This window comes from Lactuca sativa, chromosome 7, assembly GCF_002870075.4.
Source record: "Lactuca sativa cultivar Salinas chromosome 7, Lsat_Salinas_v11, whole genome shotgun sequence".
NCBI classification, from domain to species: domain Eukaryota; kingdom Viridiplantae; phylum Streptophyta; class Magnoliopsida; order Asterales; family Asteraceae; genus Lactuca; species Lactuca sativa.
Genome location: NC_056629.2, coordinates 55,790,012 through 55,862,100, shown reverse-complemented (window position 1 = coordinate 55,862,100; position 72,089 = coordinate 55,790,012). Strand labels below are relative to the sequence as shown.

At 37.7% G+C, this 72,089-nt stretch overlaps 4 protein-coding genes, 5 long non-coding RNA genes and 1 other non-coding gene across 10 annotated transcripts; 4 read left to right on the top strand and 6 right to left on the bottom strand.

The window, feature by feature from the left end:
- The first annotated feature begins 14,066 nt into the window (after positions 1–14,066).
- LOC128127254 (dolichyl-diphosphooligosaccharide--protein glycosyltransferase subunit STT3A-like) lies at positions 14,067–15,195 on the top strand. Its single transcript, XM_052765697.1, has 4 exons — positions 14,067–14,157; positions 14,243–14,651; positions 14,730–14,924; positions 15,025–15,195. The coding sequence occupies exons 2-4, from the start codon at positions 14,610–14,612 to the stop codon at positions 15,193–15,195; spliced, it is 408 nt and encodes a 135-aa protein (XP_052621657.1). The 5' UTR covers positions 14,067–14,157; positions 14,243–14,609.
- A 33-nt stretch (positions 15,196–15,228) lies between these two features.
- LOC128127101 (uncharacterized) lies at positions 15,229–16,046 on the top strand. The gene is made up of 3 exons (XR_008225152.1): positions 15,229–15,441; positions 15,556–15,607; positions 15,678–16,046. It is a non-coding gene; the product is annotated as an uncharacterized LOC128127101 (long non-coding RNA).
- Positions 16,047–35,288: 19,242 nt separating this feature from the next.
- On the bottom strand, positions 35,289–36,739 carry LOC111883875 (uncharacterized). Its single transcript, XR_008225165.1, has 3 exons — positions 36,592–36,739; positions 36,387–36,509; positions 35,289–36,167 (listed from the first exon to the last, which is right to left on the bottom strand). It is a non-coding gene; the product is annotated as an uncharacterized LOC111883875 (long non-coding RNA).
- A 12-nt stretch (positions 36,740–36,751) lies between these two features.
- Positions 36,752–39,519, bottom strand: LOC128127253 (uncharacterized). The gene is made up of 2 exons (XM_052765696.1): positions 36,797–39,519; positions 36,752–36,755 (listed from the first exon to the last, which is right to left on the bottom strand). Exons 1-2 carry the CDS (start codon positions 39,517–39,519, stop codon positions 36,752–36,754), a joined length of 2,727 nt encoding a protein of 908 aa, XP_052621656.1.
- Positions 39,520–40,545: 1,026 nt separating this feature from the next.
- LOC122195955 (uncharacterized) lies at positions 40,546–42,559 on the top strand. The gene is made up of 3 exons (XR_008225161.1): positions 40,546–40,690; positions 40,894–41,044; positions 42,026–42,559. It is a non-coding gene; the product is annotated as an uncharacterized LOC122195955 (long non-coding RNA).
- A 1,873-nt stretch (positions 42,560–44,432) lies between these two features.
- On the bottom strand, positions 44,433–51,661 carry LOC111883921 (probable LRR receptor-like serine/threonine-protein kinase At4g29180). The gene is made up of 12 exons (XM_023880251.3): positions 51,276–51,661; positions 50,061–51,131; positions 49,813–49,951; positions 49,644–49,715; positions 49,482–49,553; positions 49,303–49,383; positions 49,014–49,156; positions 48,169–48,395; positions 47,402–47,528; positions 46,512–46,574; positions 46,143–46,332; positions 44,433–45,116 (listed from the first exon to the last, which is right to left on the bottom strand). Exons 1-12 carry the CDS (start codon positions 51,349–51,351, stop codon positions 44,678–44,680), a joined length of 2,700 nt encoding a protein of 899 aa, XP_023736019.1. The 5' UTR covers positions 51,352–51,661; the 3' UTR covers positions 44,433–44,677.
- A 489-nt stretch (positions 51,662–52,150) lies between these two features.
- On the bottom strand, positions 52,151–52,222 carry TRNAE-UUC (transfer RNA glutamic acid (anticodon UUC)). Its single transcript has one exon. It is a non-coding gene; the product is annotated as a tRNA-Glu (tRNA).
- A 3,480-nt stretch (positions 52,223–55,702) lies between these two features.
- Positions 55,703–56,793, top strand: LOC122195042 (uncharacterized). The gene is made up of 2 exons (XR_006184971.1): positions 55,703–56,344; positions 56,511–56,793. It is a non-coding gene; the product is annotated as an uncharacterized LOC122195042 (long non-coding RNA).
- A 670-nt stretch (positions 56,794–57,463) lies between these two features.
- LOC111883894 (40S ribosomal protein S30) lies at positions 57,464–58,656 on the bottom strand. The gene is made up of 3 exons (XM_023880226.3): positions 58,500–58,656; positions 58,240–58,377; positions 57,464–57,736 (listed from the first exon to the last, which is right to left on the bottom strand). The coding sequence occupies exons 1-3, from the start codon at positions 58,501–58,503 to the stop codon at positions 57,690–57,692; spliced, it is 189 nt and encodes a 62-aa protein (XP_023735994.1). The 5' UTR covers positions 58,504–58,656; the 3' UTR covers positions 57,464–57,689.
- A 3,911-nt stretch (positions 58,657–62,567) lies between these two features.
- Positions 62,568–65,670, bottom strand: LOC111883907 (uncharacterized). Its single transcript, XR_002847535.3, has 3 exons — positions 65,218–65,670; positions 63,242–63,302; positions 62,568–63,161 (listed from the first exon to the last, which is right to left on the bottom strand). It is a non-coding gene; the product is annotated as an uncharacterized LOC111883907 (long non-coding RNA).
- Between the last annotated feature and the right edge of the window lie 6,419 nt (positions 65,671–72,089).

Here is a 72,089-nt window from a genome sequence, read left to right as displayed (position 1 = left end):
TAATATCCCTGAAATCCGGATGTTATAATTCTCCCCCAATTGAATTTGATTTCGCCCTCGAAATCACTCCTTAACCACATATAAATTACATCCAACCACCCGAAGGCACCGCTGAAAGGATCTCATGCCAAACCAAAATCTTCTTCCATGGACAACTGAAATCACACACAGAACTCCCAAATCCATAACTAATCCAATTCTTCGGCCGCAAAATGCTCTTTCCCAATATCTAGAAACTCTAGTGGCCTAACTCGCCGCCAGACCACCTACTCAAGCGATCACCATGATATTCGTTCCTCGAATGTCAACCCTGATAACCTACTGATCCTCTGATTCTCACAAGACCGAATCCAACAATCGGATACCGCTCACTCATACCAACATGCTAAAAGATCTGAATCACGCCCTAAGAAACGGAAGGGTCCACACCTCACTAAGGCTCATCTACTAAACCGCTATCAGAACCCATCCAATATAGAATCCTTAACACTCTGCCCTCGGACACAAGGGTAAAACCATACTCGTTCAGAAGTGTCCTCATACATCACATTCGAAAGCCCAAACTTTGTTTCTCGTATCCCTTTTCAATACTGGGCACTAAGTCAACTCCTGACTCCACAGTTGCACCTCCAAAGATCACCCATAACAGGCCCCGAAATGTCTCACCGACTTCCTTCTCACATAACAATCTCGGCCCGGTGACACACAAGTCACGAAGCTCTCTTTACCCCCAACGAATAACATAAACCCATTAAATCATTTCACCCTCGATCTCTATCGAACACCACTCCCTAGATACATGCGCCTCGCGCTACATCCCGTACCCGAGTGTTGACCTACATAGGTCTAAGGCATCAGTTGGATAACAATACCTCTCAACTTGGGACCCATCTCAGAATCTAGAATCTCATCTCGCCTACTCAAGGCACCACTAGAGCCAAACTCAAAATCGAGAGTCTGGTCTGACCCAGAATTGGAACCACCCGTCCTTATGAACCACTCAACCCATGACTCATGACTTGCAACCCATGCGTACATCACTTCCCCAATTCCTTCTGATTTTGATAACCACACCTTAACTCCGTATATATCGATCCCTGATCATTAAGGAGACCACAGTCTCGCTCCTGATCCGAACACCAGGTCCCCAAAAACTCAATGATAAGGCTACCCAAGCCTAACACTCCTTTGTGTCATGCTCTGACTTGCGAATAATACGGCTTCCTGCAGTACGACGATACCCTCTTACTGACTAGTGAATACTACGGCTCCCCGCAGTCTCACAACACCCTCTCACTGACTAGTGAGTACTATGGCTCCCCGCAGTATCACAACACCCTCTCGCTGACTAGTGAATACTACGGCTCCCCGCAGTATCACAACACCCTCTCACTGACTAGTGAGTACTACGGCTCCCCTCAGTATCATAGCACCCTCTCGCTGACTAGTGAATACTACGGCTCCCCGTAGTATCACAACACCCTCTCATTGACTAGTGAGTACTACTGCTCTCTGCAATATCACAACACTCTCTCACTGACTAGTGAATACTACGGCTCCCCGCAGTATCACAACACCCTCTCGCTGACTAGTGAGTACTACGGCTCCCCGCAGTATCACAACACCCTCTCACTGATTAGTGAATATTATGGCTCCCCACAGTATCACAACACCCTCTCACTGACTAGTGAGTACTACGGCTCTCTGCAGTATCAAACACCCTCTCGCTGACTAGCAGCGCTCCCTCTTATCATCCCACAGACTCATACTCACGTTAACACCACACTGCGTCCTCTAACTCATGCTCCGTGGACTATCATAGATAGGTACCCACACTCATCTAATTTACGCATCATAATATCTGACGACAATCGCCATAACAAAACACCTTTCCTTGATGCAATCCACATTCTTAAATGATCCCTCTTGATGTCAATACCCGAAGGGCTCCCACTGGAACCGTAGATACTTAATTCAGCACTTGCCGCATCAAACTCACGACTCTAAAATAATTCAGAATTCAGGGCATCACACTCGGATACCCCGGAAACAACATCGCAGAACATCACGATGTCTTGCCTCAATCACCGGTCCCATACTTACGACACCATACACGGATACCTCAAAGCATTCCCTCAGAATATCATAACTATCCTTCATTCACACAATGCGCAACTTCAGAGTATCCCAACTCTCAAACGAAACACTGACGAATCGATAATGACTCGGAACATGATGATAACCATCCGAAACTCCCTCCTCTATTGCTCAAAGCTCATGCAAGAACACACTGACCGACCCTGGGGTTGGTCGTCTTATTTCACATCTGCTCTTCCCAAATTACATATAACAGCCCATACATCGGACTGGAATATCCCAACCGCCGAACTAACCTTACTAGCCAAACCACGTCGAAGAATTTCCAACCACCACAAGTTCCCTGACCAACGGCCATCGGTCGTGGTGACACTCATCCCTTCATGAGCACGGGCCTCATGCATAAACTTTTAACCCCAATAATGCTGGTATTCTGAATCTGTACCACAGGTCTCTATATCCAGTTCTCTAACCGCTCTTGAACGAACCTCTGATTCTCTCATTAGAATGTCCGGTTATCCCCCACTCAGGGTTTGAACCATCATCATTTGACGCATCAACAATCTATCCCACAGACTGCTCCCACCAGAAACATCGCACGTACTCCTGGAAGGTGCTATGCATGCTCGATGATCTCCCGACAGAGATGAAATCCTCAGAACTTCCCATCATGACCGTCTCTAGTCATTCAGAAACTCACACCCTCCCATCACCGAACCTCCCTAACTGTCCAGTATTAACTCTGACTCTTAGTCTGGAAATAATGAACTATCATTCTCTTCATCCTCGACTCCTCACCCACGCTCTAACACATCACTCATCATAAGAGCAGAGACTCCACTTCCACTCTCGATACCCATCATAGACAAAAAGAGTCACTTCCCTGATATACTCCTCTTGATCGTTCCATGTTGCAGCTAACACATTCCCTACCATGCTCAAATAGGTTGTATCCTGGTCCTTGACCATCTCAGTCCCGACTAACAACCTGCTCAGGCTATATCATTCCCTAACGACAGACCTACTGTCAGCTACTCTGATTGAAGATCATCATCAATGCGATCCCACAGGGCTCACCCCCAACTCAGAAACTGAAAATCTCAACACCTCTTACATCTCTCTCAGGAAACGAAAATAACACTACTCGGGTCACAAGGTGACATCTCTACTATTGGCCGACTGCCCAGCTCAGACCGTATTCTTCCATAACGCACCGTCCCTTCTCAACTCTGAGTCTTGTGACTCTACTGGCATATCACCAACAATCCCTCGGAGCTAACCCAAATCTCTTCTCAAGGTATGCTCCATTGAAACTCGTTCAACATGGCCTTCTGGCCTCATATTCTATCGCATACGATCATAGAATAACCCAAACATGACAGGATAACTAGAAAAAGCACAAACACTTTCCGCTACGAAGCATGGTAATCGAACTATGACATCACCTCTCGCTCTGCTACCGATCAGGGTGCCCAAACGATGACATCACCTCTTGATTTGCTACTGATCATGGTACCCGAAGCATGACATCACCTCTCAATCTGCTACTGATCATGGTACTCGAACCATGACATCACCTCTCGATCTGCTACTGATCATGGTACCCGAACCATGACATCACCTCTCGATCTGCTACTGACCATGGTACTCGAACCATGACATCACCTCTCGATCTGCTACTGACCATGGTACTCGAACCATGACATCACCTCTCGATTTGCTACTGACCATGGTACTCGAACCATGACATCACCTCTCGATCTGCTACTCAGAATGTCTGGAATACTCCCTGCATTGAGTATGGGTCCTCTGCTTTCAGTAGTACGGGCCCATACTACCTGCCACATCTACCCATACTCTCTGCACAGACCATCCCAGATTCCCTGAGTAGCTGCTCAACCTTCTCAATCACCAATCCCCATACGCGTACTCGCTTCCCAGCGAAATGCTCTACTCTGCCAGCGTACTCTTCTGACTAAGGTCACTTCCTAGGCTCTTCCTAGGTTCTCACACTTCTCCGCCATCAGCTGCTGAGAAACTGTAACATCCCGAAATATCAAGAGTAGAGTTGAAGGGCTAAAAGAGTAAATTGAAAAGGGAACTCGGCGAGTCCATGTGTGGACTCGGCGAGTAGGGTCGCGTGTTAAGTGGCCGACTCGGCGAGTCAGAGGCTGGACTCGGCGAGTAGGTGCTGAGTGGAGAAAACCTTAATTCTCGGGGTTAAGCCGTATATAAAGAACATAACATCCATTCCTCCAGTCTCCTTACTCATCCTCAAGTCCAGAAACCCTAACCTTCGTGTGTGAGTGGATCAAGTTGCATTTGGAAGCTTGGAGAAGCAATTGTTGAGGAAATCTTGAAGGGTAGGAGGCTTGGAGCAAGGGGCTTTGGTTGGATTCGAGTTTCATTGCTGTTGGGGCGTTCTTTTGAGGTATTATCTCGTTCTTGGGCTGTCACTTATACAGATTCTTCATTTTGGGGTTTATGGGGAGCTTATCTTGGGATGTTTTGGAGTTTGGAGGTTAGATCTGAGGTTGCTACCTCAGATCTGGATTGGGGAAGGTCTAGAGTGCATTAAAGTCCCTGTGGTTGAGTGCTTAGTGAAGCCATCATGTCCCAAACCCTAGCCCTAGAGTGTAAAAGGCCTAGATCTCTTTGGATTCATGTAAAGTTTGCCACTTTACGTGATGGATGGGTTGTAGGAGGCTAGATCTATGTTTTGGATCAATTGCATGGCCTGGAATGCTTCTGTATGGATTCAGACCGGTGGTACTCAGCGAGTCACATGGGTAGACTCGACGAGTTGCTTGAAGATGAGCTGGAACTCGACGAGTTGGAAGAACAACTCGGCAAGTTGGATGAAGATGGCCTGGAACTCGGCGAGTCTGTTCCTGGACTCGGCGAGTCTTCTCGAAGAGTCCCAATATTTTCTGGTTGAGTAGAGAATCGGTGAGTCAAGGGATGACTCGGTGAGTTGTGTGCGAGTGGACTCAGAGTTGTTGGACTCGGCGAGTCTCGGGGTGACTCGGCGAGTTAGGTCGCGGATTGAGGGAAGTTCTGAGCTTGGGGACTCAGTGAGTCATCGGGTTGACTCGGCGAGTAGAATCAGTCAGGGTTTGGCTTTGACCTTGTCCAAGGGTTGACCAGTTGTCTTCCAGGGGTATTTTGATAATTAAGGGTATTTATTGAGTTGAGTGTTTTGGTGTTCAGTGGAGGAGTTTGTGTCAGAGTTTGGAGCAGCGGGATCTTATCCTTTCAGCCGGTAGTTTCGAGGTGAGTTATCCTCACTATATCAACAGGGTCTACGGCACCAAGGTCGACCCTTATCGGATTGAGATCCGGGTAGTTGTTGTTATGTTGTTGCTTTGATATGTTTGCATCTTGGTAGCTAGGATGATATATGTTAGAGACCTGATTAAGATCAGTATCCTGAGAGATAGGGTGATGATATGCTAGTGACCGGTTAGGTCGGTATCCTGGTTAGGATGATGATATGTTATGTGATCTGTTTGATCTGTTTGTTGACTGTGAATTTCTATATGATTGTATGTATATGTGCACATGGTTGTTTGGAGTGGAGTTGGGTTGAGGCGGGTCCTGCTTTGTGCTGTAGGCCAAGATACCCAGGGCGGACCGATTGTCCCGTAGGCCCAGCGAGCGGTCCGGATAGGCTGTAGGCCCCAAGAGGGCGGACCAGACGTGCCGAGGCTCGGAGAGTGGACCAGGCCGACTGAAGGCCCAGTGCGGGCGGACCAGTCATACTGTAGACTCAGAGAGTGGACCAGGTGGATTGAAGGCCCGTTGCGGGCAGACCAATCACACTATAGACTCGAGGTATATGGCTAGACTCGGAGGGTGGACCAGGTGGACAGTTGGCCGGTGCGGCGGACCAGTCCCACAGTAGACCCGAGATGCATGGCTGTTCGGTGATCGGATATGTATGGCATGTTATGCGTGTATGGTATATGTGGTTGGTATTTTGGGGGTATCTCACTAAGCTTTCGGGCTTACAGTTGTGGTTTAATGTTTTTCAGGTTCTTCAGGAGACCGTGGCAAGGCGAAGGCGTGATCGTACCGCTCCTCGTGTTTATATTGTGATGAGATTTTGGGAATACTTAAATAAAATTGTATTGAAAACCTTTTTGTAATAACTTTAATGGAATCGGGTTGTTTTCGAAAATTTTAAATTGGTTGAAATTTTTGGTCGTTACAAGTTGGTATCAGAGCCTGGGTTTGAGTGAATTGGAGGAACACTCGTGTGACTCCAGTCTCAAATCGAGGAGAGTTTTCAAAAGAGTATTTAAAATGGTTTTCAAAATGAGTAAAGGAGGACGCGGAGGTATGATCAGCCTGAGCCAGTAAGTAACCCCAAAATACCATACATGATATTTGTTTTTGAGCCTTGTTAGAACAGCATGCTAGTGCTAGGCTAGGGATCTTCAGGATTTCATGATAATGTTGCCTGATTTGTGATGCCTGTAGCCTAGGGTTTCCTTGTGAGAGATTTCCAGTGTTCCTCTAGTTGTGAGGGTTGAGCGTTGTTATGCATGTTCTCACTAGGGTGTTGTGGTAGTACTTCATACAAATATGGGTAGGTGTGGAAGGTAGTATGGGCCCGTACTACTGACAGCACAAGACCCATACGCGTATCAGGGAAACCATGACCTCTAGGGTTGGGTTGAGAGAGTTGATTCCCGGGATAGTGGGAAGTGTCTGAGATTTGTGTGGTGTTTTTCAGTATGGAGATTCCGAGGCATGCTGGGAGTGGATCCGGATCAAGATTGGGAGCAGGAGAGGAAGTTCCGGGCGGGTCAGTACCGCCCGAGGTTATTGGTCAGATGAGCACGTGCGAGTTGGATGCGAGGATTCGTGAGATCCTGCATGATGAGATTGCTGAGTTGTTCCGGGCTGAGTTGTCGGAGCTGTTTGGGTCGATCAAGACCGCCATGGTTGAGTATTTTGATGAGCGCTATGCAGCCCTCACAGAGATGGCTACCACGGCGGCTACAGCAGCTGTAGCAGCGGCAGGGAGAGGAGCTGGTCGGGGCTTTCAGTATCGGGACTTCGATAATACGAAGTCTCCCACCTTCGATGGATTTCAGGACCCGATTGTTGCTATGAGGTGGTTATCGGACGTGGAGGGGTGTTTCTTCACGTGTTCATGCCCTGCTGAGCAGAGGGTGAGGTGTGCTCTAAACCTGTTGAGGCTCGTGGCGAAGGATTGGTGGAGATTGACCACGGGGTCATATTCGGATGCGCAGAGGGCTGCGATTTCATGGGATCAGTTCAGGGAGATGTTCAGCACTCGCTATGTTCCGCAAGTTGAGAGGGAGAGATTGGCTCAGGAGTTCCTTGAGCTGAAGCAGGATTCGGAGTCGGTGACTGAGATCACCAGGATGTTCACTGAAAGGGCGATGTTCTGTCCTGAGTTCGCTTCGGAGCAGGCTCAGATGTCTCGATATCTGAGCATGCTCAAGAGGGACATCAGACAGTTTGTGTCTACGCAGAGGTGCGAGACCTTGTTGGAGTTGCAGGAGGCCGCCAGGCGGCGTGAGTTAGAGATTGAGTTGCAGTTGCGTGAGTTGAGGCAGGCTCCGGTGCAGTTGCAGCCGGTGCTAAAACGGTCCAAGCCCGTTGATTCTAGAGTGGGAGATCTGAGTAGCCACACTTGTGGGAAGTGTGGAAGGAGTCACACCAGAGTTTGTAGGTCCGGTGGTGCATGCCGCAAGTGCGGAAAGGAAGGGCACTATGCGAGGGATTGTCGGCAGTCAGCGCCGATTCGGGATTTGAGGAATTGTTACCATTGTCATCAGGTTGGACATGTGAGGGTCAACTGTCCACAGCTCGCTGCAGGACCGGTGCAGGCTCCAACACCAGCCACTTTGAGGATCACGGGTGGAGGTCAGGGTGGAGCGGAGCCCCCAAGGGCTCAGGGTCGTGCTTTTCAGCTTGCAGCAGAGGAGGTCGAAGCAGTGCCGGATGCGGCTGCGGGTATGTTTCTTCCTTGATGTCTTGTTATCTTATGATTATTGTGGAGTATTGTTTATGTTCTAGTATCATTGTGTGATTCTTGGTGTGGTATTTGTTGTTTTTGAGAGTTATGGTATGGTTATGGGTTAGTGTGGGAATTCCGTGGTTATCATTTATGAGGGGTTGTTAGTGGAAACCTGGCATTGGTCTGAAGGCCAGGTAGCATCTGTTTTCTGAGGAGTGGTTAGTTGCAGATTGAGTTTCTTTCGAGCAGGTTGATCAGTGAGGAAATGTGATTTTTGTGAATGTTGTTAGTGCTAGTGGGAAATCAGTCCGCGTGTAAGAGTGGTGTTGTGTAGGGTTGTGTTGGGTGGTCGGTAATGGCGACCGGTGTTTGATAGTCAGTGCTATAAGTGGGGGAGAATTGGAAAATTCTCCGGAAGATCGATGAGCATATGAGGGTGCTTAGCTATTTGGGATTCAGCTGTGTTCTGTCAGCCCAGAGTGTAGGCTGGTAGGAGCAAGCGTCGGGCATGCGGGGCGGGATACAGACCTAGGGCATTTGACTGTGGAGGGCCTGGGATCAGCCCGGGATCGATTATGTGTGACGGAGATAGAGTTCGGAACCCTTAAAGGGCTAGAACAGTATGCATGGGAGGATTTCCCGAGTGAAATATCTCGGAATGATGGATGTTACTTGAGCGGTCCAGATAGACTGAAGGCCGATGGGCGTACCAGTCAAGCCGAAGGCTCGAGGGGGGGAAAACGGTCCAGCCAGGCTGAAGGCCCGGGAGGGCGGTCCAGATTGGCTGAAGGTTCTGAGAGTGGTCCAGATTGGTTGAAGGCCTGGTAAGGTGGTCCAGTCATGCTGAAGACTCTGCAGGTATTGTTAGTCCGGTTGAGGAGATGGATTGAGTATGTTGCAATGTGTTAGCATCAGAATGTCTGGCCCCGGGTATTGATCTTGATTAGTGGAGATGGTGCATGGACTCGAGAGTCCTTGCGAGCAGATTCAGAGCATGTGTGTTGCATGGATAGCGGTTATGCTATAAAGGGGTGGTGCAGCGTTGGGTGAGCACCGTGGCACTTGTCGTGGTGACAAGGCAGCCAAGTGGATTTCATTGGTAAGGAAAGAGGGAGAGAGGAGTGTAGCTCCAAGAGGAAGAGTAAATTCACGGAAGTGAAAGCGGCAGTGTAGAGTTATGATCGGAGTGGTCCGACGGTGGTCATTGAGCAGCATGATTGCGGTGGTGGTATGGAATGACATCATGATAGGATGTCTGCTGAGGACGCGGAAGGGATTCCGCGGGTGTAGAGCCAAGAGTCTCCGGATGGATGCAGGGATGGATTCTGGGACTCCCAGCTTGATTTTGATCAAGGAGTTGTGTATGTAGTGGTGGTTCTTCTTGGGGATGTTGGAGATGTCGTCAGTGTGACAGGTTTTCCTAACCCGAGAGTGCGAGGGCTGGTGCTGCATGTGCGTGTGATTGCAAGAAGAGAACTCATAGGAGTTGCTCTGAGATTGAAGAATGGGTCTTTCTGTCAGCATGGAATGGATAGAGTGGGATTCGGATCGGGGATCCAGTGGTTCATGGTTTTCTAACTCATATGGGTCGAGTGATTATGGTGATCTAGAGCAATATTGCATCATGGGTAGTACCCGATGGTTGAGTGTGATTATCGGAGGATAAAGCCGGTGGCCGGCTTGAGACGGTGATCAGGACACCGCAAGGAAAGAGAAAGTGAGTTCGAGTTTCGATGGTTATGCCTTGAGGAACCTGGTCCGGTTAAGGCCAGGTAGCGTATTGTGGGAGTATTTTTGGAGATGAGTTGCCGTAGGCTTCGAGGATGAAGCCTAATGTAAGTGGTGGAGAATTGTAACATCCCGAAATATCAAGAGTAGAGTTGAAGGGCTAAAAGAGTAAATTGAAAACGGAACTCGGCGAGTCCATGGGTGGACTCGGCGAGTAGGTTCGCGAATAGGTCGCGTGTTAAGTGGCCGACTCGGCGAGTCAGAGGCTGGACTCAGCGAGTAGGCGCTGAGTGGAAAAAACCCTAATTCTCGGGGTTGAGCCCTATATAAAGAACATAACATCCATTCCCCCAGCCTCCTTACTCATCCTCAAGTCCAGAAACCCTAACCTTCGTGTGTGAGTGGATCAAGTTGCATTTGGAAGCTGGAGAAGCAATTGTTGAGGAAATCTTGAAGGGTAGGAGGCTTGGAGCAAGGGGCTTTGGTTGGATTCGAGTTTCATTGATGTTGGGGTGTTCTTTTGAGGTATTATCTCGTTCTTGGGCTGTCACTTATATAGATTCTTCATTTTGGGGTTTATGGGGAGCTTATCTTGGGATGTTTTGGAGTTTGGAGGTTAGATCTGAGGTTGCTACCTCAGATCTGGATTGGGGAAGGTCTAGAGTGCATTAAAGTCCCTGTGGTTGAGTGCTTAGTGAAGCCATCATGTCCCAAACCCTAGCCCTAGAGTGTAAAAGGCCTAGATCTCTTTGGATTCACATAAAGTTTGCCACTTTACGTGATGGATGGGTTGTAGGAGGCTAGATCTATGTTTTGGATCAATTGCATGGCCTGGAATGCTTCTGTATGGATTCAGACCGGTGGTACTCGGCGAGTCACATGGGTAGACTCGACGAGTTGCTTGAAGATGAGCTGGAACTCGACGAGTTGGAAGAACAACTCGGCGATTTGGATGAAGATGGCCTCACTACAAGAAAAAAGGCCTTTTACGATGCGCAATCAATGACACGCGCTGATAGAGAACACGCATTTGAGCGTGCCCTAAAAATTGATGTCAATTTTCCAAAATATGAAGAATCGAGGACACGCATTTATGTGTGCCCTACAATTGGTGTCCAACAAAAAAAATTAAAAACACGGAAGGCACCTACAATAAAAAAGTGCGACGTGTAGAACTGTCGTTTTATAATTTTTTTTTCAACGCGCGTTCTTCAATTTTTTAATTGCAAGTGGGGAATGAAATACCAAAAAATTGAAAACTCCGCCCGATACTCTCCTCCTCCTTCTCGTATGTTGTGAAATCCTCTTCAATCAAAAGAAACCCTAAAAGCATTGTGTGGGTTCCTAATATGCGATTTTTAGTTGTGAAGTTCCTAAAATCATATTTTTGACCTTGATATGTGATTTTTCTGAAGTCGTATTTGGTGTGTAGAAGATCGACATTTTCATATTTTTGATGTTCTTAAAATCCTCTTCGGTTAAACGAAACCCTAATACCCCGCCTGATACCCACCTCCACTACCTCCAAACCACATCGAATCTTCAGGCCTCGCACGACGACTATCTACAGGCAGTAGGGATTGTCGTTCATTGCGGCGAGTGAATCAGGAGCGAGAGGTCCTTGCTGTTAATGGCTGGTTTCCAATTGCAAATGACTTGGAAAACGAGTTTGTTGTTGAAGAAACAAAAGAACGGTCCTCCATTAGGGTTCAAAAATCTCGATAATATCTGCTACCTCAATACCGTTCTCCAGTGCTTAACCTATACTCCTCTCCTTGCCAATTTCTGTCTTTGACTTCAACACTCCTAAAACTGTATGTGTTCTTCTTCTACTTACTCACATACGCACACACGTACGCTAGCGTAAGTTCAAATTCTTGTTGAGTTCCTGGCGCAACAGGAAAGACGGAAGTATATCAGGAATGGAGGAGGTGATGGCGACGGTAAGTTCAAATTCTTGTTCAACGACTGTAAAATTGAAGATCTGACTTGCTGCAATGTTCTTGACAGGAGGCTAAAGTTCTTGTTGATAGAAGGCTACTCAAGGTTAAAAACAGAAGGTTTAGGGGTCCTTTTCCAAAAATTAGCAATTGTAAGTTCAAATTCGTACATATTTCCTTGAGTTCTCCTTTGAAAACAATCATTTTATATTTTTCTATATATTATTTTTGTTTCTGAATGTGATCGATGTTCCCTAGTTTGTGCAGTAACTGTAAGTTCAAGGAATATGTATATGTCTGAAACCCTAAATATTATATATAAATTAAGAATTCAGATGAGTGCCTTTGACAAATATTATATATAAATTTGGAATTGAGGAATAAATTTCCAGTTTGTGATTATTATTTATTCGTTTATTGACAGAGTATAGTGAAGAAGGGTGATGAGGATAAAACTTGACATATCTTCTGGGATATTACACCTTTCTGCCAATTCTCTTACACTTACACCCAAGTCTATTAGTAAAACATGTATGGATGATATAGCTCTTCTCAAGAGGGGTATATGAGTTTCAAAGGGCATGTTAGGAACTCTCAAAAGGACACTCTTTTGTGCGATTTCATGAATGGAATAGATTGGGCAAGTCCTGAATCCTATGTGTCATCATTATCTTGTGGTGAAAGGGTAAAAAAGACAAAAGTCACTCAATCTAGCTTTCAAGATAAGAAGCAGCCAAGAAGAAGAAGCCACTCAGCTCCACCATCTTACAGAAGGAAGATAAAGTTTATTGCTTTAAACAATCAGATGAGTGTTAAATCAGGGAACTCCCAATTTGAGACACTTCATAATGCCCCTTTACAAGGTCTTTTCTAAACTTAATCTCTATATGACATGATATGGAAAGCTAACTGTTATGAATTACGATTTTAGCGTGCAGAAGCTAGTGATCTGAGACATGTACAAAAATCATCAGGTGCAGATCATTTGCTTCTGGAGGAGGGTGAGGGTCCCACTAAGGCTAGGTAAAATCACAAAATCTTGTGTATATGGTGGATTGAATATGCATATTTGGTTTCATGCAGTTGTTTTTCTTTTCCTTTCTAGACATGATAAGAAGAAAGTTATTGATAAAGTTGAGATTTTAGATTATGAAGGGGAGGCTCAGGCTGCCTATTGCTTTGATGTATTCAATACAGATTCAGGTATCTTTCTTGTTTATTTTAGGAATATTTATGAAGAGAAAACATGGTGATTATTAAAATCTTAGACTATTAATCTCCTTCTTCAGACTTGACCTCAAGGGACAATGAAGGTGCATTAGAGTTCAGTGTCCTTTAAGAAGTAATCAAATTCACCAACTTGAATTTGTTAAAACTTTGCATTTCTTTTTTTTTAATAATTTTTGAAGGCTTTCCTTTTTTTTGTTGCACAGGAATCTGAATTTTCTACACAGTTATCCATCTGTTGCTACACTCATTGCAGTAAGCTGGATTTTGAACATCATTGATATACAAAAAACTTGGTAGGGTTATATTTGGTTTAGCTCTAAAGGTAAGTTTCTTAAAATTTATTCTTTTACTTAAACTGTTTGGTTATTTATGGGTGATTGACTGATTGTAGTTGTATGCAGATACTACAAGTAAGTAATATTACAATTGCCCAACTTTATGTAAGGTCCCAAAATCAACACAGTTGATTAATTTGTTATAAACTTATAATAATAAAAAGAGTATCTTAATCTAATTTCGTTTGATATCTGGTGTTGGAAGCCTCACAAATCTTTCAAAATTCCCTTCTTCTACCCTCCAAACCCTTGGTGCTGAACCAATAAAAAAGTTTTCCCATCAATCATAAGATGTTTCTTTTTGATTTATTTATTTATTTTTGTAGTTTCTTTAGTATTTTTGGTTATTTGATAAAATATTGAAATGTTTTTTATTTTGTGAAAGAATTTAGTGATTAACCCGTTAACAAGACGAGAAGCCGACAGTTGTTTTCATTCATTGTTGAGGAGCAACAATGGAGGACAAAGGAAAAGGAAACCAGAGATAGAATTCCTCCATGTTGATGATGTTGATTGCAATTGAATTTTTAGAGTTTCAATCATTCAATTTCTTACAATCTGTTCAAATCAGAGTAAACTCGTATGATATTTGATATCTGTTTGTGTGTCTGATTTGATTGGTGTTGTATGTCATTATTTTTAAATAGGTTTGAAGAATCCGTTAACCTTAATGAGTTATGTAAATCCTGTAATGGCTCTATTAACAGCTTTGCTATCTCTTATTTTGAATCCTTGGGATGAATTTAGAAGTAGCAGCTATTTTGACACTTCAAGGCATATCATGAGGAGTTGCTTCCTCCTGCTTTTTGGGGGGATGCTTGCCTTTTTTATGGTAATATATTAATATGATATATTTCCTTTATTCTTAAAGAAAAAAATCTAGAACATCTGATCTGTAACGATTTATTAATTTGCAGGTATTAACAGAGTACATCCTTGTTTCAGTAATAAGTGCAGTAACAATGAAAGAGTAACTGTCTCTGCTTCTAACTTAAATCCTTCAGGTAAATTTAAAGAAAGTTGAATTTAATGCTTTTCAATGGAAAGATATTCCGAGCAAAATGTCTAGAGACTACCCTGCAGCTAGCCAAAAGTATGGCCAAAAAGGGGAAAATATGCTCATTTTTGGTTTTTTATAATCATTAGATGACGATAATGGAAGGTTTTTCCTAAAGTCTTTTGTTTTGTTTTTTTAGTTCTTGGAATGTACAGCTGGAATTGGTTCGACTTATTTCTTCTTTCAAACCTCTTATAGCCATTACTAAGGTTACAAACATAATCAGTATGATCATTAAGAGCCCTCTTCTTTCCCCACTGCCTTCTCAGGTCTGATTATAAAAAATGACCATCTTACCCTTCTATCTAGAAAAATAACCATTTTACCTTTTTGAATTCAAATTTCAGAATTTAACCATACCAGAAAGCATGCAACTTGCTGTGGGGAATGTTTTGGGAGCTGTTTTTGATGGTCAAAATGATGAGAATGGGAGTGCTTCTAATGCTCAAATTACCCAAATTACAAAAATGCCCCTGGTTTTGCCTGTTGAGGCATCCATCTTTGCTCTTTTCTTGATTGTCTTGCTCGGTGCCTTCTATGTTGTAAGCATACTTCCTTTAATCTTTTCCTTTTTTTTTTAAATTCTCTCACAGGAAAAAGACCAAAATACCCTTGAAAATTAAATTTACTGAATTGTCATAGGTCCATAGTGTTTGGGTTGCAGCAGAGGCGTATTCGGCTCCTTCAATTGTGCTTACATCTCATTCCCATGATGGACTTCATGTTTTTGATGATTTCAAAGAGGCCTATGCATGGTTAAGCCATAACACAGAAGTAGATGACAAGGTAAGCTTCTATTATTTCAAAATTTAACAAATAATTTATATTAAAAAAAATGGTAAAAATGTAATAAAGAGATTAAATACCCTCAGGTTGCATCTTAGTGGGACTACGGTTACCAAACAACCGCAATGGCAAACCGCACTGTCATTGTTGATAACAACACATGGAACAACACACATATCGCGACAGTTGGCACTGCCATGTCATCACCTGAAAAGGACGCGTGGCAAATTTTCAATTCCTTGGATGTGAAATACGTACTTGTCGTGTTTGGTGGTTAGTTTTCTTAATTTTCTTTCCTTACAAATTCAGGAGAAGGAATTTTCTCTTTGTATGTGTGTGTATACCTGCAGTTGCACATGTAGTTTGTGATCAACTGATTTCTTATAGGAATACAAGATGATGACTTGTCAACTTGTTTAAATATGATATTTCCTCTATGGTGAGTAAGAGTATATTTATACAACTATAAACCAGTAATTGTTAACAGAATCATGGTTTTATCTGTGTAGGATTTCTTGGTGTTATTGATAGAGGATAAGGAATTGGTCGAAAATCCTATGATTGATGCTTGGTTGCTGAAGAATAGAAAAAGTCCCTGGGTTGGGAAGAAAGAAGGGTTACAGGGATGTTGGATCTTTTATTGAACTCACTCCTGATGCATCTGAAGTGGTAAGCCATTGTATCTAGTAGTTTTGGAGGAAACGAGACTCAAACAAAAAGCAAACACACGGAGAGTTGTTGGCAGATAGTAAGCTAGATAATGCAATTGTATATTCTGCTTCTCTTGAGTTCATTTTTTTATAACATTTACTCACTATTGGAATAATTATTTGTATTTGACATATTAGTGAAATGAATTATCTTTGTTATTTATGGTATTTTATTTGTATGACATTAAATTTTATGAAATGGATTATATTTTTTGTATATGATATTTTATTTTATATTGTGAGGCATTAAATGTAAATTTAATTTGAAAATTAGTAAATCTATAAAAAATAATTTTTTTTTAATATTTAAAATTATGATACGCAAACATGCGTGTCATCTTCATTTATGACATGGCCTTTCTTGACAGAGGCATTCTTGATACGCATTGCGTGTCATTAACACGCGCGTCGTAAGGTTACGACACACGAATGCGTGTCGTCTTCCTTTATGACAGGGCCTTCCTTGATACGCATTGCGTGTCATAACCGCGCGTCGTAAATGCGCGTCATAAATGCGCGTCGTCTCTCTTTATGACAGGGCCTTCCTTGACACGCATTTGCGCGTCGTCTGAGCGTTTTACGACGCGCAATGAGCGTCGTAAAAGGCCTTTTTCTTGTAGTGCCTGGAACTCGGCGAGTAGGTTGAAGATAGCCTTCGACTCGGCGAGTCTGTTCTTGGACTCGGCGAGTCTTGTCGAAGAGTCCCAATATTTTCTGGTTGAGTCGAGAATCAGTGAGTCAAGGGATGACTCTGTGAGTTGTGTGCGAGTGGACTCAGAGTTGTTGGACTCGGTGAGTCTCGGGGTGACTCGGCGAGTTAGGTCGCGGATTGAGGGAAGTTCTGAGATTGGGGACTCGGCGAGTCATTGGGTTGACTCGGCGAGTAGAATCAGTCAGGGGTTGGCTTTGACCTTGTCCAAGGGTTGACCAGTTGTCTTCCAGGGGTATTTTGATAATTAAGGGTATTTATTGAGTTGAGTGTTTTGGTGTTCAGTGGAGGAGTTTGTGTCAGAGTTTGGAGCAGCGGGATCTTATCCTTTCAGCCGGCAGTTTCGAGGTGAGTTATCCTCACTATATCAACAGGGTCTACGGCACCAAGGCCGGCCCTTATCGGATTGAGATCCGGGTAGTTGTTGTTATGTTGTTGCTTTGATATGTTTGCATCCTGGTAGCTAGGATGATATATATTAGAGACCTGATTGAGATCGGTATCCTAAGAGATAGGGTGATGCTATGCTAGTGACCGGTTAGGTCGGTATCCTGGTTAGGATGATGATATGTTATGTGATCTGTTTGATCTGCTTGTTGACTGTGAATTTCTATATGATTGTATGTATATGTGCACATGGTTGTTTGGACTGGAGTTGGGTTGAGGCGGGTCCTGCTTTGTGTTGTAGGCCAAGATACCCAGGGCGGACCGGTTGTCCCGTAGGCCCAGCGAGCGGTCCGGATAGGCTGTAGGCCCCAAGAGGGCGGACCAGACGTGCCGAGGCTCGGAGAGTGGACCAGGCCGACTGAAGGCCCAGTGCGGGCGGACCAGTCATACTGTAGACTCAGAGAGTGGACCAGGTGGATTGAAGGCCCGTTGCGGGCGGACCAATCACACTGTAGACTCGAGGTATATGGCTAGACTCGGAGGGTGGACCAGGTGGATTGTTGGCCGGTGCGGCGGACCAGTCCCACAGTAGACCCGAGATGCATGGCTATTCGGTGATCGGATATGTATGGCATGTTATGCGTGTATGGTATATGTGGTTGGTATTTTGGGGGTATCTCACTAAGCTTTCGGGCTTATAGTTGTGGTTTAATGTTTTTCAGGTTCTTCAGGAGACCGTGGCAAGGCGAAGGCGTGATCGTACCGCTCCTCGTCTTTATATTGTGATGAGATTCTAGGAATACTTAAATAAAATTGTATTGAAAACCTTTTTGTAATAACTTTAATGGAATCGGGTTGTTTTCGAAAATTTTAAATTGGTTGAAATTTTTGGTCGTTACAGAAACTCCTTATGATGCCAGTCATGTACCTCTTGAATATCGTCACATTCACTTGGTAGCTGACTCCCATCATCGGGAGTTCCACAAAGCACGAAGCAAGCAGCACTCGGGCGTCGGATAAACACATATAACCCGCCCTAGGTGATAACTCCACTAGCTCTACGCATACCCAAAAGATATCACTGAACTCTGCAACTCTACCCTCGCGGGTATCTGGCTACTCTCTCGGTAGGCTCCACCAATGCTCATCTAGGTATCTCTCCTAGATTACTCCTCTACTAAAATCCCTCTCTACAAGGATTCCCGTTGGATACTCTTACTCAGCACATACTCGAAAGCGCATCATAGATAACAACAACTCCTAGGCTAAGGCATCACAAATCAGGCCACTCTAGTCCTAATATATGAAATACCTAGCCTATCTCTAGCATGAATAATATCTCATAAAACATAAGGTAAGGGTATTTTGGGAAATCACCATTCCGGTTCTGGCTGATTGTACACACTACTCTTTCTCGTTTTCTCTTAGAAACTTTTGCTCGTTTTAGAAAAATCATTTATTTTGAAAATTTTCCTCCATTCCTCAGTTTGAGTCTAGATATACCCGAAGGTGCATCCGAATCCCTCAAACCAAGGCTCTGATACCAACTTGTAACGACATGAAAATTTAAAACAATTTTTTTATTTTTAAAATGCATACTCTTCATAACATCTCGTATGAAAATCTCTTTTATTCAATTACAAAGCACAACTCCATTAATAATCCAGGATCCTCATAACTCTTTCTCTGGTGTGTACAATCAAGTCGGTGCCGTCCCGTGATTCCGAGAGGAAAACCTGAAACACATAACACATAACACGGTAAGCACGAAGCTTAGTGAGTTCCCAAAAATACCACATATAACACATATTAGCCACTCCAGGCTATAACTCTGTGGACCCTCCGTTCCTAACTCTGTGGACCCTCTGGTCCTAACTCTGTGAACCTTCCGGTTTCAACTCTATAAACTCTGGAATATACACGGCATGAATCACATAGAAATGATGCAGTGTATCACAAATTGTAACGTTCATAGATCCAGGCTGGTCAATTTAGAGACGATAAGCATAAAAAAATGACTTTTTGATGGAAGATTATTTAGAAGGATTAATCTTAACTAAGTTGTATTATATGTTACAAGAATTTCGTACATATAAAGAACGCCGAAATCCGAGTTATAACGAAGAAGTTATGACCTGTCGAAGGTTCGCGAAAGAACCGGCACAACACAACGCGATGTAAATAGTGAATTTACGTTAGAGCGATATTTGGCCTTAGAGATCTAAATAAAAGTCGTAGAATACGTTAAACCGAGAGCGTGCATAAAAAGAACGTCTAAATCTGACTTCGGATGAGGAAGTTATGATTTTTCGAAGTTTCAGCATTAGCAGTATGCAGCCCGAAACTCGAGATTGAGGTCGATTGATATTTAGCCAAAACTTTCTAAATGAGAATTGAAGATCTCATCAATAGTATTCCAACGATAAAAAGACAGACGAAAACGGAGTTCAGATGAAGGAATTATGAATTTCGAACGGAGTTTTCCTGTCCCGGCCTACTAAAAATAATATATAAGTAATATATTTATAATATATTATAAATGAAGTCAAAATTAGCCAACGAAGTCTAAATGAGAGTTGTAGAGCATAATCTCACCTTCGCGTCGATATAAAGAACGTCGAAAACGGAGTTCGTATGCGAAAGTTATGAATTTCTGAAGTTCGAGGCGCGAACCCCAAAGTTGTGTCAGAGACCACGACGTGGCAAGCAGTGCCACAACGTGGCATGTCTTCTGACACCTCCGGGAGTCCCCCAGACGCAACTTGCGATGACGCATGCAGTGACGATCAAGCCCACGACGTGGAAAAAGGTGCCACGACGTGGCAAGGGCAGATTTTGCCCTATAAATAGATTTGAATGGCCAGCCGTTTAGGGTTGCTATTTTCTCTCCTCTCTCCCATTTTACATCGATTTGCATGCAAGAAATATCCCTAAGCCCGAAGATCCTGAGAAGAAAAGAGTTTCCGAGCCGAAGCTCTGCCCGCGAGGAGTCCGGTTTTTGTGAAGATCTTCTAGATCTACCGAAGAATACTACTTCTATAAGTCGTAGTGTTGTCTGATCATCTTCTGATCAAGTGCGTGCATAGTCCCTTTCACAAACACGATTTTAATACAAGTATTGTTTGAATGTATTAAGTATATGTTTGGTGTGAGTGTGTGGTCACTTTCTTCTAACACATAGATATGAAGTATCTCTATAAAATACGTGTTATGTGTTATATGTATATTATCTCGTTATTTGGAATGGGTAAGTGTGTGTGGTTGCTTTCTGTTAACACACATATATAGATTATACTCTATAAAATATGTGTTATGTGAATATATACTATTTCTCATGTGATATGAGTGTCGAAAGAATTTGTTATACAGGTTTTATGTTGTATATAAACAAATATATTTTATCTACAAATATGTGGGTAGAACATGGGTAGATAGTGATGTGTGATGAAATAAAAATGTTGAGAGGCCTCGATGTCATTATGATCCAGTCATCTAGCGGAATTTAGATGACGACCACGGACTCTTTCTAGACAGTCCCGTGGAACACCATCAAGCTAATAACCTGTAGGTGTTAATGAACTTGGGTGTTCATTCGATGTATTCCATCCCCCTCATGGTTGCCTTATTTGACTTATATTGCTAAGGAACCCCCGAAGCATGTGTTGTCACCCCGATGAAATATTCTTAGACTAGGTCCCTTGTGTTAGTTGTCTTAGGGATGTAAAGTGAGAATAACGGGAATGGCTAATTGGGTTATTATTGGTTGATGAAATTAAATTAATTATTTATTGTGGGTTGAAAAACCTATATGCTCACCAGGCTCCCAAGCCTGACCCACTTAGTTTTCTTTGTATTACAGGTAGTGGCGCCAGAGCATAAGTTGGATGACTTGTCAAGTTATTTTTGGATTATAGACTTGTTGTTATCTTTAACTGTTGTAAGGTCTATTTTGTAATGTTTATGCTTTTGGTTTGTTTATCGGAACATGACATCCTGAGTTTAGTTATAAAATGAAAATACATTTCTTTAAGAAATGCTTTGGTAAATCCTATTTTATCATATTCCGTTTTGGGAACAAATTCTGCAACCGTTTTCTTTAAACGACCACTCTGATTTATAAAACAAAGCGTAAACAAATCGGTCTTTTCTGGCCGTGAAATTGGGGATGTCACATATCACAATCACATAAATAGCATACAGGATACTCTGTCATATAACTCTAATTACCACTCTAGGTAAAGTATAGTGAGAAGACTCACTTGGCAAGCAGAAAGCAGCTATCCTCACGCTCGAATCTCGAACTCGCCACCGCCTAACACATAAGGCAAATATCTCTAATTAACACTCGAAATCTCAACTCTAATTAACCAACGATTACTCTTTCCATCTCTAATTGGGAAGTGGATAAAAGACCATTTTACCCCTTCTAGGTCTCTATTACTTATGTTGACCAAGACCGCACAGCCAACAGAAGTCAACTCAAGTCAACAGTCCCACTTGGCCCGACTCGGCGAGTACACCTTTGTGACCCGTCGAGTTCACTCACCTTCCCGAAGTCTCTTGAAGATCCAGCTTAACTCGTCGAGCCGACCCCACGACTCGCCGGGCTAGATCGCGATTCAGTCCAGACATGAAACCCTAGCCGACTCGTCGAGTCCGCTCATTGACTCGGCGAGTCCATTCATACTTTTCCTTATCCATACGATTTCAACCAGATCTAACACTCTAATCTATAGATCTATCATTCCAAGGCTTAATACTTACGTAAAGTTTCGATCTTTATGCTAATGCACGGAGTTATAGCTCCAAAACACCAAAACACACTCTTCATGAAGGTTTTTGCTTGACAACCTTCATTTGGGCCACTAAAGCCGAGGCATCTAGCCTCTAAGGACCTCTCAAGGCTCAGATCTGAGGTTTCCCACCTCAGATCATGTCTCACTTAGCTAAAAGATAAAAAGGAGGGGAGTTAAGCCTTAAAACTCCTAAGATCTAGAGGTCTAATCACAATTAGATGAAAAGGATGCAAGATCATACCTTCCACAGCAGCTCCATGAGAAGATAAGCTAGATCCACATCCTCTATCTCGTTCCTTGCTTGATTCATGCACCTTTCCTTCCACATAACTCACTAAATCACTTGATTTCATCATAAGAACTCACCCTAAGCTCCCATGGTGATTTAGGATTTCTCACAGAGGATATGAGGCGCACCCAAGGTCATAAGTTCCTTTAAATATGCTCCAAACCCGAATCTTAGGGTTTTTCTCGGATCAGTATCTACTCGGCGAGTCCCTCTTCTAACTCGTCGAGTCCACTCATTAAATCCCCCGAAAGGTCCCGACTCGACTCGGCGAGTTGGACCCTCAACTCGTCGAGTCCCCCCCTTGAAACCCAAGATTAGCCTTTACAATAATATCCCTGAAATCTGGATGTTACGGTTTATCCTCAAAAACCATACCTTTGACTCCTTCACTTCACCAACTAATCCATTCTGGAAAATGGGTGTTACAGAGAACTTGGTTTGTTTTGAACATTTGTTTCATTTTTAAACTTGAAATATTTAGGGAACCTACTTAGCATATAACATCTCTTAATTCCATGTTTTTTAAGATGGTAGTGTTTGAAAACCAAATTTGAACTATTTCCATTTCTTTTTTTTTTTTTGATTTGGCCCTTTTTCAACAACGGTTGAAGTATAACTATTATCATTTCCTGAAAAATAATTTCCATTTAGAGACTTTTTTTTTAAGATAATAGAGAAATGTGTTTTGCAATAATATTTCAGGCTTCTTTAGGCTATAATACCATATTAAGTAATAGAAAACCTAAGATATGAACTAATGATTCTTCAGTAAGCAAATTACAAATAAGTAAACAAATTTAAAGTCTAATTGAGCAAATCTCACAAATATAACATCTTTAACAATGAAAAACTAATAAGGTAAGCTAATAGAGAAAGATGGGTATCAAGACAGAGAATGATTCGCGGATCAAAAAAGAACTCTCATATGAAGGTATGCTCTCTAAATTTATGGTTCCATATGATGCAGACGGTAAAGGGAATATCTAAGTCATCACTTTGTCTAAATAGTCCAATATTTACCTTTGTACCCTTCATGTTTTAACTCTTACATCTTTAGTTGTCGGCAATGCTCATATACACTTCAAGTCCAAGCTATTACTTTGTTTAGATATCCCAATATATACATTTGAACTACCCTTTTAGATTAAAATCCCTTCACCCAGACACAATTTTAAATATCTCAAAACATGTATTACAAGTGTAAGGTGAGATTTATGAGGACTATTTATAACGTGACTCATAATTTGAAGTGCAAAGGATATACTAGGCATTGAGAACTATGTTTAATATGAATCAAATCATATGGGTATCATGAGTGACACTGATAGTGTCCCACCCTAAATGAATGTACAAATAGGATACCAAAAAAGTTTCAAACCAATAAGTTTATCAAGTTAGTAAAACACTTTCCAAAAGAAGTTTCATGTCACGCACAAATAATAATAAAAGTATAACTCATTGTACATAAGGTATATTATATAATCAACACAACACAAAATAATATAAGGACAAGTACCCCCGGTAAACTCGCCTCAAATCTTCAAAAAGTCCTTATACACTTTGTTTCCATCTTATAGTAGTTGATGTGCTTATTGGTCACCTAATGATAAAAATAAGAGATTTAAATACCCCATATTAGTCCATTACGTAATTAATTAAGTTCTTAATCTTGAATGTGAAATTATATTGTTCTAAGCTCATCCTTATGCCTCTAAAATAATAAACGACGCCTGAATTAGACTTCGGATGCAAAAGTTATGACATTCTCGAGTTTTGTCTCAGAATATTACACAAGCGTGTAAATTAAATGTTGACAATTACACGACCATGGAACCCTTCTGCCCATTCAAAACATGTCTTTGTCCAATTAAGGTCTTCAACCTTGGTGCTTTTGGCCTAAACACCATATTTATCTTCCCAAATGATTCCAAAGTCTCAAATGAGATCTAGTAACTTGTATTATAGACCTACTTAGCTACTTAATTTCTCATCAATGTTACTCAGGTAATGTGTTAAAGTCCATCGTTTTGTCAAAAACCTTATCTAGAGATGTCATTTGTCAACTTCCACTTATGACTATATTTACATCTATGCTCATGTTAACTTCATCTATTTGATTCCATAAGTTAATTTAAAACTAATTACATTCCATTTCTAAAGATTAGTAAGTAACCCAATCATGATTCTCTATTTGGAATCACTCATTATAATGCCCTTAATCACAAATTCACTATGGATCTAATGAATTCACTTTCAATTATTTGAGATCTATAATATAACCAAATTATACCGTTACTTTTGTTTCATACATCAAACTCTAAATGTTAATCTTAATTATAGTTTTTATGAACTTTAGATGTTCATAACTTCTAAATCAACCGTATGAATGAAGAATTTGGGGGGGGGGGGGGGGGGGGGTGTCTAGAATCATGATCTCATACTTAGATAGATCTAGGAAAAATAATTATTGCGCTATTAGTCATGATATTTGGATTTAACCCTAAAGCACAAACCTAAACTTGAAATTGAAGATAAAATAAGAGGATGTTTTACCTTGTAATGCATTTATGATGCTAGAGTTGATTTTCTTTTTCAATTGCACTTGAAATCCACTTCAAACGTCTAGATCAAGAAAAAATCATCATTGGCTCTTCTTCCACAACTTCATAATTCATTTGAGGTTGAAATGATGAGGAATAGAGAGTTTTCTCATCTTTTTAAGTTCCACTTCCTATTTTGGCTACTAAATTTTATATCTTCTCACTTTCACCACCATTTTCAAATATATCTAATTAGGAGTTCCCTAATTTTCATATCCTCTTTCATCATTGGTACACTATTAATTGGAAAATTCAATGTAATGTTTTTTCTAGTTATTTTCCCATATAACACCCTAGATTGTTATTAATTTATTATTTTATGCATTTTATTATTTAATAAATTATATATTTATTTATATTTAAAATATTAAAATTTTACACAAAACTTTTAGCCCTAAATACAGGATGTTACATCCATGGACAGAATAAACAAGAAAGGGGAAAATGAGCTTGCTTGATGCAATCCTTTTTTCTTATATTAACTCTTGAGACAATCTTTTAATAAGTAGACTGAAGCAAATGTAGACATGATCTAATCCATTTGGCCTAACTCGGACCAAACCCCATGAAATACATAATCTACTTCTGATAGTCCTAATTAACATAATCACCAGCCTTCTCAAAATCAATTTTTAGAGTCATAAGCTATTTCTTTCTTTTATTGTATTAATCAACTAACTCATTCACCATTAACAAGCCATCAAGAATTTGACAGTCCTTAAAAAAATCAGATTGTTCCATACACACTACGTTTCCCACCACTTGAGCTAGTTCATTTGCCAATAATTTCGCAATAATTTTATATTGCACGCCAAATTTGAAACGACCCAAAAATCACGACTAAAAATTTCTTTTAAAACATTACTAAAACCATATTTACAAAACTGTATCATAAATCATAACATAATTTTTAGAGTATTAATTCAAAACATAAACTCATTATCAGAGTCAAACATCCCCAGGCTAACTGACTATGGTGTGTGCACTGCAATCTTCCCGAGCTCCTCTTTTGAAAACCGAGTACCTGAAACCAAAACTGAAAACCGTAAGCACGAAGCTTAGTGAGCTCCCCCAATCTACCACATACCCCACAATAACATATAAAGCACATACTGGGCCTTGCCCACTGCATCGGACCGAAGTCCGGGCTAATTGGGGCCTTGCCCCCTGCATCGGACCGAAGTCCGGACTAACTGCGACCTTGTCCCCTACATCGGACCGAAGTCCGAAGCTGACTGGGACCTCCGTCCCCTACATCGGACCGAAGTCCGAAGCTAACTGGGACATCGGACCGAAGTCCGAAGCTGACTGGGATCTACGTCCCCTACATCGGACTGAAGTCCGAAGCTGACTGGGACCTCTGTCCCCTACATCGGACCGAAGTCCGAAGCTGACTGAACATAGCATAAACATATCAACTAGCATAAACACATAAACCCTGTCTGGGCCACGAAGGCCCCAAACATACTAACTACTACATCAGACCGAAGTCCGGAAACTACTGCTAGCTAAACGGGTCGGCATTGTGGCCTTAGACCCGTTCCTACTGGAAGGAAACTCACCTGAGACTGCTGAACTGATGCTGCTAATCCTTTGACTGCTACTTGACCTCTGACTCCGAACTGCTGCTCCACTAGCTCCTCAAGCTACCAATACCAAAATAACACTTAGTCCAACTGACCTCCAAAGGTCAACTAGGTCAACTCTAGTCAAGGTCAAAATCCTGGTCAAAGTCAACCTTCCAAGTCAACCCTACTCGCCGAGTCCACCTAATAACTCGCCGAGTTCATATGCTCAGGGTCCTTCTATTCGTGACTCGACTCGCCGAGTCAGTCCATGACTCGCCGAGTCAACTATTCCCGAGTCCTGACCTGTCCAACTCACTGAGTCCTTGCTCGACTCGCTGACTCGAGTCTTAACTCGAAGGGTTTGGGACTACGCGACCTGACTCGCCGAGTCTAAGAACAGACTCGCCGAGCACAAGGCAATCTTCAACCAACTCGCCGAGTTGTTCATCCAACTCGTCGAGTTCATGCCCATCTTTAACCGACTCGACGAGCTGTTCATCCCACTCGTCGAGTTCCTCCTCATCTTCAAGCTACTCGCCGAGTCCACTCGAAGGACTCGCCGAGTCTATTCAGATCTTCATACATGCAGAGGACTTTTGAGTCATGCATGGACTCCATACTGCAGATCTACCCTTCCCAAGCCTATTCCCCACATAAAGTTGCAAACTTTACGTGTATAGAAGGAGATCTAGGCACCATACACCATAAACTAGGGTTTAAGACCAAGGGGCTATAAAATCCACTCAATGGCTGATACTTTACGGGGTTCTAAACCAAAACAAGCATGGATCTGAGGTAGCAACCCCAGATCTGGACCTCAAGCTCGAGATTGATCTTAGACATGGCTTAAAAGCCCCAAAACTCATAACCAAAGAAGATCTAAAGGAGAGAAACGACTTAATACCTTCAAATGCTCAGAAATGTTCCCCAAACCTCGGATCCAAGGCCACACCTTGATGCTTCAAAGATTCCCACTTCTTCTTCTTCCTTTAAATCACTCAAGGAAATGGCCAAAAGCTTGAATGAGCACAATGGAGGCTTAGGGTTTCCGGTTCTGGACTATAGGGCCGCAAATGAGCCCTAGGGAAGAGATTAAGATGCTTAAATAGGGTACCAAGTCCCGAAATTAGGGTTTCTCAACCCAGACCTGACTCGCCGAGTCCGCTTGCCAACTCGCCGAGTCGGTTACTCGCTTTACACCCGGATCCCGCTCCGACTCGCCGAGTTCCTCCCTGGACTCGACGAGTCAACCCTCTTTAACTTAGGGTTTTTCCTTTCCTTTCTTGACCTTTCTGATTTCGAGTGTTACAACTCTCCCCCACTTAAACTAAACTTCGTCCTCGAAGTTTGCTATGGCCAACTGTCCTGCGAACTGCCTTCAACTCTCTGCCTGGAAAAACTAACACCCTTTTGTCCATCACTCTAGCCACTCACAGAGCTGGTCACTACCACTGGTACATACTGAATCCTTTTCTTTTCCATAATTTCCTCAACGTTACTTCCTCCGACTGAAAATCTTGTTGCCCCTCATTCGCCTACCGGAGGCACTGAGACCTCCCTGGTCCAACTATTCTGCCAATATCTGAGTTACCGGACTCCCACTGGTCACTACACTCTATCGCAATCTCCTAGTCGCTCTCAGCGACTCTGGAAGATACTTCGACCATCTATAACTCGAGCCTTTCATCCTGAAAGAAAAGATACCTGCCTAGCTATCTTTACATATCACTTATACTTGGCAGAAGGGCTCAACTGATCCTGCTGAGAGGGATTTGTCGTTTCCAAACCAACCAACTATACCGTCAGCACTTGCATTCCAACACAAATACTAACACTGTCCAAAACTCTGAAACTATCCAAACACTGAACTGCCTGCAATACTGAAAATGCCTGAAACTCTGAACTAACTGAAACACTGAGCTGCCTGAATCACTGAACTGACTGAATTACTGAGCTGCCTGAAACACTAAACTGACTGAAACACTGAACTGACTGAAACACTGAGTTCCAACTCAACTGTGGAGTCAAAGGACTCCTCACTTAGTTGCTCCCACGACTTCTGGACGAAATCTTTCTCTGGAACTAGTTTCCACTAGTTATCATGTCACTGTGGCTCTAACAACCTTCCGATCCAACCGATCGGGTCCATACGTCACATCCTGACATCATCAATTCCACGACTAACAACACGATGTCTCCCAGACTGACGGTAGCCCTTAACATACCCGAACCCCAACGGTCCACTGCTACTCTGATCTCATAACTGATGTGACGATCTATAGCCAAATTGCTGACTTAGCCATAACTGAACCATTTGGGAAATCCGAAATCTAACCCGTGGATTCCCATATCCTCACTGCTGCACCCGAACGGGTGGGAACTACTGCTTTCCCGCGTCCAACAACGCGTTCATACTGCCTACCAATCTGATAAAGGCCACGGCTACACCCGTGGACTTACAACTCTCTAATACTATCTGGCTGCTAGTGAATGCTACGGATACCCCCGCAGACTTACAACACCACTACTACTACCTGACTGCTAGTGAATGCTACGGCTACCCCCGCAGACTTACAACACTACTACTACTATCTGACTGCTAGTGAATGCTACGGCTACCCCCGCAGACTTACAACACTACTACTACTATCTGACTGCTAGTGAATGCTACGGCTACCCCCGCAGACTTACAACACTACTACTACTATCCCGAGGACATCCTGACTATCCCTAGTCTCGCTAGTGATTCCTCATCCTGATTTCTCAAAACCAGCCCTCAGTATTTGAATACTACATCATCCTCGACATCTTATATCCTTGATATGCTTAGCGCTTCGTCGAGGAACTCTTCATCTTGGTTCCCAAACCAACCGTCTACTAATCCGGATACAAGAAGCTATTGTTGGGAAGTTTCCAAACTCCCAACTCCTGATCTACACAATCCTGCATGTTGGATTTGACATTGGCTACTAATACGAAAACATCTCTTGCTAACCGTTCTCAGAATCCTCATTCCGATTCACTTGAGCCCCTTCAGGTGGTCCTCCAATCCTAGATTCTCAACCAGCTCCTAACCATCTCAATTACATGAACTAACTGCTGGGAAGTTCCTCGAACTCCTAGTTCTGAACTCCTCGATCCATCGATCACTGTGTTACTATCATTTCCTCTTAGAGGCCGCGCACTCATTCTGAGTCTACGTGGCTCTTATCCTTGTGTACTCGGAGGGTTCTCCCCCACTTGGATTCGGCTAATTCCTTACTGCTCACGGGTCGAAAGGATTCCCCACCCTTCCTTCCATTAAAAGGGTGATACGCTATCTGCCAACGTTTACCCTTGCCAGCGCTCCAACTAACTCTTACTAGATCCGCACCCTTTGATCCTTAACTGCATTTGCTTTAGGGACTACATCCCGAGAACCTGCGTTTGGGGTGCACCTCCCCAACCCACTTCCTTACTGACCGCTAGCTACTCCACTAAAAACTCTGGGTTATCACTACTGAAAATATAACTGATCATTACCCGACTAAAGTCTTCCGCAAGTAGTAAGTCACTACTGCATCTTACACATACATGCTACAGTTACTGTATCCAAAGTAACCTGATCTAGAGGGGACGACCTCCAATTCACCATTCAATTCCAAGGTATGCAGATGGCATAAAACTCAACCACAAGCAGGTAATACAATACCCCAACACTTAAGCTTATTGATAACAATGCAACAACATAACAATAATATCACAATAATAGATGACAAAAAAGCAAAAGATACATACCTCCATCACTCAGTGATGCTCGAATCCCTGCTGAAATCTACCGGAAAACTCGGCTCCGAGCCGAAGGCGCCCTTGCCCGGCCCTGATGTCCGTTGGCGGCTCTCGAAGTCCCAGGGGCAGGAGCTGGCACCTGCCCTACCGAATACAAACTCGGACAGTGGGCCTTCTTGTGGCCCCTCTGACTGCAATGGAAACATAACGGATCAAGTCCCTGGGCGATGGTAACAACACAGTCTCTGCTAAAATGACCAATCTGGCCGCACTTGAAACATCCAGCATCGCCACCACTTCTGCGCCTGCACACCCCCATGTGCGTCCTTCCGCACTTCCCGCATCGACTACGGTTCTGATAGTTCCTCGTCCTCAAATCTGAACCCTTGAGCCTCTTACCCGAACCTGAGGCTACCTGAGTCTCATCCGTTTTCCTCTTCCTTTCCGACTCCCTGCCCGCCGACTGAACAACAGTTGTCTGATCCTGGAGCCTCTCGATCAATCTATCAGTGATCCTCATGACCATGTCAGGCAGATCCTCGCGAATGGCTCGCGAAACTTCCTCAACTATCCAATCATGCAAAGGTCTCTCTTGGAGACAGGATGCCCCACTCACTCCTGTCCCCTGATGGCAAAAACTAGAAATGGGATCTCCCTCCCTGGTGGATCCCCGAACTCCATAAGAATCGGGACCTAGACGAGCCCCAATCTGTCCTGAAACTATCTCGGCCTTAAAGGCCTCAAGATGACTGTCTATGAGCTCCACAATGGCCTCTCTAACCGAACCGAAAATCACTGGAGTCTGATCAACGATGTTGCGCATGATCTCTGCGGAAATGAAATCCCTTATCTGATCATCAAGTTGTCCGGCTCCAAAGTCCGAGCCAGATCCCTCCTCGACGCCTGAACTGCTAACTGGTAGCTCGTGCAATGTCACCATACTGAAAATATGACAATCCCTGATCAATTACACACTACTGCTGCAGAATCTCTCACATACTCTACTAGTTCCCTGGTTTTTGTCTTGGCCCTTCTTGAATCGAGTACGGATCCTCTGCTTTCAGTAGTACGGGCCCATACTACCTTCCACATCTATCCGTACTTTCCTCAAGAATTACCTCAACTCCACCAAGTCCCCTTTACTCTTCTACTGATCTCTGCTACTCTCATCCTAGGCTTGCCCTAGGGAACCTCTGACTCTACCCAAACAGTCCTCAGTTGCTGAAGGCCTCCTTGTAATGCCAATTAGCCACCACCGGAATACCATCACATGTGACGAGGCTCAGATAATCCTTCAAGTAAAAGACTCGTCCCTACAGCGGTTGGACTCAAACAAGAGTTGTGCAATAGGGCCAAATCCAGCACTCTGAGATTATTCAACCCTGATCACATGTGGTGTGACGTATTCACCTAATGGCTAACTCCCATCACTCAGAATCCCACAAAGCACAAAGCAAGCAGCACTCGGATAAAGGAAACATACTCAGGCAAAACTATTCTCATAACAAGAAACTGCACTAGCATACAATGCTAAGCTCGCGCTACCAGGCATAACCTAAACAGGCTATCCTACTGCTGTCTACTCAATACTAGCATGAAATTCTTATCAAGATGAAACACATAAAGCAGGCACATAAGGCATCATCCTAGATCCTTAGTCCTATTCTAGCATGTTGTTCTACTGAAACTGAAGCTGAAACTGAAACTGAAACTGATATTGATAATCATTACATAACTTGTATGGGTAAATTGGGAGTACTTACTTGAGCTCGGTTGATTGCATGCACCACACCCTTTTCTCTTTTCAAAACTCTTTTTGCTTTTTCTAAAACTCTTTTCCTTATATTTTTCTAAAATTGTTTTCTTTTATCAAAATCCTTTTGTAACTATGGATTTTCTTTTGAAAACTCTATACCACTTCCTTAGTTTGAGTTCAGACACACTCGGAAGTGCGCCCGAATCCCTCAAACCAAGGCTCTGATACCAACTTGAAACGACCCAAAAATCACGACTAAAAATTTCTTTTAAAACATTACTAAAACCATATTTACAAAATTGTATCATAAATCATAACATAATTTTTAGAGTATTAATTCAAAACATAATCTCATTATCAGAGTCAAACATCCCCAGGCTAACTGACTATGGTGTGTGCACTGCAATCTTCCCAAGCTCCTCTTTTGAAAACCGAGTACCTGAAACCAAAACTGAAAACCGTAAGCACGAAGCTTAGTGAGCTCCCCCAATCTACCACATACCCCACAATAACATATAAAGCACATACTGGGCCTTGCCCACTGCATCGGACCGAAGTCCGGGCTAACTGGGGCCTTGCCCCCTGCATCGGACCGAAGTCCAGACTAACTGGGACCTTGTCCCCTACATCGGACCGAAGTCCGAAGCTGACTGGGACCCCCGTCCCCTACATCGGACCGAAGTCCGAAGCTGACTGGGACATCGGACCGAAGTCCGAAGCTGACTGGGACCTACGTCCCCTACATCGGACTGAAGTCCGAAGCTGACTGGGACCTCTGTCCCCTACATCGAACCGAAGTCCGAGCTGACTGAACATAGCATAAACATATCAACTAGCATAAACACATAAACCCTGTCTGAGCCACGAAGGCCCCAAACATACTAACTACTACATCAGACCGAAGTCCGGAAACTACTGCTAGCTAAACGGGCCGGCATTATGGCCTTAGACCCGTTCCTACTGGAAGGAAACTCACCTGAGACTGCTGAACTGATGCTGCTAATCCTTTGACTGCTACTTGACCTCTAACTCCGAACTGCTACTCCACTAGCTCCTCGAGCTACCAATGCCAAAATAACACTTAGTCCAACTGACCTCCAAAGGTCAACTAGGTCAACTCTAGTCAAGGTCAAAATCCTGGTCAAAGTCAACCTTCCAAGTCAACCCTACTCGCCGAGTCCACCTAATAACTCGCAGAGTTCATATGCTCAGGGTCCTTCTATTCGCGACTCGACTCGCCGAGTCAGTCCATGACTCGCCGAGTCAACTATTCCTGAGTCCTGACCTGTCCAACTCACTGAGTCCTTGCTCGACTCGCCGACTCGAGTCTTAACTCGAAGGGTTTGGGACTACGCGACCTGACTCGCCGAGTCTAAGAACAGACTCGCCGAGCACAAGGCAATCTTCAACCAACTCGCCGAGTTGTTTATCCAACTCGTTGAGTTCATGCCCATCTTCAACCGACTCAACGAGCTGTTCATCCCACTCGTCGAGTTCCTCCTCATCTTCAAGCTACTCGCCGAGTCCACTCGAAGGACTCGCCGAGTCTATTCAGATCTTCATACATGCAGAGGACTTTTGAGTCATGCATGGACTCCATACTGCAGATCTACCCTTCCCAAGCCTATTCCCCACGTAAAGTTGCAAACTTTACATGTAGAGAAGGAGATCTAGGCACCATACACCATAAACTAGGGTTTAAGACCAAGGGGCTACAAAATCCACTCAATGGCTGATACTTTACGGGGTTCTAAACCAAAACAAGCATGGATCTGAGGTAGCAACCCCAGATCTGGACCTCAAGCTCGAGATTGATCTTAGACATGGCTTAAAAGCCCCAAAACTCATAACCAAAGAAGATCTAAAGGAGAGAAACGACTTAATACCTTCAAATGCTCAGAAATGTTCCCCAAACCTCGGATCCAAGGCCACACCTTGATGCTTTAAAGATTCCCACTTCTTCTTCTTCCTTTAAATCACTCAAGGAAATGGCCAAAAGCTTGAATGAGCACAATGGAGGCTTAGGGTTTCCGGTTCTGGACTATAGGGCCGCAAATGAGCCCTAGGGAAGAGATTAAGATGCTTAAATAGGGTACCAAGTCCTGAAATTAGGGTTTCCCAACCCAGACCTGACTCGCCGAGTCCGCTTGCCAACTCGTCGAGTCGGTCACTCGCTTTACACCCGGATCCCGCTCCGACTCGCCGAGTTCCTCCCTGGACTTGACGAGTCAACCCTCTTTAACTTAGGGTTTTTCCTTTCCTTTCTTGACCTTTCTGATTTCGGGTGTTACAAAATTATTAAATGATAGGATGAGACGTGGTTTTTTATGTAATATTAAACGAGTTATAAGAGATTTATCACAAAAATTATAAAACATTAATGATCATAGTTGAGCCTGCCTAATTTATTAAAAGTCCCTATATAGGGGCCGAAGATGCTCAATATTTGGCTATGATCCATCTTTTTCGGTCGTTGGAGCCTTCAGTTCAACCAAACATATGGGTGTGGGACTTGGAACATTCTGAAGAATTTTATGTTAGTTCTACTAGACTTTATATAGACGAGGTGACTTTGGAAGCTAGAAACTATCCTACAAGATGGAATAGATTTGTCACGCAAACGATTAATACTTTACCTTGGATGATTGTATTGAACTAGATATTAACCAAATTGAACTTGGTTCATAGGAGTGTCAAGCTTGATATGGTTTTGTGCCATGTTTGTTCGAACCAATTAGAGAGTGTAGATCATTTGTTTCTTGAGTGTGAGGTGGTTGCATAGTCTTGGATGCAGATTGCTTGGTGATGGGATATATCATTTAGCATTCTGGTCTCGGTTAAAGACTTGTATTCGATGGTAGATTCGATTTTCACAAGTATGTGGGCGCTTTGGATTTGTCGTTGTAACGCTTTGATTTTCAATTTTCATAAGTACCAAAAGAACTCCATTTTTTATGTTACACACTCGTAATCTTTTAACTGATTTGTGCATAAGAATTGATAAATTAAAATCAACTGAAAGTCTTGACTTTTTCTCTGTATTTTTGTTTCTTTTATAAAATTAATGAGTATTTTTCTCTGTATTTTTGTTTCTTTTCAGCTTTTTGGTATTTTATAAAATTAATGAGTTCAAAAAGAAAAAAAGCTACATTTATAGCAAATATTTTTATTTTGTGTTGTATAATGTATATTGTTGGATTCTAAAAAAAACGATTAAGAAGAGTACTATATGGAATAAATGACAAAAAATGACTGTCAAATAATGCATTTTTCACCAAAAGGCAGGTGGTGCACCGGATTTTGATAGAAATACGTTGTTCAAGCCAAAGGTTTGTTAGAAGCCACCACTACAAAAAGCGCTAAAAGACCCGGTTAAATAGCTTAAAGAAGCCGGTTTTGCAACCGGGTTTGATGCTAGCGAGTCCTATGTGAAATCTGGAATAGGACCCGGTTCTAAACCGGGTCTTTTTATTACAAATAGAGCCCGGTTTGCTTTTACATAACCGGGTCATATAACACTCCCTGTGCTAACTATGTAGGAATATTAGAACCGGTTTTCTCCAATATAACCGGGGCATATGAAAACAAAATATATACCGGTTCATACAAACAACCGGGTCATAATAGACTTTTACCCTTTTTTACACAATAGGTTTAGAACCTGGTTTCTAAATAAGCAACCGGTTCCTTTTAACACTCTTATATATTTTTAATATCATTTTATAAAAATAACAGTACAATACTTATAAACTATCAATTTATAACACATACTGTAAAAATAAACAATGTTTTTATGTGGAAATGTTAAATAAACCATAATAGTCATTGATTAAAATATAATCAAACAAAGACAATTGTCTAAGTAGCAAAAGAAATCATGGATTTGGTAATTTCATACATCATACAACTTGCATGAAAAATTACAAATAAAAAAAGAAAAAAAAAACATTTGTCATGACTTGGCATAGGGATTGTCCAAAAAATCAATTGTAGTGAGTTTCTTCTAAATTCCCTGAAAAATAAACAAATGAAAGTAAAAATGTAAGAACTCCAACAAAAATAATTAAACCAAAATTAGGAAGTTTTGGAATTCATTAACTAACCATATATGTTTTTTATAGGACCACATCATTCATAAAGTTATTCAAAAACTCTCTAGACCAGATAGCAACAGTTGCAACCAACATCTTTTCTTCAAAGGGACTTTTGTCATCCCAAATGCTACCGGACTATATTAAATGTAAAATTAAACATATTCATTAACAAACCAAATATTTTGTTGCAATAAAAAAAATCAACAAATATTAAAAAAGTACTTACTTTACTTGGAAATCCATGTTGTCTTGTCGTCAAGAAATCAAACATCCAGCGCATAACATAATGTCCGCTCTCTAAACCACCAAGTTGTTGGTTGCACTAAAAATTGTAGCAAAAAGTAAACACTAATCACACAAATGAAACTACAACTATTTGTTTTGGTATATAACAAGATGAATTACCTCAGCAAAAATCCAGCCAATTGGAGTTGAAGTGTTTTTTTCATACCTCATGAAAGCCCTTAAAAGAAATAAACAAGTGTTGTGTTCAAAATAATAAAAAGATTTATATATTGCTTTGACGTAAGTAATTTCTTACATGTCCACATGTTTTTTGAGCAGGTAATGGTAGTCGGCAGACTTTTCAATACGATCCTTAAGAGAATCCAAAATATAGACAACACGATTGCGAAAGGAAATCACCAAGAGCACCCAATGCTTACTAGAAATGTTTAAACATTTAGTATAAATAATAAGGAAAAAAAACAAAAAAAAATAATAATAAAGATAAGAAATTATTGTACTTTTGCAAATATGGTGCAATGAGAAACAATTTTCCGTGGTGCAAACGAATGGAATCAACAAGATAACTAACGACACCCTCTGGGTTTTTCTGGCATGCCTCTCCTAGAATATTATAAGGGTTCAAGAAAGCACATTTGTTCATACGTGTCCGAACTTTTTTTATCTTGTTGATTAGTGTAGAATGTATAACCATTAATGTCGTACCCTTGGTACGTTGCCACAACATGTTCGGGACCATTTGCTAGATGTGCCACAGCTTGATCAACATTGTTCACGCCATAACTTGCTTTCACTTTGTCTTTTAACCATTGTGAGAATGTTTTGTTATGTTCTGTAATCAACCATCTTTTGCTCTTACCACCATTCGACATTTCTATATATCTTTTGTGCTCGTTCACGTATGGAGCAATGATCGTCATATGTTGTAGGACTGTAAAATGTGCCAGATGCAAGTCTTCTTTCTTTGGAGTTACCCGTTTCAATCCAATTGTCCCATATCCTACAAGTCTACCCTCGTGTCGAGATTTCGGTATGCCAATACTTGTAACACCTTGTAAATAGTCAGTACAATATTCAATTACCTCCTCTGTAGCGTATCCTTCAACAATACTACCCTCTGGTCGAAATTTATTCCTTACATACCTTTTTAAGACACCCATATATCTCTCAAATGGATACATGTATCGTAGGTATACCGGCCCACAATACTTTATCTCTCTAACAATATGAGATATTAGATGAACCATGATATCGAAAAATGAAGGTGGGAAATACATCTCAAGCTGGCATAACGTCAAGATGATATCACTTTGCCATGAATCTAACACTTCAGGATCAATAACTTTTGAATGAATCATGTTAAAAAACAAACATAACTTTGTGATTGTGTGTCGAAGGCGATCTGGTAATATTCCACGAATTGCAATAGGAATCATGTGGGCCATCAAAACATGACAATCATGCGACTTCATACCAAGAAGTTTTAGTTTACTCATCGACACTAACTTCTTAATGTTAGCAGAATAGCCGGATGGAACCTTCACACCATGCAAGCACTTGCAAAAATTTGTTTTCTCAGCCTTTGACATGGTATAACAAGCTACTGGAAGATACGTGCGCTTTCCAATATTCTTAATAGGAGCAAGCTCGGGTCGAATCCCCATTTCAACCATGTCATCTCGAACATTAACCCCATCTTTTGTTTTTCCCTTGATGTTTAACAATAAGGCTATCAAGCTTTCACAAACATTTTTTTCGATATGCATAATGTCAAGACAATGTCGAACCTGCAAGTGCTTCCAATATGGTAAATCCCAAAATATAGATCTTTTCTTCCAAATATTATTTTCTAGAGGAGTTGTACCTTTATCTTTACCATTACGTTTATGTTTTCGTTTCCCTTTACCTTTGGTTTTTCCGAATGTAATGTTTAGATTTTCAACACGGGAAAATACAATTTCTCCTCGTAATGGTGGCCTTGCTATCGTGCTCTCGGTTTTACCATTAAACACTTTTTTTTTCTTACGATACGGATGGTTTTTTGGAAGATATCTTCGATGATCCATGTATACATTTTTCTTGCAATTTTTCAACCATAACGACTGTGTGTCATCTTCACATACTGGACATGCCTTTGATCCCTTTGTACTGTATCCAGATAAATTCCCATATGCTGGGAAATCACTTATGGTGCAATAAATCATGGCCCGAAGTTGGAAATTTTCCGCACTGTATGCATCATACACTTCGACACCTGGACTCCACAACTTTTTCATGTCCTCGATTAATGGAGATAAATAAACATCAATGTCATTTCCCGGTTGCTTTGGACCTTGAATTAGCAGTGACATCATGATGTATCTTCTTTTCATACATAACCAAGGCGGAAGATTGTAGATGCAAAGAAGAACTGGCCATGTACTATGGCGGCTGCTCAAGCTTCCAAATGGATTGATGCCGTCAGAACTAAGTCCAAATCTAATGTTTCTAATATCCTGACCAAATTCTTCAAACTTAGAATTGATATTTCTCCATTGAGGAGAATCTGCAACATGCCTTATTTTGTCGTCTATTGTACGCTCCTCGGCATGCCATCGCATCAACTTTGCATCTTTAGCGTTTGCAAATAACCGTTTTAATCTTGGAATGATAGGCAAGTACCATAAGACTTTAGCAGGCGGTCCACTCATTCTCATAATATTGTTTTCTTCTGTAGGATTTTTCCTTTTGTATCGTGATGTACCACATGTAATACAACTATGTAGATCTGCATAGTCGTTTCGATACAACATACAATCATTTGGGCAAGCATGTATTCTTTCAATTTCCATTCCCATCGGACACATCAATTTTTTTGCTTGGTATGTGGACACAGGTAGCTCGTTATCATCCGGAAGCATCTCATGCAAAATCTTTAGAAGACTTGTGAAGCTTGTATCACTCCAACCGTTGTTTGCTTTTAAGTTAATCAATTTCAACACAGCTGATAGTTTGGTAAATTTTGTACACCCAGTATACAACGGTTTCTCTGATTCATCAAATAATTGTTGAAATTTTTCATAATCATCTTCAGCAACATTGTCTTCACAATCATGTAACATTCCAGATAAGTTATCATAGTTGTTATCGTCTGTATCAACAATATCATCATTATACTCTAAAGCAGTTGCATTATGATCAACCAATATCTCACCATGTCGTGACCAACACGTATAATCTCTCATAAATCCACGAACTATCAAATGCTCTTCTATTTTGGCAGAATCAGTGTACATACAACAATTCTGACAATCTACACAAGGACACCATATGTAGCTTTCTCCTTTATTCACCCGATTCTCCTCTGCAACTTTAAGAAAACCACTCAGACATGCCAAATATTCATCGCATGAACGTTTAAGTCCATACATCCAGTAACTACGATCCATCTGTTATTACATAAAAGATATATATGAATAACATGCATGTAGGATAACATATGCATTTAAAGGCATATGTAATGTACATAATACAAAGTTAATCATACAAAAATATTATCGAGCGCTTGAAAGTAATAAAAATACATTGTTTTTATTCGTTAGATAAGATGAAGAATATATTTATTACGGTTCAATAAGCTTCAATATGTATTCATATGATTCAAATATAATGACGTATATTTAAAAAAACCAACATACTTAATTATAAAATATAATGAGTTATTATGTAAACCAATATATTTTTCTATACCTTTATAAAATTTTATAACATTTTGTCATAAATTTTTAACATTTGCATCAGTTAAAAATATACCACATTTTACACATAACAATATACCATTTTCATACATAAGAATATAAATAGTTTTCTAGAATTAAACAAATAAACTAATAATCATTATTGATGATATTTTGTAATATATTTGTTTTTATATATTTATAGACGTGCTTAATGTTTAATGTTTTGTTATTATTATCTTTTTAATTTCAAACAAATAATTTTTTTTAATATTTTAAAACAACTTGATGAAATAATATAATATTTTAACATAATTCCTATTATCATTATAATTGTGATATATTAAACAACAATTAAAATAAAGACGTTAATTAAGAAAGAAGTCGTAAAACATTATATAATTAAAATAAAGACCTTAATTAAGAAAGAAGTCTTAAAACATTATATAAGTCAATATAAATATTAACTTTAGTGTTGTTTATTATATATATTAAGGGATATATGGGATAATCTAAGCCTAATAGATGTTATGAAATTATAAACAATTATTTAATATTTAATAAAAATAAAAAGAAAAAAATATGACAAGTAACAAATGAATGATACGTAATGTAGACTTTTATAGATATCACAAATTCGAAGGCGGGACTTTTACCGGAAGGCGGGACTTTTTCCGCCAAATATTTCATCGTCTTTAATCCTTTATAAAGACCATTCTATACATGATAATGAAAAAAGTGAGAGAGCGAGACGAAAGGCTGATAGCGGAAGAAAGATTCATCGTCTCTGTTAATCTACTCTCCTAGTAGAGTCTTTATAAACTCGGTCCTAGGTGTGAATATAAGGAATGCAGAAGGATCATGAATCTTACATTGATTTGAGGTAATAATACTTCAGTGTATGTCGTATTCAACTAAAATCATGTTTATTGAAACCAAATTTAGGTTTTATGGTATCTAGTCAACACAATTTGAGATTTTCAGTCTTAACACTGTTTTGGATTTTCAATTCTACTTACATGTAAAGAAAATTTATTTTCTAATTTGAGAGTTACCTTTGAATGTGTTGTTGATTGTTGGTGCCAGAGATGAAAGAGATTGTGTTGATGATATCTTTAATTCCAAGGGATATTGCGAAGGCTACAACGAGACTAGAGATAACTTCGATTGTTGAGGAAACTGAATCTTTGCAATCTTCTATGCCCTTAACAGCTTCAGATTCTGTTAAACTTCATCTGTAAGTTTTCAAATTTAAAACATTAACCGACTCAGATGTGAAAATTTGAGTAGAATAGGGTTAAAAATACATACTTAAGACTTAATGAAGAAGAGTATGTGTGCTGTAGCATACGGTTTTCTTCTCCTTCATACAAGATTTATCTATTTTCTGCATATATAACTAAACAGTAAACTTATGTTATCATATAATTGAATGTAGCTTCAAAGAAGTGGAATCAATTAGAAGTATGCACCTAATTAGGATTAGAGATACTTACAAATCAACTTCTATCTTTTTGTTCACTTGATTTATTGCGTATGCTAATTGATGAACAAATACAAGTTTGTTGATGTGTCGTCTCTTCTTTTTACGTGTGTGTAAATGGAAGAATAAATAGCAACTAATTAGATAATCATATGAATCAGCAATAGTTATCTTTCAGATTTTTTTTATCAATATCTATAACTTTAAATACAAGTTTATTCTTGATCGGTTTATCTTTTGAGTGTAGCTTATCTATTTTTTTGTAGAGTACATAAATTTCAAAAGAGATAAGGATATCATTAAACAGAGAGCAAACATAGGTCTCATCTGTCAAAGAACCCATTTTTTTTGTTTAGTATCCGACATAGAAACGCTCGTAAAGATGTTGATTATTACTATGCTGCTACTGCTTAAAGTTTTTGATTGCTGACTTTTCAAGTAACATTGGTGAATGTTTACTAAATAGTTATTGAGTTTGCTGATTTTCCTTTGGATAGACGCCCGTTCATGAGAGTTTGTTGCTTTTTCATGATAGTTGTTGTTCTGGTGCTACTAATTGGGTGGCTGCGAGATAACTTCATCCCTTTAGATTCAACTTGACCATTTTGCCCCTAGTGTTATTTTTTTGAAATTCAACTGTTTTCTTGGTGCTGCCCTGTTATTAGTTGAAAATGTATATATCTACTTGTTGACAGGTGGTGATTATGATGTTTGTTTATTGTTTTGTTGTTTCAGCTACAACAATATCAATGGAGGGATTGATGGTAACTGATGTAGTATTGTTGTATTTATAACCATCAAAGTACATCGGAGGACATCGTTTGTGAACTAAGTTCAATTCTTTTTAATATGTAGTCCTAATTTGATGTAATTTATTGAACATGACTATTTTTTCATGTAATTCTACACCATTGGTCAAAAGTAATATATACATGAAAGTAAACTGATGTCTATACATCAACTGTTCAAAAAAAAACTGTTCCCTATACAAATAATAATACAAAATGCAATATAATCATCACATGAGTGATTACTTATGTTCTAGATGAAAAAACTAATATAAAAAAGAAACAAGATATGAGCATTAACTTGACTAATTGGAAGATAGGGGGTGATATGACCACTGTTTACTGTAAGGGTATGTAGTTTTTATACCAAAAAAAAGTCAAATAACTTGCTTTCATAAAAAATGGGTAATATACACTAATAGAACCCGGTTCTTCTTTTAAGGCCGGGTCATATACCCATACAACAAAAGTCCCAGTTGCTATGCAAGGGACCGGGTTACTTTAGTGTAATATATAGCCCGTTTTTTTCAAATGAACCGGGTCATATTGCTTGTCCTGTTTTAGATCCCGGTTTTTCCATTATATAACCCGGTTTTTCCAAAAACCGGGTCCTAATTGGCGACTTGTATACACCGTTTTGTAGTAGTGAGCATCTGAATCATTTTATTAAAATATTTGGTTTATTATCATATTAAAATTAATATAGTCTTTTTAATAATTTACACCAATTATTTATCAACTTAAAAAAATATAATTATTAAATAATCTATTCAACACAATCCATTTCTATTAACATTAAACAAAATAATGATTGTAAATTTGTAATCGTGTACCTTGGTTACCCGACGCGACTCATACTGTCATACTCATACCTTGCTTTTAGAAGGGCCTTTAAAAGGGAAAAAAATATCTCAGGAGAAAATATATTGAGATAAATACGTGGGCATGTGGGGCCAAAGATTGATGACTAAAGAGCAAAGTTTGTTTACTCATTTACACGACCAGTCAAAGTGGTCCAATATTTACTAAAAGATTTTCAAAGATCCTCAAATGGAAACCCATGATCATGTGTTGCTCTCTCTAAGTTTACTCGGTTCAGATTATTTGGGTGTGAAGTGGTTATTCAAATTGTTTACAAATCATATATAGATGCGATTTTAAGGATTTATAAGGTACTGTTTAAATATTCAACTAATAAATCAGAGGGTTTGTTCTCCTGCAAATGGTTGAGGATTCAACAGGATATGTGTTAGATTTAGTAGTAGAATTAATGGGTGTGTGAATAGTTGTTCTAAAAAAATATATTCAACAGGATATGTTCTCCTAACAAATAAAAGATAGAAACATAAATTTTGGATCAACTAAGCATTTTTGGAGACTTTCTTAAGAAAAAAAATAAATAAGAACATCGTGTAGATACCTAGTGAAGAATCTAAAATCAAAAACCACGTGGTTTCTTATGTAAATAACTTTGAAATAGGTAGGTCTTTCAGCAAAAATATGTAAGTTTTTTCAGCAAAAATAACATTTTTTTTCTATATATATTTGTTGTATTAAAAAAAAATAGGTCCTAGGACCTACCTTGTATAAGCATAGTTATGTCCTATAGATGCCATGGAATAAGGTTTGTCCTATTCATGGAGATTTCATAAATATTCCAATATATCTAAACATATTATAATATGTTTTTAATAATAATAATGCTTATTTTGGTTTCAGGTGGTTCCTAAAAAGCTTCGAATCGACTACCAAACCGCAAAACTGAATAACATGTTTAATAAGAAAAAAGAATACCAAATTTGAGTGAAATAAATATGTGACCATTTTTTAACGAAATTAACTATAAGGCCTTGCAGTGTAAGGTTTTCATCAAAGCGTAGGATCACCAATGTCACAAAACTCCCATACTCCCATAGGGAGCAACTAGATATGGTCTTTTTTGTAAATGATATGGACCATTTATGTAATTTTATCTAAAAATTATACTATTAGTTTAATAATATCATTTTTGTAATCATATTATAGATTTTTTTAAATAGATCAAAGAAAATTGAGGGATCAACTCTAACCATTCTTGACTCGCATCAAATTTTAAAGAAAGTCAAAAAATGACCACTAAATGTGGTACCCTTTAACAAAATAAAATTTTGTACAAAATGATGGGGTTTTATTCCGATTATGAAATTGCTTATTGAATGGCATCTATAATCTACCACAATTAAAAAAATATATTTAAATAGATTTTTGAAAAATAAATCATATATTCCAATTTGGCCGCCCCTAATTTTCACATAAAATTTTACAAACATGCGTATGCATGCAATTGTATTCTTTAAAAACACTTATATATATAATTTACCGAATTAAATCACATTCTCATTTATTTATTTTTTTAAACCCATAAAGATCATTAATTTATGATCATTAGTTATCACAATACAAAGAGTGAGAAAACAAATGGGCAACAAGTTGTGCCTTTAAACCTTTTTATATGATAAAATCAGTTCTTTTGAAGTCTATATCTATAGATCTAGGGGATAAATGTAGTCTTTATTCACACTCAACACAATCAAATTGCAAGTCGTTTATACTATTTTCACTATCTCCCTGAGGGTCCAGTCATGACCTCAAAATCCATTGAATAAATCTCAGGTGAATAGTCGATTCTCAACCCACCTATCTTCATGTTCCCACAAGTTGACCCGTTTCTCGGCCCACATGTCAACTCCATATCCAAACACTCTTTTAATCCGATCAAAACCTCATTCATGGTCACCCTCTTGCTACTCACATTTCGTGTGCACACAGCTGCAACTTCAATAGCTTTCCACACAGAATCTAAGTTAAAGTCGCCTTCCATTTGTTCATCTATGATGCTTGTGGTGTCGCCCTTTGCAAGATACGGGCCAACATATTGCAAAATGTGGATATGATCCATGGTTTTTATGATCGCGGGTCGACCCGTTATCAATTCGAATAGAACGATTCCAAAACTATATACATCACTTTTTTCGTTTAAGTTGTGGGATTTTCTGTACCTAAATGGAAATATAAAATTTATAACTAGTTCATTATAATTAAATTAAGAGTAAATTACATTTTTTTCCTTAATTATAGCTAATCTTCTCAATTTTAGTCCCAAAAAGTTCCCCTTTGCAAACTTTTGGACCTTATATGATGTTTTCATAACGTTTTTCATAACGTTTTTGTCCTTGTTTTCATAACGTTTTTGTCCTTGGACCAAAAGCAAAAATCAATTATATTCAGGGACCAAAGATAGTCATCTTTCTAGGAATAGGTACAAAAAACGTTATAAGAATCTCAAATAAGAATCAAAATTGCAAGAGGATTTTTTTGGGTCCAAAATTGAAAAAAAAAATAGCAATATTCACGAACCAAAAATGTAAGTTAATCTTCGATTAAACTACACAACGGCTAGCAGAATATTCAATTTTTTCTATTTAAGTCACTAAACTATTAATGTTACTTTACCATGTTGATGCGGAGATGACATAACATCCATGTCGACACAATGCAACATGGATGCCACATCAGCAAGGTAACCCATCAACCCGTTATAATTTCATAATGCTTTGACACATATGTTTATATATTTTAATTGAGTAAATTATATTTTTGGTCCTTGTGTGTAGTTGATTTTTACAAATTTTGGGTCCGAAATAGTTTTCTATTATAATTTTGGTCCTTATTTAAGGTTCTTGTGTCATTAGTCCTTGTTCAAAATAAAACGACTATTTATTGTCATTCAGTGTAACTAATTTTTGAGATTTTTGTCACAAAAATATAGTCATTTTTTTTTTGGAAGAGGGACTAAAAATGTTGACATAAACCTCAAACAATGAACAAAATTGCAAAAATCAACTATTCTTGAGGACTAAAAATGTAATTTACTCTAAAAAAAACTTATAATATGTTTTTCCTCTATATTAAGTTCTATATTAAGAGTTGTTTGGATAAATGATTTTTAAGGGCATGTTGGGGAAGGGAAGGAAAAAATAAGTGAGCATAAAAATATAAAATATGTTAAAGATGGAAAGACATACTCTGGATCAAGATATCCAGTTGTTCCAGTAACATTTGTGAAGATGAAAGTAGTTTGATCATTTGGAAGACCTAATGAAAGACCAAAATCTGCTATTTTTGCATCCAAATTTGCACTAAGAAGAATGTTGGCTGATTTCACATCTCTATGAATTATAGCTGGCCTACAACCATGGTGTAGATATTCCAATCCTGCATTCATTTATAGCATCCTACTTTCATTTATCTTTAGTATTATCCAAAATACAAAACAATTTACACTGCTATAAATGGGTAAAAAAATTAAAGAAATTTTTTTGCTTTATACAAATTGCAATTATGTAAAGAAGAAAGATTTAGACAATTTAGAATAAAGTTTAATGAATATGCACCTTGTGCTGCATCTATTGCTATTTTGAGTCTCGTTTCCCAACTCAATGGATGATCACTTCTATCTGCAATAAAATCCAATAAAATTAAGAGCTAATCTCAATAAATAAATAATAAAAAAAATAAAAAAATAAAAAACGCTTATATGTTGTGTTTTTTCCCGATGCAACCTCAGTTTATTTTATTTTTCTAAAAAAGGCATTACATTCTTTCATTTTTTTTTATCCGGCCCTTTTACCAGTAAAACTTGTAAAATGTGAGGGTTTTTGAACAAAAACTAAAAAAGTTGAAGATTTTTCCGAAAATAATTAAAATGTTGAGGGTTTTTTCGAAAAAACAATAAAAAGTTAAGGGTTTTTTCGGAAAGGGTTAATATCATAAAAGACCTTATATTTTCTGTTTTTCCCGGATTAAACTTTGAACTTTATTTTTTTCCTGAAAAAAGACCTTGTATTTTTTTTGTTTTTTTCGATCTGACCCTTTTAGTAATTTTTTTTTTTTCGAAAAAGTTTGTAAAATGTGAGGGCTTTTTTCTGGAAAAACTAAAAAAGTTGAGGATTTATGCGGAAACAATTAGAAGATTGAAGGTTTTTTTAGGAAAAAAAAAGACAGAATTAAAGGTTTTTTGAAAAAAATGAAAAAATACAAGGTTTTTATCAAAAAAAAGATAAATCCGAGGTTTACTCCGAAAAAAAAACATAAAACATAAGTTTTTTTATGAGATTAATCATTTTGGAAAAACCAAAAAAATGCAAGGGTTTTTCAGAAAATAAAAATAAAATTGAGGTTTAATAAAAATAAAAAAGGACTTTTATGAAATTTACTCTAAAATTAAAGCATAGCATAAAAGCCATTAAATATTTAAATATCAAGATTCAATGGTATAAAATACCTAAAATATAATTTTTGAGGTTTCCATTAGCCATGTACTCATAAACAAGCGCCATTTTCTTATCATCATGAGAATATCCAACAAAAGATGCCAAATTCCTATGATGAACTCTCATTAACACCTCAGCCTGCATTCATGCCATGAATAATATCAACAAATATTGGATTAATCGTTTATTTATCAGGTCACACCGTCACAGATACAGGTAGTGGATCACGGTTCAATAGTTTTGTTTACGGGTCAATGGGTCATGATCCTGTAACTTACGGGTATGGGTAACTTATGGAGCATATTCACAAATAATAAACACGGAAAATAAAAAAGGTTTACTTATTCAAAAACAAGACCGATTCATGAGGGATTTTATCCCATATCTTGCTTTACTTTAGGAGTAAGTTTTGAAATGTGATTATGATTTTTTAATTAAATAGATAACATAGCTAGAGTAGTATATATATATATATATATATATATATATATATATATATATATATATATATATATATATATATATATATATATATATATATATATATATATATATATATATATATATATATAGCAGTAGCTTTCCTTGCATTAGTGTAACATTGTTTATTGAATATAATAATAACAACCTTCTACATATTCTATGTGTTGCAAGTTTACGTTCGCATACATACGTAAGTAGTGTGTGTTGTGTGTGCTTTTTTCAAGGAGCTGTACCAACAATAAATAGGGTGAGGGCAATATGGTAATTTTGTTGAATGATTGTTGAATTAGGATACCTCGTTTTGGAATTCTTTGTATCCTTGAGATGATGATGCAGAGAGTAATTTCACTGCAACTTGGTTGCCATTTTTTAATTGGCCAAGGTAAACAGTTCCAAATCCGCCCTTTCCAATTGGTGTTTGAAAGTTATTAGTCATGTTTGCCACCTCAGCATATGTAAATTGCTTGTTGTTGGACTCTAAAGCTCTTCCTTCTTCGTTTGTGTTTGCTTTGTTCCCTATATCTAAACACAAGATTCAATACATGTGTTATGGTTGTAATGGGCAAAAAGGTAATTTCCACTACGAAACTTTCCAAGAGAAAGGGTAAACTACAATAAGTCATACTTTCACTTTACTTCTTATTTCACATGACTAAAAAATTGTTACTAAGATGATCAAACTTATGAAATCGTTGGGAAAAAATCAACTTTCAAAAAATGTTATAAAAACTATCCAACTTTTGAAATTGTTATAAAAATTATTTCACAAAACTGCTTTATCAGTAGTTCCCACTAGAATTTTTTATTTTTTTACATTCACAAATTTTTTTTTCCTTTAAAAAATGACATAATTTTTACGTGAAATGGCATCAATAATTTTCGTAAAATATGATGCATTTTCGTGAAAACAAATAAAAATTTGCAAAATATAATGTGGGGGCCACTGAAAAAGCAATTTCACAAAATAGATGGTCATTTTATGATTTTATGATATGGCATTCTAACTCTTTTTAAAAATCAAATTATCAAATTAAAAATAAAGTGAAAGTAAATTGCTATTTATCTCAGTTTTCCCAAAAGGAAATATTGCAATTTTCATGAAATAGAGAGTAATAGGAGACAGAGATGAGAAAATATTACGAGTTTTTTGTTTGCTTCTAATTCTCCATGCAATGATGAATACAAGTAAGAGGACTAAAAATGATAATATTGATGCAACAATTGGAACTATAATATTTCTCTTCTTATTTTCGCATGAATCACAAATGTTTCGGTTGTCCACACTGCAATAAATTTAAGATTGTTTAGTTGACAATTTGACATAGCAACTTTAATATAAAAAATATCAACTATATTAAAAAAAATCATTTGGTTTTATCAAAAATTAAAACAAGATAGTTTTGTGAAAAATGACAAAAAAGGACCGAACCTTAATGTGAGTAATCCATTCCTTGATCTCTCCAAGAGAGACTCAGGAACATATCCAGATAATTGGTTTCCCTTCAAATCCCTGAAAATAATAGGAAAAATAAGTTATTGTAATTTAATAAATTGCGTAAAATAGCAACATACTATATTTTTTTTTACTTATATAGGAAATGTACTTACATGAACTTTAAAAATAAAAGGTCTTCAAGAAACTCGGGTATTTGACCAGTCAAACTATTATTCGATAGATCCCTGATAAAATACAACATGCAAATATCAGTAAAAGAAATACTTTGAAATAATAAATATAACAAAAAAAATCAATGAATTATGAATACTTACAATGTTTCAAGTGATGAAAGATTCGCTATGGAAGGAGCTATTTGCCCCGTTAAATCACTTGTGGAAAGATTTCTGGGATCGGTTTAAAAAGAGTGGTAAATGGTTAAAACAAATAAAAGAATATAAACATTTTTTTTTTAAAAAATGAAAAGAAAAGGAAAAGCTTTACATGGATATGATTCGAGGAGGATTTGAATTAGTGTAGTTGCATCTAACACCTTCCCAAGAGTAATTCTTTGGGCCACAAGGATCTCCCACCCAATTTTTGTTCACTTTATATGTTGTTTTAATACTTTCTATTGCATTAACTATACATATAAACAATATCAAAAAAAAGGTTAATCGATTATGATGCTATAGTAACAAATAAATGAACACCCTTTACTTATTTATCAAACAAAAGGAGGAAAAACACACCATCTTTACTAAATGTGGCCAATTCTTTAAACTCTTGAACCCTAAAAATCTCGATAGCATTAAGAATGGGTGGAAGATTTTCCCCAACACTTCTTCGAATAGAAATCTTGTGCTCATTTCCCACTAAAGGTTTCAAATTATAAAATGTAGAAGCATAATAAGCACGAGGCTTCACATTTCCAAAAAGTGGCTTTTCATTCCAAGAAACATTAAATTCTCTTGTTTGGTTCCTCCCCGACACCACCACGTCAGCAAAGTACATATAAACATAAAACTTTGCTCCAGTATTAGTACCAGTGTCAGTGTTAGTATCAGTATCAGCATCGGACACGTTCCAGCTAAACTCCAAAGACTCGGATCCATTTTTGGGTGTGGCAGCCGTTTGCATGACTTCACTAGGGGCACGATAGTAATTTCCACTTATATCTATCTCTATAGAAGTACTCAAAGAATCCCACAAAGGCGAAACATAAGGAGACCAAATTCGATCGTATACATCATCTACATATCGACCTGTCCCATTTAAAAACCCGATATCCAATCTTTGAAACAAAACCAAAGAACCCGAAATCCCAGGGTCAATTTCGTAAATTGACCGGTCAACGGGTCTCAACTCCAATCCGGATATGAAAGGAGTACCTTTTCCTATATTCACAAGACAAACACTAAAAGTGTTTTCTAAAGCAACACTAATGATTTCTGTAGTGACAACATGAGAATTGTTTTTGAATTTAACAGATAACCAAAGATTCACATCAAGAAAAAGATCGAATTCTGGTGGTTTGTTTTCTCCATCCCAATTTCCATACATGAAAGTGGCTCGAATCAAATTTAAACTCCTTTTTCCTCCATTTGGTCTTAATGTGTAACAGTTTTTGTCCCCTTGAGGAAAGGTTCTAAGATCAGAAAGAGGTTGTGGAAGCATTGGGTTGTTTGGATACGCGTATAGTAAAGATATGTTCTTGTTGACTCCTGTGGATATAAATGATCCATCTGACGTGTAACTTATACCCGTATCAAGATCCACATAGTTGAAATTGTCGGGTGATCCACAATCAATGCTTATATAACCTATATAACAAGAATCCAAATATGGGTTTTAACTTTTAAACAATTTGTCATATAGTCTATGGTTTTATTATCTAAAGTTTCTTTATATAAAATACAAGATTATAACAAATAAAGAAAAAACATAATTAAGTTCATGGAGCTAACCTGTTTGAACCTGTGCATGAACAAGAACAAAACCTTGAGTAATACAAAAAATGAAGAAATGAAGAAAGAAGATCATTATAATTCAAAAACCACTAACAACCCTCTAGTATTTTTGTAATTTCTATGAGAGATTATAGACTCTGAGTTTGTTCATTTACTACAGAAACTCGAAGAACATATTTATCGGCCTATTGGGTCCCTGTTTACCAAGAATAGTCGTGCAAAGTGGGTATTCTATAATTAGAAAGAAGTCAAAAAGTGGAACTTGTAAATTCCTGATAATTGAAAGGTGTAAAAGATGTTAAATATGGTTTTGTTTATGCATATACAAGGTGGGAGTAGTTTGAGATTTGAAGTCAAAGAACTTTATAGTAGGCATATCATCAAAACAGTTGGCCTGTGTTATTAACTTATTATTGGAGCCCATGTATATATACACATTGTGGCAATCACGATCCTTTAAGTGCGGGTTATGGAAATTACAGTCATCATGCATATAATTCTGTGTGTTTTTTATATTCACCATTAGCAACTTTAGCTTCTCCAATCATTCATATGCATCTAGTGTGTTGTATATGAAGAAAATGACGAAAATTCAACTGATAAGATCGTTCTTCCAAAAAGAAAATTCAAACATATGCATCTAGAAGTTGAAACCGACCAAACATTATGAGATTTCCGGTATATAATCATGGAAAAGTCGTTAAATCATTATCCGATAATAGAAAAGTCAACCGAAGCATCAATTTCATTAGATTCTACAGGAATATATCAACGGTTTTACATATATGAAATGTAAAGATTAGATTCCCATTGAGAATCTCTAGAAATATGGGAAAATTTTAAAAAATTTAAAAAAAAAAAAAAGAAAAAAGTTCCATTGCCGGGAATCGAACCCGGGTCTCCTGGGTGAAAGCCAGATATCCTAACCGCTGGACGACAATGGAATTGTTGTTTGTTATCTCACATCAAAATTATAATATATTTAATCGTAAATATAGCTGAGTATATATGTTTTTCAACAATAACATGAAGCAAATATTTTTTGTAAATGGTAGGAACTTCTTTAGTAAAAACTATTTTTTATTATAGAGCTTCACATTATGTCATCAATCTTTATCTTCATGGTATCATGGAAGAGTTTTGGGTCTCTAATCATGGAGAATAAAAGTTTTAGTACATATCGTCGGAAACCTTTTAGGATAATATATATATATATATATATATATATATATATATATATATATATATATATATATATATATATATATATATATATATATATATATATATATATATATATATATATATATATATTAAACGATTCAGCTCTTAGTAAAACAAATCATATAAGATTAACTTCTGGGATGAAAAAGTTTGATAATACATAGGATATGGTTGTTTTAAGAAAAAGAGTTTTATGTATGTGTTTGTGATTGCTTATTTGAAGTGTTTATTGAGTTAATGCGGTTTAACACTGGTAATAAGGAGTTTTTGAATGTTTTGATAGGAATATTTCATGAGCACTTATTGGCAGAGTTTTTGATAAGTTGATTTATTTTTATGTATTGACTTATTTAAGGAGTTTTAAAGCCAGCTTCCATATTACATGAACTTGTGTATACTATGGTATGTTGTAGACTTGAATTGGATTATGCAGTTAATACGACAAGCATGTTTTGAATGATATAGGAAAAACTTCATTGGAAGCGGTAAGTATAATGTAATACTTGAAGGGAACTACTAACATCTGTCTTGTTTATGATGCTAATACACATAATAATGTCTTGGTTGATTATGCTGACTCGGACCATGATGGTGATATGGTGAAAAGGATATCACTTACACGTTACTTTTTCACTTTATTCATATGTGCGATAATTTGGAAGTCAACATTACATCCTACTAGGTATGAAAGTGGGTCCAAACCCGGACCCGGAAAACCCGGAACCGTTTAACGAGATTTTTTAGAACCGGAAACCGGACCAGTATATAGGAACCGGTTCCGGGTACGGTACCGGGTAAAGTGGGTCTAAAACCGAAGAACCCGGAAATAGGAGGGTACCGGGTAAAGTAGGTCTAGAACCGGGTAAAATGGGTTTAGAACCAGAAAACCCAGATTTTTTTTATTTTTATTATTAATTTTTTTTTTTGTAATTACCTCAATCGCATAATTTTTCAACCGTTATAGAAAAATTAATAAACAAAAAATTACATTTAGGTTATTGACGACATTAATTTTTTTTAAGTAACGTGATATAACAAAGTTGGTTTAATATTACTGTGAAATATGAGTTTTTAGTTATGTGATTGTAATATATATTGGACGTTCATAGGGATGAGTTAATTGTAACATGATTAGAGGTTCTAATTAAAAAAAATAGTTAGAATAACTAAACAACAAAATGAATATATAACCTTTTGTAAAAGACCCACTATAAATAGGCTAAAAGCTTATAGAACTTTAACCCATTAAGCCAACAAAATAAGTTGATAATAAAAATAATAAAACTTTCGATTTCACCCTTTTTGATCAAATACACTATTATAAAGTAAAATTCACTCAAATCAAACACTATAACTTATTACAAAAGTTATTACAGTATAATGTATTTAAAAGATTGCATAAGCTAATTTTTCAAAATTTCCTACAAATGACGAAATCACAATTTCTAAATAAACCATTCTTTAACATATATAGCCAAACTTATAACCATTTATCTAATATTAATATTACATGTAAATTATGGTTCTTACAAATAAAGTTCACCAGAGACGGGAATGAGAGATAGGCTAAGATTTTGTTAGATGAATGTCATGCTTCATATCTGTGAGTTTTCCATTACTTTAATGTTTTCTCTTTTTTTTTTTAATTATGAGGGCTTATATGCAAATTAAGATTATGATAAACAACCATCTCCAATCCTACATTCATTTTCTTTAGATAAAAATGTATAAATAATATTTCATCTTTAACCAACACTATTTTTTATACAAATTTATATACCAAAAATATGTTCCTAGTATATTCATTTTTTAAAACTTATATAGATTATGATAAATTACCCATCAACTTATAAGCTTTTTTACATATTTATTTATATTTCCTATATAAAAACTTTATAAACGTACAAAAATCGGTTTCGGACCATTAAACCCGGTTCCGGGTTTTTTACATATCCGGTTCCAAAAATCGGTTCCGGTTTTTTTACCCCGAGTACCCGGACCCGTTGGACTCGTACCCGAAATACCCGGAACCCGGATAAGACTAAATTTGGAACCCAATACCCGGACCGTTTAAACATTTTCCGGTTATACCGGTTCCGGTTCCGGTTCGGTTTTTCGGTTTTATAACTCATCCCTACATCATACTATTGTCTTATCTACTGTTGAAGCAGAGTACATGTCAATGAATGAAGAAATATAAGAGTCCATATAGTTACACAATCTTGTTCAGAATCTTATAGGTTGAATGTAGAGAAGTCTATCTTGTTTTGTGACAGTCAGAGTATTTTACAAAGCATATTGATATAAGGTTGAATTTTATCAGAGATGTTATGGAGGAAGAAAGGTTCTCTATTCAAAAGATGGATACCAAGGACAACCTGACTAATATGTTAACAAAATCGTTGTCTGAAGAGAAGTTCAAGCATTGCTTGGAATTAGTGGATGTTCACATGAGTTAAGTCCCTTTGGGTCAAACTAACAGGAAGTAGATGACTCTTAGGAATCATTGATGGTTGAATAAAATTCAAGTCAAGGTGGAGATTGTTAATGCATGGCTTGACATTTTGGTGACCCGAATAGATAACCCAACTTAAAGGAAGTTAAGAAACCCAACATCATATTACAATGGTATACATGTTTGGAGTAGGTGTAGGGTCGATAGGACCTAAGCCATACACGATAGACACTTATCCCATGGTGGTGGCGAGGAAAAGCCTCATATGGTATGGACTTGTTTAGTTATTATGGTTTTCCTTATATACGGGCTTGACCCTAAAACTATTAGGGTTTACGTTAAAAATATTTGCAGTTAGGATTCTATTGTAATCACTTCTGAAACTATTTAGTAAGAGAAGAGTTGTTTGATTTATGTCCATAGACATAAGTCACATCGACCGAACTACGTTAAATATTTCTATCGTTTTATTGTTTTATTTTGTTTTCTTATGTATAATAGTCAACCTTCAATCAACATATTGTTACATGATCTAAAGATGATGAGTGTCGGCGTCACACCATCACACAACATAATTTGTCATTTCAACCTCATATCACTCTGCACTCGACATCATTTCATAGGGGTGTTCTCATCACACTGTCACATCAAATTTAATATTTTTAATTTCCTAAAATTATATAATCATACTAAAATAACCAACGATTCATATAAATTTATATAATAAAAAAATCCTTATGTTACGCTGACTTTAAAATGCAAGATTTCGCTCCACCTTAAACTATAGCTTCAAATAATCATTAGAAATATCATTTATAAAGAAAACAAAAACAAGAACAAATAAATGAAACAATATTCTGACAAAGTGGCGAACCAATCATATATGCATGTGCTTACACAGCTCAATCCTACCTACACAACCGCTTCCAGAACGTGCAGCCATTCTCCACCCTACACGTGGCACTCAACAACGGCCAGCATAAATTTATGCCCTATTAAACTTTTTTAATCATAATTAACATCAAAAATCCAGAGTGGCCGTTAACTTTGAAGCAAAAAAAATAAATAAATTACTAATAATTTTGTAATTTAATATTAAATCATGTATCTTTGTTCTCCTCATTATCCCCTCTCTATATATACCTCATAAGATAAGACATTAAACACACAATCAAGGCATTCATTTCAACAAAATTTAGAGTGCTTTGTTTACAAAGTTTTTATTTTTTATTTTTTAGTAAACAAAACAGATTTTTTTCTGAAATTATTAATTTGGAAATGGACTCTGTGAGAAAATATATTTTGATCGTTATTTTGGCTTTGATTTTGTCTTTGTTTGTTCCCTCTATGAATGCTCAATCTCCTGCTCCTGCTCCCTCAAGCGATGGTATGTTTTTGTTTTTTTGTCTTTCTTTCTTGCACTTGTGAATTTATAATTTGGAAAAAAAAAATAGAAAATCCCAACTTCTAAAATAGAATGTCCATTTAGAGGTATTTTTGTAAATTTAGATGCTTATTTTGGATCTAATGGTTTAATGTGTATTTGTTAATAGGGGCAACAATTGATCAAGGGGTGGCTTATGTGCTCATGATGGTTGCTTTGGCCTTGACTTACATCATGCATTAACTCTTCTATTTCTTTTTTAGTTTCCAACAATTTATTGGGTTTATTTTTGACTTTTTTATAGTCAAACTTCATTCTTTGTAATGTAAAGATTCAATATTCTTCCTTCATTCTCTTAGTTTCATTTAATTCTTTGGAATTATTCTCAAATGTACCTTGTACTTATGACACGATTTTTAAAACCTTCAAGATTTGATTCTCTTTTATAAATATTTTCATAATGGAGAAACATAGGACAAGCCGAATCAATCCATTTACTAACATGTATCCACACTTAGTTGCAATGTCATACACAAAGAAAAAGTGATTATCGGTTAGTTAGACTTCAAGGGTACAGAATAACAATAAATATAAACTTGGATAGATTCAAAGATGATGTTTATCAAACACTTTCTGAAAGCTGTAATTTGTCCCTTTTGTCTGAAGTATATGAATTCAAAAGTAGGATAATCCAAGAATAAATCAACCTGAATTACTGACCTAATTTGGATTGAGAAACACAGAATATATGTTACTTGTGTTCTTGAGAGGTAGAGAAATTATGATATAATTCCGAGTATATGAATGTTAAACCCTTTTTCTGAAACCAGAGAAAAGTTCTTATACTTGAAGGAAAAGTGGTTAAAATCCGTTAAACCAAAAAAATGACGCAAAAAACATGGTAGTTATTGGATACAACCATCGCTTACATCATTATGATGTCATCAATGCAAACCCCTTTATAAACATTAAAATAACACTTCATAGAAATTTTAACACAAAACCAACCCCCTTCAAGAACTTGATTGCTCACAAACTCTTTTATTGACACAATATAAAAATGACGTCAAAAGATTCAATAACTCATGTTGATCTTTTGCATAACACGGAAATAGGATTCAATAAAACCAAATCATCAAATGTGATATAGCAAAATCAAGCACCAAACAACATCTCAACACAACATTTCGGTTGCATCAAACATGTAGATTGTAATAAAATCGCCATAAACACTTCTTAAATTGAAAATAAAAAAATGTCATAACTCAAAAGTATAATGACACCATACTTGTTTTGTAAACACAAAAACAACTAATAAGCTACAAGACTATGCTATTCATCAACATGCTTACTTCTCAGATGAGTTTGGGCCCCTCTTCTTTCCAAAACCAACAACTGATATAAAAAAAAAAAATACAATTGTTAGGCATATAAAAACACAATAATATTTCTCACAATTTTCATCACAAAACATAGAGAAAAGACTACATGTGGTAAATTTTTTTATTGGATTGGCATATATACAAACTAAAGATTGTAGAACTGCTTAGGTATTAACAAGATACAAACTAAAAATATCATTAACTTACTAGAAGTTGTTAAGAGTTGCAAAAAGAAATCATCTTGTTTTGAGTACAATAAAAGCAAGAAATGTGCAATAGGTTTCAAAATCAAGTTTCAATCTTGACATCATCAGTTGCTAACTACCGAAATAGCATTGAATTAGGGTTTTAATCACCTTGGTTATCTGAGTGATATTCAAATTTTTAACATTATACAACAGTAATCAATTTCAAAACCCAGATTCTCCTTAGTATTTCTTAGATTAACCATCAAAAAGTAGCTATATTGTGCCAATGGGAACGATGGGATTTAAAGGATGCTAAAAGAAAGGTTACCGGCGGTGACAAAACGGCGGTTGTATTGGATGCGCTTATGAGCACGTCCACGGGGCTGCTTCTTCTTGTCTTGCTTGGCCACCTTCGGCGTTTGGCCTCTAACTTTTCCGGCACGAGCCAACGATCCGTGAACCTTTCCTGTGAACAAGAATCGAAGCAAATAACACGTTGATTACTCGAGTCGTGATCATATTTCAGTTATTAAGCATCAGAAACACATTACACTTACTAAATATCAAGAAATTTGTAAGGAAGCTTACCCATTTTCGGATGTTGAGTTCCGCTGTCTTCTGCCCTCCGCTTCGGCTAGCAATGGCGCACTGAATCAAGAGAGACTGGAGAATTTAGGGTTAGGGAAATTGGGCGAAATTGTTTATATAGTTGGGGGAAGGTATTTGGGCTTATGTGTTAGTTCTTTTTCTTCATATTCTATGGGCTTTCATCTTGGGCTTGTTCAAAGATTTATATGAGCCGGATTAATTTGGTTGAGTATTTTTTTGATATTCAAATAGGATAAAACCGGATTTTATTTTTAGATAATTTGTAGTATTAAATTTTATCTAGATTTTGGTTGGAAATTATTAGATGCGGTATGTAACTAGATTCACATAGGTTACAGGAATATCAAGTATAATAATAGGACAAAATTGTAAAAATGATCACTCTGTTTAATAAAATTATATAACTTTGGTTCAAAAAAGTTTGAAGGTGTATCAATGGCCTAATTTTGAATATTTTTATTGTTTTTGGTCTCTATACATTTAAAAAGATGATCATGCCCTTATAATTTATATTTTTCATTTTTTTTAATTATTGAAATACATAACTTATATTAATTTTTATTTTTATATATTTTTTATTTGTCTTTTCTTTCTCATCAAAACACACACATTTAGTCTTAGTTCATTATGATTTATGAAGTTAATATCAGTTAGTTGTTTACATTAGTCTTAGTTCATTGCGATTTATGAACTGCATGTTCAATCATTGCATATATTTATGAAATGAATACTGAATATACATTTACATTAGTCTTAGTTCATTATGATTCCCGTAACAATAATTGAATATTGACATTCAAATTATTTAACATTATTCAAACTTACTTAAACATGCAAATAAATAACGACATTAGATACAAATTATAAACTTGTATTTACTAAATAATTTAAAACATAATCAATATATTGTGCTACTATTTTCAATTTAGTTAAACACATATAAAACCCACTTACTAAAGAATCTTATTCCTATCCTCCGTTGTTACATTCTAACTCATAAGATTCGGTTAAATATACATTTATTTATGTTAGTGTTTATAAATTATGACATGCAATGGTAACTGATAACTATATTATGTAACTTGTTTCACAACCGGTTAGATGTAACATGTATAATGTAGTTGTATCTCAACAACCGTATATTGGTTATACAACCACCTATTGTATATAACCGGGGGATAATCGTTGGCGTCTTTTATTAAGATACTATGTTATAAGCCATGTAAAACACAGTTAAGTTTTTTTTATAAAAGCAATAAGAAAAAGCAATTATTTAATCATACACATATTAAAATGTAACATCCCGAAATTTCAGAAGTCAATGAAGGGCAAAAGTGTATTTTCGAAGAAGGGACTCAACGAGTAGGTACGCTTACTCGCCGAGTCGGAGCGGGTTTGAGTCGCGAATTAAGTGATCAACTCGCCGAGTCGGAAGCTTGGACTCGACGAGTTGGTGTTGAAGAGAGAAAACCCTAATCCCGGGGGTGGTGCCCTATATAAAGCACTTTAGGACCTCCCCTCAGCCTCATTATTGCCCTTGAGAGTCAGTAAACCCTAGAAATCGTGTGAGCTTCCATTATTAAAGAGAATTGAGCTTTGGATGAGGAATTTTGAGAAGGGGACTTGAAGACCAAGAGGCTAGCATCAAGGGATTGGTGTAGATCCAGAATCTACTTCAGCTTGGGCACATTTCGGAGGTAACAAGTTGTTACCTTGACTCTTTTGCATCTAGATCTATTTCTTGAATGAGATTTGGGGCCATTTTAGCATATTAAGGATCTATTTCGGGTTAGAGGTCTAGATCTGAGGTTGCTACTTCAGATCTAGACTTGTATTGGTCCAGAACCTCATAAAGTATCAGCCCTTGGTTTGTTGGTGAAGCATCCTTGTCTTAAACCTTAGCCCTATAGTGATTTGGGCCTATAGCTCTTTGCTTTCATGTAAAGCTTGCAACTTTACGTGAGAGGCATGCCCTAAGAGAGTGGATCTAAAGTTTGGAGCCCCTGCATGACTCGAAAAGCCTCTGAATGGATTGAGAACTGGAGAGACTCTGCGAGTCACATGGGTGTACTCGACGAGTTGTATGAACATGTGCATGAACTCGGCGAGTTGGAAGAACAACTCGACGAGTCTGTTGAAGATTACCTTGGACTCGGCGAGTCTGTTCTTGGACTCGGCAAGTCTGGTCGCAGGAACCTAACCTCTTCTGGTTAGAGCCCCGAATCAGTAAATCGAGGGGTGACTCTGTGAGTTGAACATGATGGGACTCGGAGGTCGTTGGACTCGACGAGTCTTGGGGTGACTCGACGAGTTGAGTCGGGTACTAAGAATGTTCAGAGTTTAAGGACCCGACAAGTCAATAAGTTAACTCGACGAGTAGGGTCAGTCAGGAAATTTGACTTTGGTCTGGACTTTGACTTTGACCTCCAAGAGTGTTATGGTGATTGATTATTTATGCCAATGGTCCATTGATGGCAATAGGTGTTGGAGTTTTGAGCAGTGCTTCGGGTGTGTGCTTCCGTGGTTCGGTTCTTCATTTCAGGTGAGTTATCCTCACTGTACTCAAGGGTCTAATGCACCAAGGCAGACCCTTTGAATTGTTGTTTAGAGCTTGTTATGTTATGGGGTGATATGATTGCTAGTATCTTGGTAGATAGGATAATGTTAAGAGGATATGCCTTGTCAGCTTAGTATCCTAGAGAAATGGATAGTTAAGTGATGGCTAGTTCTGTTGGATCAGCGCCCTGGTAGTTGGGTAGTGGTTATTTATATACATGTAGTTGGTCTTGCCTTATGTACGCCAATAGGAGGTTACCTGTGGGTTATGTATGTTGAGCGGTAGCAGAGGGTATTCCATCCCGGTAGGATGATAGGGCCCTAGTATGTTGGTTCTATAGAGTATTATGTGGTTGCCTGTTATGTGTGATTGTTTGCTAGTGTGGGGCATTCCAACCCGATGGTTGTGGGCCAGGAGTATTCCATCCCGGTAGGATGATTGGACTCATAGTAGTTTGGCATTCCAACCCGATGGTTGAGGGGCCAGGGGTATTCCATCCTGAGGGATGATTGGACCTATAGTAGTAGTAGTTACCGTAGGTATAGGGAGTGGGGCATTCCAACCCGATGGTTGTGGCCAGGAGTATTCCATCCCGGTAGGATGATTGGACTCATATTACGTTGGCATTCCAACTTGATGGTTGAGGGGCTTGGGGTATTCCATCTTGTGAGATGATTGGACCCATAGTAGTTATTGTTGTACGTATAGGTGTATGGGCATTCCAACCCTATGGTTGAGGGCCAGGGGTATTCCAACCGAAAGGTTGATTGGACCCGTAGTATGTTGTTCCTTGTTGTATGTGTATGATTATGTGTATATGGGTACTTTGGGGGAACTCACTAAGCTTTCGGGCTTACAGTTGTGGTTTATTGTTTCAGGTGCTTCAGGAGATCGTGGCAAGGCGAAGGCGTGATCGTACCGCTCCTCATGTTTTATGTTCTTATGATATGGTTCTAGGAAATACTCCGATGTTTGAAATATTTTGAAAATAAGATGTATGGACTTAATGGTTTTGAATGAAATAAAATATTTAAATTGGTTGAAAATTTTTGGTCGTTACATAAAAAAAATATTTGCATATAGTAAATGATGTATAAAGGTTAATTCATGATCCTCATGTATAACTATTATTAATAAAGGGTTACAAAAATTAAATAATATTATTTAATTTTTGACTATTTATAAAGAAAAAATAGTGAAATATGAAACATTTAAAGAAATATATTATTTTCTATGTGTGAAAATTGGTTCTCATAAACAAATCAACATTATACAATAATAGTCTTTGACTTTTATTTATGGTCATAACAAAAAAATGCAAGTGTAAACATTTGAACTCTCATTTATGACCATTGATTCGTAAGCACTACTGAACTAAAAGTTTGATGTCTGATATTGCCTCAAATTACATACATTGCTTCGTAAACATTAACAACAAATGCAAACATATGCAAGTGGTAAATAATTTACGATGATATTAAAAATACATATATCGGGTGTTCACTTTTTTGTCATGATTTTTCATTCAAATCAAATCTTGAACTTTACATCGGTATCATCACGAAAACATTAAGTTACAAATCACTATGATTACATGAGTAGTACCATCACTTGAATTAAGTAAAAAACATAGTTTTTTCTTGTAAAATATCCTTGCACCACTTGGATTCACGTATCTCTTAAGCATTTCATCAAACATATTGTCAACATCATTTATTGTATTCCAAAAAAACATCATTGGTTACATATTGCTAGGAAACATTGCATTGAATAAAACCATTTGAAACAAAACCATATGACAAATAGGAAAATATTGGATTGTTAGACGAAGCATGACATCAAAAATTAGGAATGATAAAACCATTAACATATTTTAAAATTCTAGGATAGTTAACTTGGTTTATGCCGTGAATTTGCTATTGGAAATAGTTACTGGTGTCGGAGTTTTAATTGGTAATTTACGTCTTTATGTCATTTAGATTTCATGTTTTGGCCATTTATACCCTAATATTTTGGTTCACCTGAAGGCATGAAGTCATTTCTCACTTGGGATCCAGGTTTTGGCAATTTTGACGATTTTACCCCTGAGCAACAAATTATATTAAAGAGAATGAAATCACAAAACAGGAACCAAGAAGAATCAAAGTATAATAATTAAACACACCTACTATAGCATTTCAGTTTGATAAGTCTTCCAAATTATAGCATTGTGCTTTTGTTTCTTCCTGTTATAGAAGTTTAAACTATAAAGATGAACATAAACAAACCAATCTATAAAGATTGAAAAACGTAGGACAATAATATTAAAAATGAAATAGACATGTAAACTATAAAGATGAACAAAAACAAATAGATATTTAAATATTGAAAAATGTAGGATACAAATAAAGGATAAGAATAAAAATAATAAAAAAAATCATACCCCCTATATACATTTATACTATTTTCATTAATTTTATTGACAATTTCGTTTACAAATATGGGTAAAAGTATAGAAATTTCTCAAAATAAAATTTATCATGCAACACAAACACCAACAGGTTCTATCACTTAAGGGCAAAACCTTAAAATTGTTCACACGAAATTCATATAACAATTTCTCAAAATAAAATGACATAAGTTACCTTCACAAGTTTTCACTCCATCACACTAAAACATAATATGACATGCATATTCCCTTTCCCACTAGCTTATTTTAACATCTATCATGTTTATACATTAAAAAGGTAAAATGACTCTGGTCATAACATATTGATAACAAACTGATTCTCTTTATAAATTATTAGGAAACTTATCAAGACAAATTTTGTGATCATTAGCATTAAAATGATAAGTAGCTTTAAGATAAAGCTTATGTTCATAACAATGGACGATCATAACAAATTGATTTTCATGTATAAAGCATTAGGAAATACGTCAGACATTAACCTTCTAGTCTAATAATAGCAACAAACTTAAAAGTATAATGTCGTTATTAACATCAATATAAACACACACATAAACCTCATATTATGAAAAATAAACTTTCTATATGCTACTAATTACCTTTTCGGGAAGCTTTACTCTTTTGCTACTTGTGGTTTCGATGTTACCCACATAAGTTAAATTTTTAAGCTTTTTAAGGGTTTATGCCAAAATCCATCACTATCCTCTCATTTTGTTACAAAATGAAATGAGAAATCGATCAAGAAAAGAGAAAGATGTACAGGAAACCATTACCAGGATAAAGTAAAGAACAATTAAGGATGGATAAATAATATAAAAGGCCGAATTTTGTTTGGATAATTTGTTTTCATCACTATGAATGTTGTTGGAATTTTGGTAAATTATATCAAAAGCAGGGGTAGTAAGGTAAATTGATCAGTAAGATGTAAATGTCACATGTTTGTCGCATTGCAACTGGGAATTGAGTATGTTACTTCCTATTTTCTGAAAAATTCAGTATAATTCACACAATTAGATTAAAGGCAAGGGTAATAAGATATATAATAAGATAACCCTATTTCTCTCTCACACAATGAACACACATTGATACCGCAATGATACCGTAGGTAGATGAAAAATTCCAAACATATAATTACAAAGAATTACTAATTAATTGAATCAAAAGAAAAGTTCTTGAAATTGTAGGCGTCGATAAAAAAGTTCAAGGAACACCTAATTAAGATGAGATTGGATTAATACGTTTAAGAGCAAACCGAGGACATAAAAACTTATAATAGTATAAGGGATGAGAGAAATTAAGAAAGGGGGAAAGGAATTACTAAAATTTTAGAGTGCAAGAAGTGTTTCTTAGACTACAATCAAAGCATTAATGGAAGATTTCTCATTTGCAAAAACACACTGCAAAAGTCTGAGTGTAGCAATAACCTCAATTAAATACATACAGTTGAATAGGTTGCATTAAGAAGAAAAATAAAAACCAAATTCCTTCTCCTTCATTTAAGAACATAATGTATGGAGAATAATTCGAACCTAGAAAATCAAAATTAAATCCAATTAAATTATAAAGCAGAAATTAGTGATGGTGGTTTCCAAATCTAGATTTAGACCCATGAAATTGAAGTACACACATAGTTAAAAGCACAGGCGCACACAGTTAAACACACATAATAGCAGGGACGATTTAAAGATGTATACCTGGTTGTGTTCTTACTAATTCTCATATTCGTCGATGTGGGTGAGTTTGTAGGTTAGTGGAGTGTAGTGGCGGCTGTGGAGAAGGATGGTCAGGGTGGTGATTGTCACGAAGGATGGCAACCCCGTGGCGGAATAAATTATCATATCTATTGAGAGAGAGAGAAAAAAAGAGAGAGAAAGAGAGATTGAAGAAGATGATGCAAATTCTTTTTTAGGTTTGGAAACTGGAAAGATAGATGGGGAATTTGCAAGCCATTATGGTGACAATTGTGGTTGATGTCAACTTTGCTATAAGAGTTGATTCATGGAGGTTTATTTCCCATTTCAATTAGCGTCTAGGTGGAGAAATCCATAAGAACTTCCTAATCGCTTTCAAAATGTTCAATGAAAAAAAACAATTTGAAGGATTAAAGAGAGAAAAGAGAGTTGATTGATAATTGACCCAAAAGAGAGTTGACCATAAATCTCATGAGATTTATGGATTGGTTTGAGTTTTGAATTTGAATAGAATGTTCTAATTGTCAGACTGCTGATTTTACATGATTACAATCAATTCCAATTAATCAGGGATTACAAATTTGATTTGTTCTGTAAATGCTAATGCTAATCAATGTGATTTTATTTAAATCTGAAAGTAAAAATCATAGAAAAATACAAATGTCATTTTTAGATAATATGAGAAAGAAAAATCAAAATTATGAAAAAATGACCTATGCCATAAAGTAACTACTCTTTTATTAAGAATGGTATATTAAATGGCACGATTAGGAGATCAAATAACTTTTGATATATCTTGTCACAATCTCATTCAATTTGCTAAATGTCATTTTATGGTTATTTTGAATTAATTTTTTCCACATGTCATTTTATGAGTTTTTCTATTTTATTAAATTCCACAACATATTTTAATGCAAGAATTGCAATAAATGTAGTAATAAATGGATATTAATCTTCAATCTACTCTAATAAATGATTTTTTTGTCACTTGTCACACTCTTATTTAACTTGTCAAATGTCATTTTGTGGTTATTTTGAATTATTTTTTTTTGCACATGTCATTTTATAAAATTTTCTATTTTTTTTAAATACCATATAATATTTTAATGTAATAATTGCAATAAATGTAGTAATAAATAGATATCAATATCATTAATGAACTTACCTTTTAATTTTAAAATTCTCAAAATTAAAGCTTATTAGTTTTTTTGTTTATTTATTTAAATTATTTGTTTAAATTTGAAACATAAAAAAACATTTCCATTATAATAATTCCTTATTTTTCTTATTTTATTATAAATTCAGAGTTCTTAAATAGTTAAACCTTTATATATATATATATATATATATATATATATATATATATATATATATATATATATATTAAATTAATACATGGATCTCACAACTAGTTTCACTAATAAACTTACATTTTAATTTCAAAATTTCATAAATTAAAGCTTATTAGTTTCTTTTCTTTATTTAAATTATTTGTTTGAATTTAAAAGATAAAAAACATTTCCATTATAATAAATCATTATTTTTCTTATTTTCTTATAAATTTAAAATTCTCAAATATTTTGACATTTATATTTAACTTTTTTTTTTTAAATTAACTTATATAATACATGGGTCTTACAACTAGTCTACTCTAATAAATAAATATTTTTTTGTCATATGTCATGCTTTCATTCATTTTGTCATATGTCATGTTTTCATTCATTTTGCCATATGTCATTTTATGGTTATTTTAAATTAGTATTTTTTTTCCACATATTATTTTATGTTTTTTTTTTCATTTTATTAAATTCCACATATTATTTAAATGTAATAATAAATGCATACCAATTTCATTAATCAACTTTCCTTTTAATTTCAAAATTTCAAAATTAAAACCTCATTAGTTTTCTTTGTTTATTTATCCAAATTGTTTGTTTAAATTTAAAAGAAAAAAAATACTTTAACTTTAATAATTCAATATTTTTCTTATACATTTAAACTTTATAAAATTTTAGAATTTCATATGTTTTTAAAAAATATATATATAATACATGAGTTTTACACCTAATGAAAATAATATAAGCCAATTACCGATAATAAAACCATGAACCTTATTTAACAAATAACATTGTTTTCACATATAGCACACTAGTTCTTTATAAGCAAACAATATACATTTTTAATAAAATCTTTCGTTGATATTTACAATATACAACAAAGTCATAATAAACAAAATATAAAATCTCAAGCACAATAATTACTACAAAGCCTACATAGCAAAAACATAGCGAAATATGATTTATGAAAATGCAAATTCTTTCATGGAAAAAACATAACGAAATACTATTACTAAACAGATGTCCATAATAGCTTCATATATTATTTCCAAAATTTGTTACACCAACTCAGAATTAATCTATCCAACTTCCTTAGAGTCATGGGATATCTGTCTTTGTATATATACCCATGCAAATAAATATTTTTTTGTTATCCGACAAAGGAGATGGTTTTGTATAGATACCAAATGCAAAAATACTTAAGACCTAATGGTGTCTCCATCTTTCACTTTTCACTTTTCATGTGTCACGTCAATGCTTATTTTTTCCTTGTTCTTTTACTCTTCAAAACTCAGGAAATTGTGACATTTCACTTCTTCACATATTTTTATTTTATTTTAAAAATATATTTTATACAAATATTATACTTTTTTTATAGGGAATTAATAGCCATAAGTTTTAATATATATATTTTTTTATTATATATATAATTTAATAAAAACAAAAGAAAAACAAATTAAAACCAATTTATAGCAATTGCCAATCATGAAAAGAGATAAGGAGTGGGAAAAGGAAATCTCCCCTTGCTAAACCACACCAACGTGTGTTTTCCTAAGTGTGGTTCACACAACCGCAATGTATCGTATCTTATATACCGTTCAAACTAATAAGTACTTTGTAACACCGTGAATTTCCAAATAATTTTTCGCAAAGTATAAAAACATTTTTTATTTAATTTTCATAAAACATCAAGTTTAAAATTCCAATCCACATCATACAAAATCCCAAGATCATATATCATAAAAATATCATGCGTGTGTATAGATCAAGCCGGCGCCTTCCCACGGTCATCACTAGTACCTGAAACAAACAACACTAACACTGTAAGCACAAAGCTTAGTGAGTTCCCCAAAATACCACACATAACACATATTAGCCACTCGAGGCTATAACTCTGTGGGTCCGTGCACCCAAACTCTGTGAACCCTCAGGTTCTAACTCTGGGAACCTTCCGGTTCCAACTCTATAAGCATGCACAACATAAATCACATAGACATCATGCAGTATAACACATGGCATACACATAACATACACATACTCTGTCACATAACTCTGATTACCTACTCAGGTTAAAGTATAGTGAGAAGACTCACCTCGTATATCTCGATAACTCGCGAATCCTGGAAATCACTCGTGCTTGATCCTCCGAGCTATAATCCTCCTATAACATCATATATCTCTAATTAACACTTTTACCACTAAGGTTGACTACCCCTATCAAGTCAGCACTGGTCAACGGTCAACGGTCAACTTTGACCGGACTCGGCGAGTGCACTAGAGCGACTCGTCGAGTCTAAACGTTTTCACCAACTCTCTAGGATTCTCTTTTGACACGTCGAGTACGCCCCTGACTCGACGAGTTCCACCTGGCATGAATCGCAGGGCCACCACGACTCAACTCGGCGAGTTCCAGTTCGACTCAGTCCACCTGTCAACCCTCTCTAACTCTCCCTGACTCACTGAGTTATCCCATAACTCGGCAGGATCACTCGCTGAGTGGTCAAGGACAATCTTCATGCTACTCGCCGAGTCTGTTCTTCGGACTCGGCGAGTCCATGCCATGCATCAACTCAAACTTGCTTCTGAGGTCAGATCCGCTCCAACAACTCATAGATCTGGCCCTCCTAAGCTCATTCATCACATAAAGTCACAGTCTTGGCTACCATGCAACACCTACAAGGCTCTTTTTGAACAAATGACCTCTAAGATGGCAACCCTAGTCTCCATCCCAAATGGGAGGACATAAAGCATGGCATTAGGGACTCTCTGGACCTGCTAAGGTCCAGATCTAGGCACCATACCCCCATGGGACCTCTCACACTTCAAGTACAAGGCAAACAAGGCATGAAGAAACCCTAGATCTAACCATATCAACCAAAAACACAGAAATAAGCTCTGAATGATACCTCAAGAAGCTCCCCTGACGAAATGGAAGTAGATCCAAGCTCCCCAACTCTTCTAGCTTGACTTTCCCCTTCCTTTCTTGCAACTACACACAAATTTGGTGAATAATGGCCTCTTATCTCACTCACAAGAATTCTCAGCTGCTTTGGTGCTCTCAAGATCAAGGTAGCCGCAATGAAGGGCCATAAGGTCCTTTAAATAGGGCTTAGGACCGGGGAATTAGGGTTTCATTAAACAGCACGGACTCGCTGAGTCCAGACACGAACCCGCGTCTAGAACCGCGATCCTACTCGGCGAGTTTGAGCTCCAACTCGCCGAGTCCCCTCACAAAACACCAAAAATTATATGATTAAAAGATACCTGGAAATTCCGGGCTGTTACAATTCTCCCCCACTAGAACTAGACTTCGCCCTCGAAGTCTCGCTCTACAAATAGCTTTGGATGCTGCTCACGCATCTCACGCTCCGGCTCCCAGGTCATCTCTGATCCCTTCCGATGCTGCCACTGAACCAACACCAGGGGTACCTCCTTGTTCCTCAAAAACTTGATCTTCTGATCTCTGATGGCCACTGGTCTCTCGGCATAATTCAGGCTCGCATCCACCTGAATATCCTCTAATGGTACCACTGCCGACTCATCGGCTATACACTTCCTCAGCTGCGACACATGAAAAGTGCCGTGAATCTGCCCCAACTCTGCTGGCAAATCCAAACGATAGGCTACCCGGCCTACCCTCGCGATCACGCGGAAAGGACCAATATATCGGGGACCCAACTTGCCCCTTTTCCTGAATCGAATCACTCCTTTCCAAGGAGAGACCTTCAGGAGTATAAGGTCGCCGACCTGAAACTCAAGCTCGGACCGACGTCTGTCTGCATAACTCTTCTGTCGGCTCTGAGCGGTCAACAACCTCTGTCTGACCTACTGGATCTGCTCTGTCGTCTGAAGCGCGATCTCTGTACTGCCCATCACCCTCTGTCCAACCTCTCCCCAACAAATGGGGGTCCGACACCTCCTCCCATACAACAGCTCAAAGGGTGGCATACCAATGCTCGAATGATGGCTGTTATTGTAGGAAAACTCTGCCAAGGGTAAATACGCATCCCAGCTACCCCCGAAATCCAACACACATGCTCGGAGCATGTCCTCAAGCGTCTGAATCGTCCGCTCACTCTGACCGTCTGTCTGGGGATGATATGCGGTACTAAAATGCAGTCTAGTACCCAACTCCTCATGAAACTTCTTCCAGAATCTGGAAGTGAAACGCACATCACGGTCTAAAACAATCGAGATCGGCACCCCATGCTGTGATATCACTTCCCTCACATATACCTCCGCCAATTTCTCTGCTGAAACACTCTCGCTGATAGCAAGGAAATGAGCACTCTTCGTCAACCTGTCCACAATCACCCAAATTGCATCAACTCCCCTGGTAGTCCTTGGCAATTTGGTGATGAAATCCATAGTGATCTGTTCCCACTTCCATTCAGGAACCTCCAATGGCTGCAACTTACCATGCGGCCTCTGGTGCTCGGCCTTAACCCTACGGCAGGTCAAGCACCTCTCAACAAACCACGCGACATCCCTTTTCATACAGGGCCACCAATACTCCTTTCTCAAATCCAAATACATCTTAGTGGCTCCCGGATGGATCGAAAATTTCGACCGATGAGCCTCCTCCATCAAAATGGTACGCGTTCCTCCCACAAACGGCACCCAGATACGTCCCTGAAATGTCATAAGCCCCCGACCATCGGTAACGAACTCTGAAACCAAACCAACAACCCGTTCCCTCTTCTGCATCTCAGGTTGCACAGCCTCAGCCTGTGCCCCACGAATGGCGTCCAATACCGGAGCTATCACGGTCAATCTCAAACATACATCCCGCAGCGGAGTGCTCTCCGCCCTGCGGCTCAACGCATCGGCTACCACATTAGCCTTGCCTGGGTGGTACATGATCTCACAATCATAATCCTTGACCACATCCAACCATCTTCTCTGTCGTATATTTAGGTTGGGCTAATCCATCAAATACTTCAAACTCTTATGGTCCGTGTATATCGTACACCGAACCCCATACAAGTAGTGACGCCAAATCTTGAGGGCGAACACCATTGCCCCCAACTCTAGATCATGGGTGGGATATCTCGTCTCATGAGGCTTCAGCTGCCTCGATGCATATGCTATCACATGCCCTCTCTGCATCAGCACCGCTCCCAATCCCAAGATCGATGCATCACAATATACCACAAAGTCCTCCATCCCTTCCGGGAGAGCTAATACTGGGGCTTCGCACAACCTTTGGCAAAGTGTATCAAAGGAGGCCTATTGCTCGGGGCCCCATGAAAAAACAACACCCTTCCGGGTCAATCTGGTGAGTGGCACTGCGATCTTGGAGAAATCCTTGATAAATCTCCGATAATACCCTGCCAACCCTAGGAAACTCCTGATCTCAGAGGGTGACTTCGGCACCTCCCAACTCATCACCACCTCAACTTTGGCCGGATCAACCAATATCCCTTCCTGATTAACGAGATGTCCTAAGAACTGGACCTCCCGCAACCAAAAATCACACTTGGAGAATTTGGCATAAAGCCTCTCCGACCTCAGAACTCCGAGAACCTCTCTCAAATG

What these genes read in the sequence shown, in the direction of transcription:
- LOC111883894 (XM_023880226.3), bottom strand. An exon ending in CCGCCGTTTTGTCACCGCCG is followed by an intron (nt 57,737 to 58,239) that starts GTAACCTTTCTT and finishes TTTTTATATCAG; the next exon opens with TTGTTGGTTTTGGAAAGAAG.
- LOC128127253 (XM_052765696.1), bottom strand. Translation starts at nt 39,519, where the DNA reads ATGGATCGTAGTTACTGGATGTATGGACTTAAACGTTCATGCGATGAA.
- LOC111883921 (XM_023880251.3), bottom strand. Translation starts at nt 51,351, where the DNA reads ATGATCTTCTTTCTTCATTTCTTCATTTTTTGTATTACTCAAGGTTTT. An exon ending in CCTCAAAAATTATATTTTAG is followed by an intron (nt 46,575 to 47,401) that starts GTATTTTATACC and finishes ATTTTATTGCAG; the next exon opens with ATAGAAGTGATCATCCATTG. An exon ending in ACTGGATATCTTGATCCAGA is followed by an intron (nt 45,117 to 46,142) that starts GTATGTCTTTCC and finishes ATTTCCATTTAG; the next exon opens with GTACAGAAAATCCCACAACT.
- LOC128127254 (XM_052765697.1), top strand. Translation starts at nt 14,610, where the DNA reads ATGATCATTAAGAGCCCTCTTCTTTCCCCACTGCCTTCTCAG. An exon ending in TTTCCCCACTGCCTTCTCAG is followed by an intron (nt 14,652 to 14,729) that starts GTCTGATTATAA and finishes TTCAAATTTCAG; the next exon opens with AATTTAACCATACCAGAAAG. An exon ending in TGCTCGGTGCCTTCTATGTT is followed by an intron (nt 14,925 to 15,024) that starts GTAAGCATACTT and finishes GAATTGTCATAG; the next exon opens with GTCCATAGTGTTTGGGTTGC.